The sequence below is a fragment of the Eptesicus fuscus genome, chromosome 10 (genome assembly GCF_027574615.1).
Source record: "Eptesicus fuscus isolate TK198812 chromosome 10, DD_ASM_mEF_20220401, whole genome shotgun sequence".
In the NCBI taxonomy this organism is placed as follows: Eukaryota; Metazoa; Chordata; class Mammalia; order Chiroptera; family Vespertilionidae; genus Eptesicus; species Eptesicus fuscus.
In genome coordinates, this window is record NC_072482.1 from 90,636,300 (window position 1) to 90,697,247 (window position 60,948).

The following is a 60,948-nucleotide window of genomic DNA, read 5'->3' on the forward strand; positions in this document are numbered from 1 at the left end:
GCCCTCGGGGGATGTCCTGGGGTTGCAGGCCTAAGCTGTCAGTCAGACATCCTTAGCACTGCTGCAGAGGTGGGAGAGGCTCTCACCACTGTCGCTGTGCTTGCCAGCAGTGAGTCCAGCTCAGGGGTTTTGGCTGAGTGGTGCTCCCCCTGTGAGAGTGCACTGACCACCAGGGGTAAGCTCCTGCATTGAGTGCTTGCCCCCTGGTGGTCAGTGTATGTCATAGCGACCGGTCGTTCCGCCAGTCATTATGCCGTTTGGTCAATTTGCATATTAGGGTTTTATTATATAGGATAATATGCAATTAAAATAGTAGCTACATCTGTTTTGAAAATAATTCTAATGTCTTTTGCTTACAGATATTAGATCTTTGGGTGGAAAAAGCATGACTATGTTGGAAGAGGGAATTCCTACTGAGATGGTAATAACAAAGGGGTTTAGTATCCAATGGGAAGTGAGAAGGTGTCACTTTGATTCTCCCAAGAAAAGAACCAGGAAAGGGAAAAACATAGTTACTGAGGAAACAAAGAATTTGAGTGGGATCGAGAATTTAGGGGAAAGGATTCGCTTTGCAAAGAGAAATGTCTACTTCTGGAGAAGAAGAAAGGGGAGAAGATGCATCCACATACACTCAGTTTTGGGGAGAGGAGAGAGTTCAAGTACTTCACCGTATATAACCTTGAGAGGGTTCTGGCAAGGAGTAAAAGGCATAACGGTGGCATTGGGTTTGAAAAAGGAAGGTTTAGAAAAGCTATAGGTGATGCAACAGACAAGATGTGGAGAGAAAAATGTTCATAGTAGAAAAGGTCCCACACAAGCATTTGTAGCATCATGTTCTCCCTAGACTGTAATTTGAGTGTTATGATAATACTAGAGGCCCAGTGCATGAAATTCGTGCACGGAGGGAGGTTGTACCCCAGCCTGTACCCTCTCAGCCCAGCCTGTACCCTCTCCAATCTGGGACCCCTCAAGGGATGTCCGACTGCCCGTTTAGGCCCGATCCCTGGGATCAGGCCTAAACGGGCAGTCGGACATCCCTCTCACAACCCAGGACTGCTGGCTCCCAACTGCTTGCCTGCCTGCCTTCCTGTTTGCCCCTAACCGCTCTGCCTGCCTCTCACAATCCAGGACTGCTGGCTCCCAACTGCTTGCTTGCCTGCCTTCCTGATTGCCCCTAACTGCTTCTGCCTGCCAGCCTGATCACCCCCTAACCACTCTGCTGCCAGCCTGTTTGCCCTCAACTTCCCTCCTCTGCCAGCCTGGTCACCCCTAACTGCCCTCTCCTGCAGGGTTGATCACCTCCAACTGCTCTCCCTTGCAGGCTTGGTGCCTCCCAACTGCCCTCTCCTGCTGGCCATCTTGTGGTGGCGATCCTGTGTCCACATGGGGGCAGGATCTTTGACCACATGGGGGCAGCTATATTGTGTGTTGCAGTGATGATCAATCTGCATAGTACTCTTTTATTAGATAGGATAGAGGCCTGGTACAGGGGTGGGGGCCAGCCGGTTTGCCCTGAAGGGTGTCCCTGATCAGGGTGGGGTACCCTTGGGGCGTGGGGTGGCCTGAGCAAGGGGCCTATGGTGGTTTGCAGGCTGGCCACGCCCCCTGGCAACCCAAGGGGAGGCCCTGGTATCTGGAATTTATTTTCCTTCTACAATTGAAACTTTGTAGCCTGGAGCAGAGCCAAGCCTGGGGCTCCCTCCGAGGCCCGAAGCCATTTGTGTTGGGGTTATAATTGAAACTTTGTTACCTTAAGCGGGTGGGCCCGGTCAGGGTGTGTGGAAAGCTTTGCTTCCCCTGTTGCCAGTGGCAACCCTGGCCTGCTCTCTCAAGCTCCATTCTGCCGCCATTTGTTTGAATTTGTTTACCTTCTATAATTGAAACTTTGTAGCTTGAGTGGAGGCTTAGGCCTGCAGTGGCTGGCAGAAAGCTTGGCTTCCTCTGTTACCTAGGAAACCTTGCTCTCTGTGGCTGTAGCCATCTTGGTTTGGGTTAATTTGCATGCTCGCTCTGATTGGATGGTGGGCGTGGCTTGTGGGTGCGTCGGAGGTATGGTCAATTTGCATATTTGTCTATTATTATATAGTATGCAAAAATAATTGTTATTGGAACATAAAACTAGTAGTTTTTAAGCTAAAACATGGGATTTAAAAGTTTTTCACCCATTTCATGACCTTATGCGGTACTCTCAGCCTTCCAAAGATGAGTATTTGGTTGAAAACTTTGAAAAGCACTGCTTTTCAAAAAAGGTATGTATAGCAAATTCAACTAGGATTTAAGGAGAAAACAAATGCCACCATTATGAAGAAACTTTTAGGAGCCACAAACAATTTGAAAACATATGGAGGCTATACATGGTTTCTTTATCTCTGCTTCTTGGTGGTTAAAATAATCCACAAATTGGAAGGTCTTTAGTTTGCATTATAAGGAAGAGAGTGCCCAGGCCAGATCATTGTACTAATTTATTTGCCATCACTACTCTGTACTGAGACTACAAATGCAGAAAGAGAAGTTGAGACACAGTTGCTGACAAATATGCTGCGTGTATTGAAAACCAGAAAATTTGCAGCTGCCTCCCAGACTCCATTGTGCATACTGACAATGAGCCACGAAAGGGACATGAGGTAAATGTAGGGTTGATGCTGCAAGGCATTCTGATGAATATCTGGAGGACAATTTAATATGAAATATCAGCTGGTAAAAGAGACCAGCTGCCTGTTTAGAAGGATGACTCAAGCTGAAAACTCTAGCTTATATTTTATCATGAAAGATTTCCAACATATAAACCTTCATTTGGGAGAAAACAGTGCTGGGTTTGCATGTGTAATGGGTATGCCTGCAAACTTCCAAAGATCTGATGGAACAGGTTTCCTCAGTCTAGTCAAAATGTCTTTGGAAATCAAATATGCAGAAACCTTTTAAAATTTAATTTAATTTTAAAAATCAATTTCAAAGAGGGAGAGAGAGATAGAAACATTAATGATGAGAGAGAATTATTGATCGACTGTCTCCTGCACACCCTACACTGGGGATTGAGCTGCAACCCAGGTATGTGCCCTGACTGGGAATCATACCTTGATCTCCTGGTTAATAGGTCAACTCTCAACCATTGAACCATGCCAGCTGGGCCAGACCTAATAAAACACAGATATATATGCCTAAATCTTTCTATATTCCATGGAATCTCAGAAACAGAAATATAATTTTCCTTATGTAGCCAACTGACCAATCCCCCTATTTCAACCTCACATGAATCTCCTTTTTAGAGTTACCAGATATACCCAGTTCCTGAGTTCCAGCAGTCTTACAATGCAAATCACCTTTATCTGGGTAGCACACACTACCAGTTTAGCTTTGAGCTTTCTTCATCCTATAAAGTCAATTGCCATGAGTCCATCTCCCTTCCAGCTTCCAGAATGTTGTTGTTGTCATCACCTCATGTGTTCTCTATATTAGGGTGCGAAAATCTGCCTCACCATCCCCTGACGCAGGGTATGTTGTTCTCATAGGACTTACTTATCCTTTGCATCCAAGGTTAACATCCCTGTTATACCAACATTCTATTGCAAGCTCTAAAGGGATCCTTTAGCCACAATGCTCATGAAAACACTTCAGTCCATTCTTTCTCCTTCTTCAGTTAGGATATGTTTTATTAGGTCTCCTTAGTTTAATCCAATGAAAGAATAGAAATACATTTTACCAAAATAGATCACCTCTCCATCCTAAGATAATCCCTGTGAAAATTCCTAGAAATGAAAACACCCTGATGTTTATGGCCTACCTAACTGGGCTATGCTTGTAACAGAATCTACCTGCAAATGAAATTCTGTGCCTATAAAATAAAAGTATGTAGTTGAAGACTTTTGCCCAGGTTTTTTATCACTTGTAAGTAAAAGTGTGAGCACCTAGGTCTTGGAAGCTTGTCTGAGAAAAGAAGGCAAGAAGAGTTTAGAGGAATCTATCTGAGAGGAGTAAAAACATATATTCATACAAGGACATTTCTATTAATGTTCACAGAAACATTATTCATAATAGCTCAAAATGGAAATTACTCAAAAGCCCATCAACTGGTACACAAATAAACAAAATATAGATACTCATACTATGAAATCTATATAAGATTTAAAAAGAGAGGTACTGATACATATCATAACATAGATGAGCCCCCAAAACAGTATGCTAAGTAAAAGAAGCCAGATGTAACACTCTACATGTTGTATAATTCCATTTATATAAAATGTCTAGAAAGGGCAAATTTATAGAGACAAGATAGATTGGTGGTTGCCAAGAGCTGGGGGTAGAGGGTATTGCTATTGTCATACCGTAGGAGATGTTTTATATACACGGAGCAGAAATTGAGTTATTAAATACAGGGAAGAAAATATAAGCTATTTTACTCAGTTGTGAATCTACCTTTTTGCCTCATGGGCAAGAAATTACTTAATTACAAACTTTAAGAGTCAGAAAAGTGTTCATTAAGTGTCCACAAGTGACGTATACTTTCAGGAGGAAAATAATTTCATATCAATCTATCTCAGCTCTGCTTGTACACAAAGGACACAAAATCAACATTTGCATTTTGGTTGATTATGAAAGAACATGACATTTAAGTATGAAATAATGGGCACAGAGAATACTTCCTTTTGATTTAGGATTAACATTTTGTTGTTGTTGCACCATTTCAACCCATAAATCAGCTGATTCACGTAAATGTCACAGAACTATTCTGCATATTGTCAGAAAATAAATATTCTACAAATATCTGCAGCCAGGATCTCTCCCTGTAATTAGCTTCTCATTATGTAGCTCACCCTTCAATTCGTTCTAATAGTCCTTTATGCTAATTGCCTAATATTTCATTGTTAGCAGAATGTGAAATAGTGCTCTCACCGTTTAACAGAAGTTGGATCCTTAATCTAGACCTTTTGTAAATTAAATTGCCTGACACATAGTACTTACAAAGTTTTGGTTTAGTTATTGAACATTATTATACTTAAAATATGAATAGATACATTTATTTTTTATTTTTCTTAAATATATTTTTATTGATTTCAGAGAAGGAAAGAGAGACAGAGAGAGAGAAAGAGAGAGAGAGAGAGAGAGAGAGAGAGAGAGAGAGAGAGATCAATGATAAGAGAGAATCATTGATCGGCTGCCTCCTGCACACCCTACACTGGGGATCGAGCCCACAATCGGGACTGTGTCCTGACTGGGAATCAAACTGTGACCTTCTGGTTCATAGGTTGATGCTCAACCACCGAGCCATGCCAGCCAGGCTGGATAGGTACATTTTAAGTGGTGTGTTTTATAAGTGTGATGTATTACTCAACAATTCATCTCCTGAATAGCTCAGTATTTCCTTGAATTTCTCATTCTTACATTTAAAATTACAAATTCACCCCTACAGCTGGGATAATGGAGAACAGACTGGGATTGTTAAATTTAGAGATTAACAAGAGAGCTTGGTGGAGTTGGGACCCATGCTCATGAGGAAGGAGCTTCCCAGCTGCAATTACTCCCGGGAACTGAGGAGAAGGCACCTTGGAACTTGTGAGGCCGAGAGCTGCAGGGGTGAGCTTTCTTCCTGCAGTTGGACCTCTGTGGATCACTAGTTGTGACTATTTGAATTTTCAGTTCCCTAGTACTTGATTGACAGTCATTCATAGCCAATCTTATTAAATTAGCTGGTGTGGTTTCTCTTCCTTGACCAGATCCTAACTCATAGAGAAGAGAAAATGGGAATAATGTCAGGAAGACTGAAATAGGGAAAAAGCCAATAGAAAAGAACAAAGTAAAGCCCAAAGTTTTCAAGTATTCTAGGTAACTGTATCCTGGGAACAGGAAAACATACCCAGGATTTATTTAGGACTAGAAAAGGGGGACAAGATAAGAAAGGCAGAAGCCTGGTTACTAAAAGTAAGACCAGGAGCACATTTTCTTTAGTGAGTTTTTAGTTCTGGTTCATTATCAGAGTCACTTAAGGAATATTATAATAAAGCATATGCCTAAGCCCCACAATGGACCTGCAAAGTCACAATCTCTTGGCATAGAGTCCAGGGATATGAATTTACTAAAAGCTCTTCTTGGTAATTCTGATATTCTTCAGGTTTGAGAAGCACTAAATAAGGACTCCTTATACTTCTCTTCCTTGACCATAGCCTTCATGACAACCCCCACCAATCCAAGATCATGACGGAGCCTATCGCTGGAATCCAGGGGAAGAGGCTGAGAACACAAGAAGCCCATGGACAAGCTGGCTACAGAACAACTTCACAGCAGAACAAATTTCACCTTCAAAGTTCTGCAAGTCTTGTAGCCAACAAAAGATGTCCAACACAGAGAGGCCTCAAGGTTTGTTGTTGTTGTTTTGTTTTGTAAGAGTATTTAAAATAGTTATCTGGCATACCGATAAAAATCCCGCTGACCCATTCCCTTGCTTCAGTTCAAAAATCTCTTTGGCCCTGTTCTCTTGCTCCATTTCAACAAATAAATATAAATTTCACTTATCACTGAGACTTCTTCCTGTTTGAGATTTTTTTTTCTCATGCAGTGACCATTGGCACACAGCAGTGTTGAATAGAATGTTAATTTATTTTATTTTTTTTAATCAGGTTAGATTTTATTCCTTTAACTATTCTGATATCTTAAATAGAATAGGATGTCAATTTAAACCAAACAGAATTGGTAGCATTAGTTGTTCCATGGCTTCATTGCCATGTTATGCTATTTTTCAAAAAATTTTTTCCTATAATTTTAGTTTTAATTGTATATCTGATAAATCACACCAAAGCAAAATGTGATCTAGAAAGATAATAACCAAGCTAAACTTTACAGCAGATGAAACCTCTCTTTGTAAAGAAAACGCAGGAGAATCACAAGATAATCTGTTTCAAAAATCAGTTAATTGGTGCTAAGTACTGTCCAATTGCATAGGGTGCTATCCAGTTGGAATTGAGCCAGGCCACCTGATTCCTGCCTCCTCTGGTGAAGCCCACGCCGTACACACCAGCTGCCATGGATGTGGTTCAGAAAGCTGTCCCTGAAAAGAACTCTGGGCCATCTGTGCTTGCGGTTCTATTCACAAAATGTTTTCCAAATTATAGACCTTCATCCGGTAACCTCACATCAAGACCTTCTCCGAAAGATTCTGAGATCATCACTCATGGGCATTTCTCGTTTCATTAGGAGGTTACCATGATTGCAGGGAAGGGGAACCAGGGTATGGTTGGAATCTAACAAGACTGTGAACTATATTTTCATCTTTCTAGGGTCAGGCACGGTCTGACAGAAAACAAACAAACGAAAACACTTGTATGCTGAATTGTACTGAAGAATCTTGTCAAGTGTTGAGCGCAGTGCTAGAACTATCACAATATTATCTCATAACGGAAATGATAGTTTTTGTTATTCTAAAGAAAGGTGAGAAAACTTAAAACTTAGACTCATCGGTTACTGAGTGGCAGATTCGAGATTTAGATATAGAAGTAGTGACTCCACACCCCTATTTGGCAATTTTCATTATCTCACACTCTTTTTGTCTTTCTGATTGTCCTTTAGAACTTCAGCTTTGATTGTGATTTTTTTTTCTCTTGAGCAAACCTTTGACACAAGTTTTTTATGTCTCCTGAGAGAAAGGTGAAATGATTAACACAGTGCGGGTAACGTAGCTGTGAAATTATTTTTACAATTTTATGTTTAGAAGACAGGGACTTTTAAAACATGTAGACATAACAACAGAGGACTTGGACACAAGGTAGAGTCAAGCCAGGCAAAACATATACGTTCAATAAACTTAAGAAAAAATGCTAAAATTCACTAAAGAAGTGAAAAGAATATTTATATTTAGTTCTTTTTTTTTAATGTATGTTTATTGGTTTCAGAGAGGAAGGAAAAGGGAGAGAAAGATAGAAACATCAATGATGAGAGAGAATCATTGATCAGCTGACTCCTGCATGCCCTGCACTGGGGAAAAGTCAGCAACCCGAGCATATGTCTTGACCGAGAATCAAACCACAACCTCCTGGTTCATAGGTCAACGACACTCAACCACTGGCCATGCAGACCAGGTTATTATTTAGTAATTTTTACTTTTGTTAAATATATTTTTCTTGATTTCCTAGAGGAAGGGAGAGGTAGAGAAAGAAAGAAACATCAATGATGAGAATCATTGATCGGCTGTCTCCTACACACCCCACACTGGGGATTGAGCCCAAAACCTGGCCATGTGCCCTGACTGGGAATTGAACTGTGACCTCCTGGTTCATAGGTTAATGATCAGCCACTGAACCACACTGGCTGGGCTATATTTAGTTCTTTCTTAAAAAAGAAAACTTTTGCTAAAGCCATCATTTACTCTTCAAGACCATTCAGTTAGTGGATGCCAGAAACATTGTAAAGATATCTAAATATATTGATGTGAAATATAGGTGTGCCATCCCCATATGTAATGCACTGGTGAGGAAAGAAATGTAAGTGAGCCATGCCCTTTATGGTATTTGTCTACCATGGCCCCACTCCTAAGAACAGTGCCAAATAAAAGAAACGTGAAGATGACAAAGATAATTTGAAATGCAGCCTGAATCCAAGCATATGGCATATGACATTTTATATAGTGTCAACATAAAATAAAATGGAGACCAGACTTGAAAATCTCCCAAGCAGACAAACCCATTTAGTCCATGTAAAGAAAACTAAATCTAGTTTATTTCATGAACATAAGAGAAAGTTAACTTGGGTTATTTCTTGTAAACATCTCTGATCATCATAAGTAAGTTTCTCTGTTCATGAACAGCTTCCCATTCAATAAAATATTCATAACAAGTAAAGCTCTCTAAATTTTCTTTTGAATATATTAACATAATAATATATATATAATACATCATATATATTTTATGTATTACATTTATAACATATAACAACTGCCAAGAACTGAAGTGAGGAAGAAGTTATGTAAATATGTTTTAAAAATCTGACATAGAAATTGGAATACAAGTCAAGTCAACAAATCATCTAAGAAAAATGGTAATATACTGCCAAAACCGGTTTGGCTCAGTGGATAGAGCGTCGACCTGCGGACTCAAGGGTCCCAGGTTCGATTCCGGTCAAGGGCATGTACCTTGGTTGCGGGCACATCCCCAGTAGGGGGTGTGCAAGAGGCAGCTGATCGATGTTTCTCTCTCATCGATGTTTCTAACTCTCTATCCCTCTCTCTTCCTCTCTGTAAAAAAATAAATAAAATATATTTAAAAAAAAAAAAAAAAAAAAAAAAAGAAAAATGGTAATATAGTTTGTTCAGTCATTCATGCATGTGCTAGAAAGTGTTACATGTTAGAGGTCATATGATTTTCAGTATCTATTCAATGTATCTAGATATAGTCCCAATTTAGTGAAGAATATTAAAATGTATTTAATTTTTTTTTATGTTGGGCAAAGAATTGGAAAAGACTTCTAAGAATATATAAAAGACAGAAATTAGGGGGGGAAAAAAGAGAAAATACAGAGTTAAAAGTTTGTTTTAAAACATAGGATAAGGGGCCAAATCAAGCTGTTCCCGGGGCCAAATTTCTATTTAGTAGCCATTATTACCACAACACGATGAGAAATTGCCTGTATAAAAAAAAAAAATAGTTTCCAAAATATGTTGTTTTGCCACTCAAAATGAAGCTTCACATGATCTATTGCACTCCCACTCAAAAGACTACTTCAAGATTGCCTTTCCATAATTACTGTTTTCCCTCCTTTATTAATTACTAGAGGCCTGGTGCACGAATTCGTGCATGGGTGGGGTACCTAGGGCTACCCAGCAATCCGGGCCAGGCCATTCAGGGCCTGCCGGCCGGGGGGGGAGGAACCATGGGCCAATAAGGGCCTGCCAGCCAGGGGGGAGGGACTGGATGTGGCAGGTTGGCCACCGACACCAAAGAGGGAGCCGGCCCTCAGCCCCCCCTGGGAAAGGCGTTGCATCCACCACCATCCACCCCCAGTTCCCTGTCCCAGCCCAGGGCCCAAAGGCCCCAGTGGAGTTGGGAGAGAAGGCAACGGTTGCTGGACTGCGAAGGAATAGTCGCCGGATGCCAACGCCACCGGCCAGCTGTGGGAGGTTGGCTATGGGAGCATACTGACCACCAGGGGGCAACTCTTGCATTGAGCATCTGCACCCTGGTGGTCAGTGCACATCATAGCGACTGGTTGACTGATCATTCTAGTCCTTCCGTCATGATGGTTGCTTAGGCTTTTATATATATAGATAGTGCCCTGTTCTAGAAGCTGTCTGCCCATTCACATGCAAAGACAGTGGTGGCCTGACCTTTCCTGAGAAATAACTTACTTAATTTGAATCATATTAAAGTTGGTTACGCCCAGCTGGTGTGGCTCAGTGATTGAGGGTTGACCTAGGAACCAGGAGGTCACAGTTTGATTCCTGGCCAGGGCACATGCCGAGGTTACAGGCTGGATCCCCAGTGGGGGCTGTGCAGGAGACAGCCCATCAAAGATTCTCTCTCATCATTGATGTTTCTATATCTCTCTCCCTCTCCCTTCCTCTCTAAAATAAATAAAAAAATATTTTTAAAAAATACTCTTGAAGTTGGTTTAACAGTTGGCTTCAGGCAGATGAAGATGATTTTTCTGGAGAAAATTTGAGAAAAATTCCTCTGTTACCATGTTATATTTTATCCCATATCAAGTAGCAAGATGATATTATTTACTTATAAATAATACAGGAGTAATCTGGAGGTTTTCCCTAATTAATGACATGTAAGATGAATACCTAAATAGGTCAGTTAAAATGTTCATATAGTTCTCTCTCTATATAAATTGTATCCCTCAAGATCCATCTGAAATACCCCCTCTGTGAAGGCTTTGCAAATTTCAAAGCAGCCTCATCACAATGGGGAGGGGGGTTTCTTCCCTGAACCTGAACCTCAGTGGAGGCATCCAAACCTATCCTGTCGCATCTAGTTTGTAGAATGCCACATTTAGGACACATATCAGTAACAAACACTGGGACCCTACAGGCCAGAGGGTCAAGGTTGCGCCTGACCTATCTATCACTTTGCAGCTACTAGCATAGGAGCTCAATCTTTTATAAATAAAGCAAAGAATCTTAAATTTGTGAGTTAGCATTAGATACAATTGTTTACTTTTTATGTAACACCCGGTAATGATGAAGTCTCAAATTCTTGAGAAACTTAATCTAATGGATTATTTTTTGAATAAAATATGGAGAATTTTATGAGTTTTTTAAATCAGTGTTCAAGTAAAGATAAGGTTATATGCCTGAGGAAAACGTTATTGAGGAGCTTCTTAAAAGCTTTGTCTCCTCCTTAGATCTCCCAGAATTCTCATGACAATGAAATGTGCGCTCCACTAGTACCATTAGAGTTAATAGAACATTGCACTGGGATTGATGTCACAAGTACATTCTAAACTGCCCTAAGTTCCAGTTATGTTAGAAACGAGAAACGACTTCATAGAACATTGTGGACTAAAAAGTAAAATTCAAAAGATTACTGTAGCCCTAACTGGTTTGGCTCAGTGGATAGAGCATCTGCCTGTGGATGGAAGGGTCCCAGGTTCGATTCTGGTCAAGGGCATGTACTTTGGTTGCGGGCACATCCCCAGCAGGGGGTGTGCAGGAGGCGGCTGATCAATGTTTCTCTGTCATCGATGTTTCTAATTCTCTATCCCTCTCCCTTCCTCTCTGTAAAAAAAAAAAAAAAATCAATAATATATATATTTTTTAAAAAAAGATTACTGTACTCAGTGAAGTGTGAATTATATTATCGTCCCTTTCCTGAACTGACTCTTGCTTATGGCATGTTATATATCCAAAATGTTGGTATTCATGAGACTGTAGCTGGTAACTCATGCATGAATTGTTTGCATCAAGTACAAGGACAAAAGCATTTTCACTGTCTTTTGCTCACATAGACAATACATCAAGTAAATCACAGGGTTATCAGCATTGCTCCACATTGTTCATATGTGTGAAATAAATTTTTTATTATTCTGAACATTTTAAAAACATTTAATTCTGCATAGTAAAAAAAAAAAAAGAATGTTTTCAACTTATTCTTATTATTTTAATCATATTCTCTCATTCTGACCAGGCTGAGAAAAGCAATTGTCTTTCCTACTTCAATTAGTACCACAGGACTCATTTCGCCAATAAAAATTCCCAAATAATTTAAACCTATGTCTAATAGAAACAAAGACAAATTAGTGGAACAAGAGCCAAACCTATGACATAACTAACGTTTTCTTTTACTCTTAGATACTTTTTTATTAAGTGAATTGTTCTGTTTGTGAAGTTATCAGTCTAGCCTCTAAATCTATTTAGAAAAAAGCTTGGGATTTTATCTCAATGAATGGATTGATTAGATGTTACATAATGTAATAGAAACTATTACAACCAGGGCCTCTGAAAACAATGAGTATATCTTTGTAAGGATGTTTTACTTTGTAATAGAGGCAAGGATGCTACAGCTATGAAAGGAAAAAAAATGGCATTCTGCTCTCTGTTCTTCGACCAACCAAAAACATATGCAGTAAGAAGTAATTGTTGGCAGAGAGCATAGCTAACCTCACCAAAGACATCACCACTGAATGTTATCCCCAAACTATGAGTGTGTATAGTGTCATAGAACAGAAGGAAAATTGGACTTGCCTCACCCAAATCATAAAGTAGATTTGTACTTTAAGGCCAAAAAGTTCCTTTACATTCCATACTGAGGAGCGTCTGCCACCTATTGTTCATGTAGAAGACTACAGGAGTTGGAAATCCAGTCCTGCCCCTCCACAAGTTAACTCATTCACCAAGTATTCAAAGAGGACCCATCCCAATGGCCCTCCACGTTCCTCTCAAGTCTCTTTCCTCTTATTAAAAATAAAAAATAGCCGAAACCGGTTTGGCTCAGTGGATAGAGCGTCGGCCTGTGGACTGAAAGGTCCCGGGTTCGATTCCGGTCAAGGGCATGTACCTTGGTTGCGGGCACATCCCCAGTGGGGGGTGTGCAAGAGGCAGCTGATCGATGTTTCTCTCTCATCGATGTTTCTAACTCTCTATCCTTCTCCTTTCCTCTCTGTAAAAAATCAATAAAATGTATTTTAAAAAAAAAAAATATTTGAGATTATGAATCTTTGTGAATTACTTTAACTATCTTTCTAAATGTGAAAAAAAAGAAGTAATGGTGAATAAAAGGAAGAAAGGACTACATGAAAGAAGGGTTCTGTCACCTTGATAGAGTTACATAGTCTTCACATATGGTTAAGACTGTTAAATATGTTACTTGCTAAGAAACTGAAGTCTAGAATGGATACACTTGTTTAATTTTACACTGCTCTAGGTATTATTATTTTTTTCATTATTTTTATTGATTTCATGGAGGAAGGGCAAGGAAGAGATAGAAACATCAATGATGAGAGAGAATCATTGATCCAGCTGCTCCCTGCACGCCCCACATTGGCGATCAAGCCCAACCCAGGCATGTGCCCTGACCTGGAATCGAACTGTGATCTTCTGGTTCATAGGTCGATGCTCAACCACTGAGCCATACTGGCTGGACTCTAGGTATTATTTTAACACGTCTTGGAAAAGGTGACTATAAATCCTAACTCAACTGTGTAAAAAACACACACACACATCAAATTTACAAGTCACTACTGCGGGAACCATGCGTAGTCACGTTCCTGTTAAAGTTCTCGTTGTTTCTCCTACTGCCAGATGGAAGGACAGAACACAAGCAAGACACCCTAGGCCAAAAAGTAGTCCTCTCTAGGAATCAAAGCTAAAGAGGGGGGAAATGAAGTTTCCAAAGGGCATCTGATTAAAGAAAAGAATCCAGGCAGACGGAAGCACAGAGACTAACATAATGGCTATTTTGGTCCAGTGAGTACTGACCATGGGAGAAAAGGGGTTTACATTGTCACTCTCACTCCTATCTGACAAAGTCTAAAGGTTTCTAGGTCACCATGTACCTAGTTTTATCAGAGTGACTTTTAGATGTCACATAACTATATAATTTATCTTCTGGCTGAAGTTAATCAAATAAACTAGGAGTTCTTTGAGGGCCAGGCTGACCCTGACCTGCACATATTCATTCTTCATAGCTTTTTCAATGAGGAAACTATTTCCGTCTTAGGTAGTCTTAAAAATAACAAGGAGCATTTTCACAAGAACCTATACATGAGGTGGGGGAAAAATAACCATTTTCAGGTAGCTTTTCTTTCCAACATATGATTACACTCTTTATGTTTTGACGTTAGACTTTCAGGCTGGCCAGCACTTATAGGGAAAAGAAAAGAAAGGCTTTAGAGACTGGTCAAAATGCCACTGATTGAGATGGAAAAATACTGTGTAAAAAAATTGATGAAACCAACACATCTAGATAAAGGTTTTAGGGATATCCACCTTGTCCTGAGTGTCAAGATGTAGAAGAAGCACCTCACCAGACTATATCAAATGATGACATCTGGAAAAATCATTCTCCGCATAATCAGACAAAAAGAAAAAAAATGATGGATGACTTAACAAACAAGTTCCTTCTTTTTTGGTGTCATTTACACATTATTAATGATTCATCCTAAAATTACTGAGTTTAATATAAATACCACTTAGATTAAATTATGTGAACTATAATGTATTTGATTTTAATTATCCACTCATTTATCATGGTTTGTGGTTAATTTCCTAAAACCTCATTTAGGCATGATCAGAAATGTTTAATTATTCATAAATAAATTGTGTATTTTTTAAACTTTTATCAATGCTATCCATGCACACATTCAAACAGTTCTACGAAGTTCAAGACTTATTTTAAGGACTCAACTAGCTCTACATGACTTGCCAAGGAAAACATAGCTTCCTTAGACCCCTCACCTCCACCTTACCCTCCTAGCAAGAATTTTTTTTTTCTGACCCAGTTTTTCTTTTATTAGTAGACTAGAGGCCCAGTGCATGAAATTCATGTACAGGTAGGGTCCCTAGTGGCTGCTGGCTTGCCAGCCAAGGCCTCCCTTCATTCCATGCCGCCCCCATGGCAAGAATTTTAATTCTTTTGGGTGTTCACCCCTGCATAAAGTATTTAGGCTGCCACACCCTAACTTTTCAACGATAGGCATAATCTATGCATTTGTACTGTTAAAGCTGAAGGTCACTTCTTTTCTTTTGCCTCTATGTACTCTATAGGCACATTTCTTATTTCCCTTTCTCTTTAATATTGTAGATTATCATTGTGAGTTGGGTTATCAGATCATATAGAAATAGAACAAAAAGCTGATTGGGAGTTTTGCACAAAACTGGAGCTTTGGGCCTTAACCAGTTTGGCTCAGTGGATAGAGTGTCGGCCTGCAGACTGAAGGGTCCCCGGTTCGATTCTGGTCAACGGCATGTACCTTGGTTGCGGGCACATCCCCAGTAGGAGGTGTGCAAGAGGCAGCTGATCAATGTTTCTCTCTCATCGATGTTTCTAACTCTATCCCTCTCCCTTTCTCTCTGTAAAAAAATCAATAAAATATATTTTTTAAAAATGGAGTTTTCGTTTGTGGATTTCACTCAGATCTGTGTGGTGGTGGAGGTAGACCTTGAAGGGAATCAGAAGACAGCTACCTCGCAGCAGACCATGGTAGTTTCTACAGGCAGGGGGACAGTAGCTCTCTAAGACTGCAGAGAACAGGATGCTTCTATTGGCAAAGGAGGCTTGGCAGAATTTAGGGTTTGATTTTCTCAGCTTTGTCAGAATCTGCTCGGATTTTATTATCTCAATTTTTCAGGATTCCATCTTCCACAATTAATGTCTTAAATGTAACTTAAAAATCCAAAAACACTCAGCCTGACAACATTTCTTTATTTTCTGTGGGAATGTGTTCATGAAGGTACAATATAGAACTGTATCATCAGCTATTATCAAATACTGATGTAAGAAAAAGACACTGAAAGTTCTCTATATTTGTATAACTACATAAGTGGTGCTGATTTTGTTTTTCATTGTGCTCATATCAAAACAAACATGATAAATTCAGTGTCATAAAAATGAGATTATTCTCTTAAGAAAGTCTAATGCTTCCCCTTACTAGATGAGAGCTCAATTATAATAGCTTTTTTCTTAATCTGGGTTTCCTTTTTATATCTGCCTCCATCCAATGCAGGACTCTTATTCTTTTATCAGAATTGCAATGGTTCTGTGGCTTTATTGCATTTGTCTTTTCTTATTATATTAGAGCACTTTGCTCAAATCATCACTGTAATATTGACTACATATATTATTGCTAATTGCTGGCCTGCCCGAGGCAGTGAACTTCTTGGGTGCAGAGAACACAGGATATCCACTCTGACATACCACTGTGCCAGGCACATAGAAAATGCTAACACGTTTTTATTGATTTGCACCATTGAATTATTTACAAGCTACCTCAAATCCTTTTTGGTAGCAGGCAAAGTAAAACATAAATAACAATTCAAGTAAGATATCACAAAGTATGTTTGGACCTCTTGACATTGGAATAAAATATTTTACTGTTATTCTTCTAGGAAAAGATAATTTCTATGCTATTTTTATAAATAAGAATGTCACACAAAAAAATACTAAAAGTTGTCAGTACTGGTTATTTCTCTCAACACAATGTGCTGAAAATCTCTGATGTATAAATCACTATTTTTAAGCACTGGAGAAAAATGCTAAATATAACAGAAGTGTAAACAATAGTAAGAAAATATACTTTATCATATCAGGTTTCTATTAATGGGATCCAATTTTCTTATACTTCTTAAGAGTATGATAATTAGAAAAATTGTAACAAATATAGTAATGTCCTTAGTCTGTCCTTTAACAGAATATCTGTAAGCACCAAAAAGAAACCTTGAAATAAGTGTCATTTGGGTAAATACAGGTGTAAGTGGAAGAGAAACACAAATCTATTTCTTATAATGTTCCTTTAAAACAAAGTCATTTTGAGAATAAGAGGTCTATGGAACAAAAGCTAAAGTTATCATGGGGTCTTAAGTGCTGGGTTGTATAATCAGCTTTTATTCAGGTTTTCTTAAAAGTATATATTTGTATTGATTTCAGAGAGGTAGGGAGAGGGAGAGAGAGATAGAAACATAAATGATGAGAGAGAATCATTGTTTATCTGCCTCCTTTCACACCCCTAACTGGGATGGAGCCCACAATCCAGGCATGTGCCCTTGACTCGAATCGAACCCCCGAGCTGACGCCCTATCCACTGAGCCAAACCAGTTAGGGCCAGACACCAGGTTTGACTTAACTCTAGTAAAGTTGTAGAAAAGTAATAGGGAATTCAGGATTCCAGGGTTCTAGTCCATAGCCCCTCTGTGACCTCAGGAGAGTCACCCTTTCTTGATATTTCATTTGAAGCTCTAGGTAGAGTAGAAGTGACAATAATAAGTACTAATATTTGCTAATACTTATTAATATTTTTTCTTTCTCTACCTTACTAATTATTTCTGAATGATCATTTCCCATATACACTTCCCTATATAGGAAGTATGGATTCTATAAGCTAGCAAACAAATTTATACTGAAAATAAAATAAAAAACTATAATTTCCGTTGTTTAATGGTTAGTATTATTCATAAGGGCAAATTTGATGTCAAATTAATATTCTTTCTTATTTCAGAGCAATGGAAAATAGGTGGGGAATGCTTGGCAGATAGTCAGCAGAAATGTTCACAGTTCTGGAGGCTGGCATGGAGATCAATGCCCTGGCCGATCTGGTGTCTGGTGAGAGCCCACTTCTTGTCCACAGAGGCCATCTTCTCACTGTGCTCTCGCATGGTGGAAGAGGGGAGCAAGCGCCTAGGGGCTCTTTTATAGGCAACTATTCGTATTCACAAGGGCTCTGACCTCATGACCTAATCACCTCCCAAAGGCCCCATCTCCAAATACCATCACACCGGCAATTAGATTCCAATATCTGAATTTTGGAGAAACAGAAATATTCACTCTATAGCAGTCTCCTTGGTGTATGGTAGGGTAAGGTGGGGATATAAAGATCTATAAAACCCATCACACTTGGTTATTACTGTTTACCACTGGGACTGCATTTTCCAACCTTCATTCTGTCAACGTTTTCCATAGCTCTTGGTATTTTGAAGCCAAATATTTTATGAAGTTTAATTTGTATCAAGTTGTTAATCACCCTGATTATCACCGAACCAGTCAGTGTTATCTAATGCTTATAAATAAGAGGAGGTCTTTTATGGCTCTTATCTTTTAAATTCATTTTAATATAACATTTTAAAACAGAAATATAGTATATAGTAGCTTCAAATAATTGGAAATGTGTACTATAAAAGTAAATGATTACTCAAAATTCAGAAAGAAAGAAGGAATATATTTTGGCAGATTATCAGATGTTTCCATCTATTTTGTATAATGTCTACAGATAATATTTTTATTTATTTATCTATTTATTATTTTCCAATTCTTTTTTTTTAAGTTATGTGATTTTAGTGAGCACATGAAAAAATAGTAATTAAAATTATTTAATTTGTGCACTCGGGGAGGGTTGAGGGTTCCTCAGTCCAGCCTGTGTCCTCTCACAGTCTGGGAACCCTTAGGGGATGTCCGACTGAAGGCTTAGGCCCACACCCCCTAAGCCATCAGTGGGACATCCTTAGCGCTGCTATGGAGGCAAGAGAGGTTCCTGCCACTGCCGCTGTGCTGGCCAGCCGTGAGCCCAGCTTCTGGTGCACTGACCACCAGGAGGCAGCTCCTACATTGAGTGTCTGCCCCCTGGTTGTCAGTGCACATCATAGCAACCAGTCATTCTGTCGTTTGGTCGATTTGCATATTAGCCTTTTATTATATAGGATAATCATAAAAGAAAAATTAGGCTAATTAAGAGTATTTGGGGACTTTAAAATTTTTTTTTAAACTCTGATGATAACTGAGGTTTGGATTATTTCAAGTTAGGTTTTCTCATTATAATACACATAGATCTCACTCATGCTTGCATTATTCAATCTGCTTGAATACATCTGTCACTTTTAATAAATGCTCAAAATTTCAACATCATCAATTATTTCCACCTCAAAGTGTGTTGCCCTATAAAAATTATTAAATCAGTAGTCACAGAACAAAAGATTATACTAAGCACATTTTGAGTAAATTTAAAGAACAGTTGGTATAGCATTTAAAATATAAGATAAACTTGATATAAAATGAAAACTAAAGAAAAAAAATGAAAAATAGACATTGCCTCTCCTAACTTGACACATATTGTTTATGTGTAAACATGCAAAAGGGCAATACCCATATGAAAGCCAGTTACATGATGTTAAATCACATTTAAAATATAATTTTATGCCTGACATGTTTATTTATCTTATAATCTTATTAAAAAGCTATCTTAAGATGTTTGAAGTATGTTGAAGTATTTTGGAAAAGGAGTAAGAAGAATAACTCTCTCCATACCCTGATTTGATGAAAGATATATAACCCTAAATAGAATTGTTATCTGGGGATAGATACATTATCATTTTCTTCTTATGACTCATTTCTACGTCATATATAGCCTTACTTCATTTTTTTTCCCTTTTCATCTAAGATAGCAATCATAGCTCCGGGAGTTGAGAGCAACAAACCAATTATCCCTATAAAGGTCAGACTTAGTCATTGATAAGGCGGCGGACATCTTGGGGGTATGACTTCAGAGGCACAAGCAGGGTTCCGTTTCTTAAAATATCTTCTCCTCCATGCCCAAATTCGTCCTACAGGATATATTCTTTTATTTCAGTTAGGGATAAGACCAAAAATATGAGCTCTTCAAACACATGCCACTTTGACTTGAATTTACAATGAAGACTAATATCCAAGTAAACCCTTCTAGCTGGAAGGGTTTTGTAATAGAAAGATAGAGAAGAGGGATTAAGATACAAGGTTCCTAAGTATCCCACATTGGTAGAGTTAAAGGGAAGGGAACAGTCTCATGAGTCAGATACACCTGGACTTTCCTGGCCTCTGGAAGTCCCAAGGTAAGCATTTGTAAAACAAGATTCAAAAAAGCATCAACTGGGGGACAGAGGTTGAAGGGAAGAAGGGAGTTATATAGGTCAAATGAGTTGGTACCACCTAAGATGTTAGCTTAGAGTCTAGCACAGAGAGAGTACTCAGTGATGGCAGTTGCCATAATTATCTCTTAAAATAGATAGAAAATTTTCCGTGGCAGATAAATCAGGTGTGCATGGCTATATGCCTGGAAAGGTCATGAAGGAAAATTAATCAGGTCACAGTGCATCGAGGACTGCATCCTGTCACGAGACTCTGGTCTCATGGTTGTTCAACCAGTCATTCACCTACTGATAAGGCTGTTCACAGAGCCAGTCTGAGACTATTCCAGGGAGAAAGAGAAAGGCATTTTGCTCTGACACCTCATGGAAACCTGCAGGTTTTATTCTCACAGCAATTCAATTCAATGAAAGTTATATGCGGTATAAAATATCACGCAAATTATGCTGGACTTTGATACAGTGGTGCTTTTGTTAATGCATCTGCAGGAATAAAGCTCTTAATTAAATAAATCATAAGCTCTGGTTAGAATATGGGGGAGTAAGTGCTCAGACAACATAGAAACAGGATACTGAAAGATAGAAAAAATAATGCACTCTTAGAGATGCCAGTTCATGTGGAACTGGGTACAGAAGCCCCTCAGAGATCCTCTTTGGGGGTAATAACCATGAGATAAACTGTGACATGTAGGAAACAGGCTGGAGAGATTACAGGAAAATGTCCAAACAATAAGGAATTGGACAATTCGGTATTTTCAGCTAAGTCCATTAAAAAGGAACCCTACTTCCCAAGAGTAGAAAAGTGTAATCATGCTCTCACAGCTTAATACCCAACAAAATAATCACGAGCACCCCTTTAAAAATAATTTGGTTTCTCTAGAAGGCTTTTCTTTCCCAGAAGGAACTGTTGGTTAAGGAAAAGAGACTATGTATTTCAGTTAACAAGTTATTTTTTAGGTGAAATAAAAATATTCACACTCAACCTATCTCAAGGAAACTGGAATATAACAAAGGAAAGCAAACCCGAGTTTGCCTTTAGTTGAGTTCTGAGTCCCTAGACCCAGTACGCACATCTAACTTAGCTTAGACCAAATGGAACATAAATTATTGCTGTTTAGAAAGCCTACATAACGAAGCCAAAAAGTCTGTGCCATGTCTTACTCCCGTCCTCAGCCCAAATTCCAAACCCAAGTCTTGGAATTACCTCTTGCCTCCATAAATAAACAGGAGAGGAGAAAAAAAACAAGAGAAAGTTTTCACTGAGAAAGAATTGTAGTTTACATAGAATTTTTGGTTGACTCTAATGTAAGCAAGACTATGGTAATCATTTGATAGCCAACTTTTTGCTATATTTCCCTTGGGTACAACTTAATTTGATCATATGATACCGTAGACTATAGCAATTACCTTCCATACGTGTTTTCATTGGATTTTGGTTTCTTGGCCATCAGATTCTAAAGGCAGGCATTTCGGAGTCTCTTTATTGTCCTTATCACCCAGCCTTTCCTGTATAGTTCAGGTCCCTCTACTTGTGTCCTGTACTTATTCAAAGTTAAGGAGAGATATCCTTAAGAACAATATGGCAGGGACTTACTTTAAAAGAGCTATCCCTCCACGTGAAGGGGCAAGAAAACTGCTTAGCAGATCAGAGATGTGGCAGGAAAGCTTTTCCACGCTTGGGTCTTGCAGCGTAAGGGGAACCAAAACAACAAAGTACATTTTTTTTGTGTCACTCAAAACCCTAGTCCTTAATATGAATGAAAGGACAGCAGGAATTTGAACTATTGTTATGGGGTAGGCATCCAAGGTGAAACATGTCACCTAAACCTGGTGCAAATAAAGCAAACCTCTGGGCACTTAGCAGAAGTCAATGCAAAAGGGCTCTAAAGAAACTTTTCAAGACGAGTTCATGGGAGTTACACATGAAAAAAAAAAAATGCAGTCTCAGCCAGATATTAATTCATACTCAAAAATTGCATACTGTAATAAAGAAATTATAAACTCCATGATGAAGTAAAAAAATAAATACTATAAAGGAAGTACTTACATTTAGAGCAGGAATACCTGAAGTGGAATGCCATAAAAAGATCACAAGTGATGAGATAGAACTAGATATGTCAGACAAATGTTAATAAAGGAAATCTAGCTTATCAGTTGCTAGGGCTGTCAGAACAATATACCACAGACTGGGTAGCCAAAAATATAGAAATTAATTTTCTCACAGTTCTGGAGACTAGAAGTCCAAGGTCAAGGTGTTTTCAGCTGTGGTGTCCTCTGAGGATTCTCTCCTTGGCTTGAAGATGTGTGTCTTCTTGCTCCTTCGTCACATGATTGTCTCCCTGTGCATGCACATCCCGAGGTCCCCTCCTCTTCCTAGATAGAAAACAGTCATCTTAGATTAGGGCTCCATCCTAATGGCCTCACGTTTAGCTTAATTGTCTCTTTAAAGAATATATCTTCAAATATAATTCTGAGGTACTGGGTCTTGGGACTTCAGTATATGAATTTCGGGATAACACAACCCAGCCCATAGCATCTGGTACAGCTAAACTTCCATAAGATAATATGGTTTTTAATATAAAAATGCACTAATAGGAATTGCCCAGCCTGGTTGAGCATCGACCTATGAACCAGGAGGTCATGGTTCGATTCCTGGTCAGGGCACATACCCGGGTTATGGGCTCCATCCCCAGTGTGGGGAGTGCAGGAGGCAGTTAAACAATGATTCTCTCTCATCATTGATGTTTCTATCTCTCTCTTTCTCTCTTCCTCTCTGAAATCAATAATAGGTATGAATGCACTAATAGGTACGAATTCACTACACTGATAGAAGAGATGATTCTCAAGGAAGTTCCAAAAGCCCTGAAACTGTACACATAAAACAACTTAGCCCCAAAACATAGAAATCAAATATTATTAAAAAAATGGACATATTCCTAATCTAAACAAGGGTTGTTAATATACTTACATGAGAATTGATAGATCAAAGAATCAAAAATGAGTAAGGATTTAGAAGGTTTGGATAATACAATTAACAGGCATGGATATAAATCTATATACCTAACAATTGCAGAATACACATAGTTTGAAATCAAACACTAAACATTTATAAAATTAGACTACATACCGGTCCCCAAAGAAAATCTCAGAAAATCAATATCATATTATGGGAGGGGGGGAAAAAGCCACAAGCTAACCTGACTAATTCAGGGAAGGCCTGCATGGCAGTTTTGCAAACTCAAAGACCTAAAGTAACCACAAAGGATGGTCTGAAATTAAAAATTTAACTAAAAGCAGTAGTCATTTCCTAGGCCAGTATTTTCCCTGACAAAGATCAACTTCTGATCTTTACCCAGCCTACAGTCTTTCTGCATCTAAAATAACACCCCTGTGAAATGTCTGGGTAACTTCTAACTTCCCTTTTTCAGGACCCCTCAGGCTCAACGAATGGGACCAGAGTGGAGACCACAGATTCCCTCATTGTTATTGTTATCATGTTAATTGTGGACTGTTAACTATCCTTATCCCCCTATGTAAAAGAAGCATGTGTCCATCATTTCACTTTTTATCCAATCCATTACCTTGAGGTTTTGCTTCCTGGCAATTGTCGACAGTTTGGCTCAAATAAACTCCCAAAAATTCTTTACAGGTTTGAATGATTTTTTTTTTACATTAATAATACTTACTACCTTCTCACTGTATTTTCCACAGTTAAATAAAGTTAAAAATCTAGAGCAAAACGGTGCACCTAAAATTCTACTTATTTAGAAATCTGAGCTTATTTATAAATAATTTTTGGATCGAAAATAAAGAGTAATGGGAATAATAAAAAACATTTGTAATAACAGTGAAAATAATACACATTAAAACTTGTGGCCTACAACTGATACAGTATTGAGAAAGAAATGCATTGCCCTAATTGTAAATGTGTTTTAAAAAAAAAAAAACATTGAAAATTAGTTATTCATTTCTTTACCCCAAAAAGAATAGAACCAGACAGTGGCAGGAATACAAAGACCAAAAAGGAAGAAAATTGTAAAGCAGGATCAGAAATTAATAATATAGAAAGCAAAGGGAAGCTCCCCCAAAAGTTAAAAGTTAAAATTACCATCTAAAAACGGAAGAGAACTGTAGATAAAGCTCGAAAGAATTAAAAAGACATGTTACCTACCGAGATGATGAGACCTCGGTTCTTGTCTTCTTAAAGGCAAGATTTCAATCAAGAGACAAAGTGTAGCAAAGTAAGAATTTATTGGCCACAGCAAAGATATACTTAGGACAGTGACACAAGGAAGGTGAGCCTAGGCTGGGCTGCCTTAGCTCACTGGGAAGTCAGAGGAAAGGGGCCGTGGAGACAGGTTCAGGCAGTTAGCCCGGCATGGGCTGTGCTGCCCACTGCTCCCCTGGTTGCAAGTCTCATGGGGTTCCCCAGAGGGAAGAAGGGGGAAGAGAATGGCCGTGCTCCCCTGGGGGAGAGCCCATGCTGGGTCCTTTGTCCTGAGCATACTGATTTCTCTCTTGCAGTTGGAAATCTCAGGGGAGGTGTAGGGAAGGCTCTCGGTAGAATGACTATATATCATCTTTCCAGGTGTGCTCTTTCAGGTCATGGTCTCCACTGATTGGTCAGCGCCAGGGCAAGGGGTCATTAGTCAATGCAGCTGGTCCTGAGGCAGCCATAGCAGCACCTGTCTGGTTTTGCTGCCATTTGGGGGCCTGGGGCTGAAATACAACTGAGGCCTACAAGTTATCCTTAGGGAGGAAAAGGTCAAGGGGTCCAGATGGCATGATCAGCCAGGGAGGAAAGGTTACCCTGGGGGCAAGGTCCTTGCTTTCCCAGTTTTGTCCCTTACTAGGCATCTGGGCTATCTGCCTGGTGAGCTCCTGTACCTGGTCCATTGAGCTTGCTCTGCTCCTATCTGTCTAACTGCTGATAACATTATGACTCCCCTTTTAATGATAATTCTTTTTAAAAATGAAGTACAGCCTGACCAGTGTGGCTCAGTTGCTTGAGCATCATTCTATGCACCAGGTGGCCAGTTTGATTCCCAGTCAGGGCACATGCCCGGGTTTCGGGTTCGATTCCCATTAGGGGGTGTGCAGGAGGCAGCCAATCAATGTTTCTCTCTCATTGATGTTTCTATGTCTATCTCCCTCTCCTTTCCTCTCTCTCCAAAAAAAAAAAAAAAAAAAATCAATAAAAACATATTTTAAAAAATGAAATACATAAAAAATTTGTTTAAAAAAATAGCCTAGCCGGTTTGGCTTAATGGATAGAGCATCAGCCTGCAGATTGAAGGGTCCCAGGTTCGATTCCGGTCAAGGGCATGCACCTTGGTTGTGGGCACATCCCCAGTAGGGAGTGTGCAAGAGGCAGCTGATGAATGTTTCTCTCTCATTGATGTTTCTAACTCTCTATTCCTCTCCCTTCCTCTCTGTAAAAAATCAATAAAATATATATTTTTTAAAGTGTTCTCTGATTAAAAAATAAAATAAGACAAATATACAGTTTAACTATAATATCTAATCTAATAATAGACAAATATGCAAATTGACCATACCTCCGACACACCCACAAGCCACGCCCATAAGCCACGCCCACCATCCAATCAGAGCGAGTATGCAAATTAACCCAAACCAAGATGGCTACAGCCACAGAGAGCAAGGTTTCCTAGGTAACAGAGGAGGCCAAGCTTTCCGCCTGCCCTTGCCAGGCCTAAGCCTCCACTCAAGCTACAAAGTTTCAATTATAGAAGGTAAACAAATTCAAACAAATGGCGGCAGAATGGAGCTTGAGGGAGCAGGCCAGGGTTGCCGCCGGCAACAGGGGAAGCAAAGCTTTCAGCACACCCTGGCCAGGCTCACCTGCTTAAGGCAACAAAGTTTCAATTATAACCCCAACACAATGGCTGCGGCCTCGGAAGGAGCCCCAGGCTTGGCTCCGCTCCAGGCTACAAAGTTTCAATTGTAGAAGGAAAATAAATTCCAGATACCAGGGCCTCCGCTTGGGTTACCAGGGGGCGTGGCCGGCCTGCAAACCACCATAGGCCCCTCACTCAGGGCGCCCCACACCCCAAGTGAAACCCCACCTGATCTGGGACACCCTTCAGGGCAAACCAGCTGGCCCCCACCCCTGTACCAGGCCTCTATCCTATCTAATAAAAGAGTAATATGCAGATTGATCATCACTGCAACACACAATATAGCTGCCCCCATGTGGTCAAAGATCCTGCCCCCATGTGGACACAAGATGGCCACCACAAGATGGCCAGCAGGAGAGGGCAGTTGGGAGGCACCCAGCCTGCAAGGGAGGGCAGTTGTGAGGGATCAGCCCTGCAAGGGAGGGCAGTTGAGAGGGACCAGGCCTGTAAGAAAGGGCAGTTGGAGGTGATCAACCCTGCAGGAGAGGGCAGTTAGGAGTGACCAGGCCAGCAGAGGAGGGAAGTTGGGGGCAAACAGGCTGGCAGGGGAGCTGTTAGGCATCAATCAGGCTGGCAGCGGCGTGGTTAGGGGGTGATCAGGCTGGCAGGCAGAAGCGGTTAGGGGCAATCAGGAAGGCAGGCAGGCAAGCAGTTGGGAGCCAGCAGTCCTGGATTGTGAGCAGACCCCAGTGGGATCGGGCCTAAACGGGCAGTCGGACATCCCTCGAGGGGTCTCATATTGGAGAGGGTACAGGCTGGGCTGAGGGAGAACCCCCCTCCGTGCACGAATTTCGTGCACCGGGCCTCTAGTATATGTATATATGTAAATGTATATGTATACATACATATAATGTAAATGTACATGTAAATGCATATAACACTATTGAAGCCATATCTGAGCTCAGATATCTACTTACCAGGACTTGGATGCAGGTAAAGGTGGACTCATGGTTCAAATATGCTCACCCACTGAAAACAACCACAAAAAGTGAAGAAAACATTTTTAAGTTTGCTTACAGAAATAACAAGGCAGAGTTGTCCCTTTAGACTTTACTTACAAAAAATAAGTTAAAGGTAAAATTATTAAGGATTTTAAGAGGGTGTGAGCAGAGCATTAAGCCATTCTAGACCTGCTGAGTGCAGAGTACAATGTGACTACACAGGTCAACGCTCACGAAATGGGCCCTGCTGAGGCTACCGGTGAATTGAAACTCCTTAGAGATGGGATAGCTTTTTTCTAAGGTTTTTGTGTCTCAGGAGCTTCTAGCACATAATCAGATTTACTTTTATAAAAATCGCTCTTACAGGGGAGTCCAGGTAAGAAGTTCTTCAAGTAGTTTTGCTATTAGTGAAAATACTCATTCTCCACTCCTATCTCTTTGAGCATCGTGAAAAACTGGTCACTTGAAAATGCTTTGTTTATCAATCCTCAGAGATCCAATTTCCATGGAATATATTTAACTGGCAAAAAAAAAAATCAGTATATGCCTTTGCTTATATGTGGTGTTCCCTTTTCTTATGAATAGTGAATCATAAGATTGGAATCTTGACAGTGAATTCCATAATATACTGATGCCGTCTTCCACAAAAATAAACTAGGAATGTATATTTAAATAGAACAGAAATTATGCTTCAAAAATGCTTTTTGATGCTAATGACCTAAGCTATTGTTACTGAGGACATCCTTCAATTTGGCTACATTTCCAAATAGCTTCAATAATTGCTAAAACACTGCCAAAGCCCTTTGAGTTTCCATGAACTCATTGCCTATAATAGTATGCAAGAGGGAGAGAGAAAGAGGACATGGGCACAGCTGTCTTCACAAACAAGAACAAAATGGCTTTCAGAGAATAAAGCCCCTGTTTGTGGAAGTAAATATGAAATAGAAGGTGAGAGAAGGTCTACTCTTGCACGAATTTTGTGCATCAGGCCTCTAGTATAGTATACTAGGCAGTATATTTCCTTGTAACTAAAATGTGTTAGTATCATAGGCAGAAAAGACAGGAGACATCTGTCACAGAGAAAGACAGTTCCATAAATTTTCACTTGACTATCCACCTCCACGATGGATTTAAGAAACACATTTTGGTGATTCATAGATATAGCATAAAGATAATATCGACAATAAAATACACCCATAAATAAAGGGAAATCAAACCTTTCATACAAGTAATCCATATAAGAAATCATTTTGTAAAATTAGAGAAATTTGTTCTAAATTGGCATGGTACTTGCAAGTCCCTATAAGGAAAAAATAAATGTTTATAGTCTTCATTTTTTAACACATACAGAGTTCCTCCTCACCCCTCGAAACCATGTTTTGTAGTTTTATAGTGCCTAGCATTATTTTTTCCCCAGTCCCTTGCTTTCTGAAACATGTTCAATAAAAAGTGATGAACTAACTAGTTAATGGAAATCCATCATGTATTTTCCTTAATTAACCATACTGAGGAGGAGAGCAGCACTTCTCAAACCTTAACGTGCATATAAATCACCTGGGGATCTTACTAAAATGTTGATTCTGATTCAGTAGGTCTGGGCAGAGACTCAGAGAAGGCATTTACATACTGAGTGTGAACCAGCCATTGCATGTTCCAAAAAGTAGATTTTAATGTAAGAAGGCTTTTGAAGTTCTTTTTTCTTTATTATTTGCTTCCATTTTAGTTATAGAAAATAGGTTGCAAAGTGCCTTAGGAAAACGTGTTAGGAATATTTGCAAGACTTGCTTGAGAGTAATTAAGTAATTTTTTCCTGAATTGATGTTTTGCTAAGCACCATCCAGACGCTGGGGAAAGAGTCCTCATAAAGCATTAGCAAAGGAATACCTTCTGTTCTCCCTACTGACAGTGTAAAACGCAGCCGGACAGTTCAGTTATGAAAGTCAACCGAAAGTTCACTTTCTTCAATCCTTTAACATTCTCACCCTTTCTCCAAGGTAACAAACCCCCCTGGAAAGAAGACAGGGTTTTGATAGGATTTAGTTGTGTGTGTGTTTTTTTTAAATCCTCCCCTGAGGATATTTTCCATTGATTTTTAGAGAGTGGAAGAGAGAGGGAAAGACAGCGAGAAATATCGATGAGAGAAACGTATGATTGGTTGCCTCCTGCAGGGGCCCTGACCATGAGCCGGGTAGGAGCCTGCAACCAAGGTACATGCTCTTGACCAGACTCAAACCCGGGACCCTTAGATCAGCAGGCCAACACTCTATCCACGGAGACAAACTGGCTAGGGCAGGATTTAGGTGCAGATAAAGCAGAATCCAGTTACTTGTGTGATCCTAGGCAGCTTACCTCCACTTCCTAAGCCTCTGGGTTTCTTACCTGTAAATATAGTAAAAATCCTCGTACTTTCATTGAAGCAACACCTCCAATGCATCAGACGCTGTTGTAGCCCTTGAGGTGGATCCATAAACAAAGAGACATAGACTTCTCCCCCCTGTGTTTGTTGGGTGGAAATGTATATAAGTAGGCCTGACACACACCTGACACTCAGGAAGGGTAGTCATTAGCTGTATTTGTCGCTTCCACCTCGGACGCCTTCCAGCCAGGTAAGTCCTAGTTAAGTGGAACTGCCATTTTCATATTGGCAGCTCCCACTTACTAGTGCTCACTGTAGTCCAGGCACAGGTCTGAGTGCTTCACCAGGTGTCCACACTCATTCAATCCCCATAACAAGCCTATGAGGCAGTTTGTCAGTCTCATTTTACAAGGATGAGAACACATAGGGAGGATATGAAGGAGTTTCCACAGAGCTGGTAGATAACTGGGCCGGGATCTGGATTTGGTCTCCAGAGACCCTACTCTTAACTATAGCGCCGTGGAGTAATGAAATTAGAACCCATTTTCTTAAATTTTATTTTTATTGTCGAGAGTATAACAGATGTCCAACCAAGTACAAAAAATTCATGTATTAAAAAAGTCTGCGCCAAAGTATGTATTAGATGGGTTTGTTATGCCCTCTGGTGGAAAACCAAAGCAGGGAAAGAAAAGGAAGTTAGGTGCACTAGGAAGAAAAGCCCCCAGTTTGCTGACATTCTGGGCTCTTCAAAAGTTTGCAATCTCAAGAATATGGCTGGAAAATCTCTCAGGAATAAAATGTGAGACTACTGAGGATGATTCGAGATAGTTAACATGACAGCAAAGCTTGCAGAGTGACAATGGTGTGGAGGGATCTTTTGGTAAAATCCCAAGGGATAAATATCAGATTACAATGTTATTAGAAATAATCTTAATTTAAAAAGTTTTGCCAGCATGTCAAAAAAAAAAAAAAAAAAAAGCATGATCATGACCGATACATCTCCTAGGTCCTAGACTAGGACAATGGAAACTAAGGAGAAAATAAACAAATGGGACTACATCAAAATAAAAAGCTTCTGCACAGCAAAAGAAACCATCAACAAAATGACAAGAGAGCCCACTGCATGGGAAAACATATTGGCCAATGATATATCCGATAAGGGTTTAATCTCCAAAATTTATAGGGAACTCATGCAACCTAACAAAAGGAAGATAAACAATCCAATCAAAAAATGGGCAAAGGACCTAAATAGACATATAAAAAAAATGCTCAAAGTCACTAAGCATCAGAGAGATGCAAATCAAAACAACAGTGAAGTACCATCTCACACCTGTCAGAATGGCTATTATCAACAAATTAACAAACAAGTGCTGGTGAGGATGCAGAGAAAAAGGAACCCTCGTGCACTGCTGGTGGGAATGCAGACTGGTGCAGCCACTGTGGAGAACAGTATGAAGTTTCCTCAAAAAATTAAAAATGGAGCTCCCATTTGACCCAGTGATCCCATTTCTAGGAATATATCCCAAGAAATCAGAAACACCAATCAAGAAGAATATATGTACCCCTATGTTCATAGCAGCACAATTTACAATAGATAAGATTTGGAAATAGCCTAAGTGTCCATCAGCAGAGGAGTGGATTAGAAAACTGTGGTACATCTACACAATGGAATGCTACGCTGTGGTAAAAAAGAAGGAACTCTTACCATTTACAAGAACATAGATGGACCTGGAGAGCATTATGCTAAGTGAAATAAGCCAGTCAGAGAAAGATAAGTATCACGTGATCTCACTCATTTGTGGAATGTAATGAACAACATAAACTGAGGAACAAAAATAGATCCAGAGACATAGAAGCAGCGAACAGACCATCAAACCTCAGAGGGAAGGCAGGGGAGGTTGAGGGGTAAGAGATCAAGCAAAGAACTTGTATTAATATAAGCATAACCAATGAACACAGACAATAGGGGAGTAAAGGCCTGGGCCGGGAGAGGTCAATGGGGGAAAAAGGGGACATTGTAATTCTTTCAACAATAAAGAATTTAAACAAACAAACAAACAAACATGATCATGAAGCTATTGTACACCACCTTCTCTTGAATGAATTGCTAACAGATGAGGTATTCCCTTCATTGAAGTGCTAGGATTGTCAGGATTCATGAATTCTTAAGACATGACCTAAGAGCTGCCTCTGCAACTCCCTACCTTTGTGGACGAAAGGAGCCACATGCTAACATGACAAGCTCAGGGGAGGCCTGCGTGGCAGTCTTGCAAACTCAGAGACCTTAAATAACCACAAAAGATGGTCTGAAAATTAAATATTTAACTACAAACAGGTTATAGTGGGCAGTCATTCCTAAGCTGCTATCTTCCCTGACAAAGATCAACTTAGATCTTTCCTGAGCCCATTTGCCTTTTTGCCTCTACGATAACATATCTGTGAGATGTCTGGGTAACTTGTAACTTCCTTTTTACCCTGGACCCCCTAGGGCACAACAATGTCCAGGGCACCTGGACATTCCCTCATTGTTATTGTTATCAAGTTAATTGTCAACTGCTAATTACGTTAAAGTATCCTGTACCCAGCTCTGTAAAAGAAACACATGCCCATCATTTCACTTTTTACCCTATCCCAGAGGTCTCCCCGCTTTGCTTTATCCCACCTCCTTAACCTATCACCAATGAATTTCATGTAACCCACCTACGTCCCTTTCCTTTGATTGCTATGTACAAATAGAGATGTAACCCTCCATTCTCTGGAGCATTATCTCAATTCATTTGAGGTTCTGCTTTCCCGGCATATGTCCACAGTTTGGCTCAAATAAATTCACAAAAATTCTTTACAGTCTGAATTATTTTTTTTTTTTACGTTAACCCCTTCATCCCCCAAACTAAAGCCAAGGTAGAATTAAGACTTTATTTCTTTGCTCATCAGAGTATACAGTCAGGTAGTTTAAATACAATGGTCCTTAAATGCAAACTGACTCGTACAACCTGATGATTGAACAGCCTCCTTTATGAAGTTACCAACACTGATACTTTTCCTCTGCTCAGGCAGTGGAGGAGGGGTGGAGAGTACTGCCTTTTTATGCTCTCTTCTCTCTTCCCCTCAGTCCCAATCTGAGAAGCAACTTGCTCCCTGGAGGCTAGGAGGGTCTCAAAAGACTTCCTGTTACTCCTGGTACTGTATTCCCTGGAGGGTGAGAAACTGACACCCTCAGCTAGGCTCTTTAAGGATTCTCCTCTCTGCCCCTTATTGTGTCTCGAAGGGAGATGGTGATGGCATTAAAAGATTGCCTGCAACCAAAATGTAAATAGTTTATATCTACCTATTCTCGATTAACACTATGTTGTGGCCTTAATCTTATAAAACACAAATTGAATAGAAAATAGCAATACTGTTTGATCCATTTTGATATTAAGCTTCACAAACTCAAAAATATGGTGTTATGAGAGCACCATCTTGTGGCATGTTGTTTACATTGTAGGAAAGGGGGAATATTGGCAATCAGAGTCAGATTATGAATGTAAGAAATTACTTTAATAGAGGAACTATCGTTGTTTTCTGTTATATGCAGTCTTTTTGGCAAGTCCTCAAGCTGTGTGTATGGGCATGACAATTTCCCAGCCACAGGATATGGACATGCTCAACTCTGGGCACCAGATAACACTCCAATGTGAATCTTGACTGACGGCAAGCCAGACCAAGTTAGTACATGTGTGAGTAGTCCTGGGGAAGTCCTAACCGTATTGTTATTAACTAGTGGCCCGGTGCACAAATTTGTGCACATTGAAAGGAAATTAATTAGAAGAAATATTTTAATATCACTATTTGTCCTTTCTCTATAATAGAAGTGTCAGAGATGAAAGAAATTATAAAATGTACATGAAAATAATATATAAATTGATGAATAAAAAACAATAGCAATATGACATAACGAGTATTTTCCATGAAATTTTTACTGTCGGAATCTTCGTTTATCATTAATTTTTTAAAAATATGCTGGGTATTCTGGAAAATTTATATAATTTGGACAAACTTTGCCTTTGCTACAACATCGAGTAAATTTTCCATCAGATGGTTTTTCATTGGAGAAATTTAGGGATAGGCAAAATTGACATGTGACAGTCATTCCACCACAACTGTGTTCGATATGAAGTCAGTTTCTACCAGTATTGGTAGTACTTGTTGATGACTGTTCTTCAGCCATATTCTGTCGATGACATTGCTTTCTTTTGGCTTCAGAGGTACATTGTGGCAAGTTGGTTTTCAGACATACTCTGTCCACAATTTTGACTTTAGAATGTCAACAAAAAACGTGACATCATTACCCAGTGCCCACAGCCACCGTTTGTGGGCTGGGCTGGGCCATGGCAGCGTTGGCTGCGATTTGGTGGGCTGCAGCTCTGGGGTGGTGGTGGGGCCTGTGTCCTACCTGGGGGAAGCCGAGTGTTGCTTTGTGGGTGCCAGGTCCATGGTGCTGTTTCTCTGTGTGTCACGGCAGCTTCTGCATTGAGCGTCTGCCCCCTGGTGGTCAGTGCACGTTATAGCAACCGGTCAGACTGGGAAGGACACTTAGCATATTAGCCTTTTATATGTATGGATTAGTGCAGCTAATCAAAGGGTGCAAGGAAAGATTTCTACTCATCTTTCTCTTGCCCAATGCCCCAAGAAGGCTGTGCTCACTTTGTATTCATTAATTATTGTATAACAAATCAAACTTAGAGGTTTAAAACAAGAAACATTTGTTATCTGGGGAGAGATCTGGAATTCATTCAGCAGTTTATGTGGGTGACTCAGTTTGTACTCAGGATGTCAGCAGAGATAATAGTTATTTGAGAGCTTGACTGGAAGACTCCTTACAAGACTCACAGATTTAGCATTTGGCTGGAAGCCTCAGTTATTTTTTGGGGGGCTTTCCAAAGACCTACTGTTTTTCATTTGGGCCTCTCTATAGGTTGCTCCCAATAGACCTTTCCCTAGTGATTAACCTGAGAGATAGAAATCAATGTCTTCTAGAACCTAGCCTCAGAAGTGACATGCAATCACTTTTTCTGTATTCTCTTACACAGACCAAACCTAATACAGTATGGGAAAGGTTTACATAAAGGTGTAAATACCGAGGTTGGGATCATTGGAAGACATTTTAGAGGCTAACACAGTCTGCCCTGACTCCCATAATTCACATCCCTCTTATATGAAAATTAGACTTAGCCTCTCCCTAAACTCTTGAAAACCTCATTACATTATAGCTTCAGCTCAAAATTCAGAATCTCATCACTGAAATCTGACCCTGGTACAGGTGAGGTTTTTGAGGTATGTTTCTGAAATACAATTAAAGTATGGTTTCTTCCAAGCTAAGGACTTGTACACTAAAGGGGAAATTTATGTCTCCCAAACACCCAATTTACAATGGCTGCACAGGCAGAGGAGTGTCCTAAGTTTAGGAACAGTCAGAGGCCCACTCTTAGATAGAATTACCATGCCATTCAGCAATTCACTCCTTGGTAAACCCAAAGTAATAAAAAAGATATATTCAGACAGAAACTTATATGAATTTTCATATAAGCATCATTCAAATGTCTACCAAAAAATGTGCTATATCTGTGTAGTGGAATATCATTCAGTTACAAAAAGGAAATACTTACACATGCTACAATATGGATGAACCTTGAACACATTATGCTAAATGTATACTTTCATCTGTGTAATATGTTCAGAATAGGTAACTATAGACAAAAAGTTGATTAGTGAATGCCAGAAGGTAGGGACATTAGGGAATTGAATTACAGGAATTTTTACTGGGGGTGGTTGATTGAAAAAAGCAAAAAATACCATTTGGCATGTAATAAATTCTCCATACCAAAAAAGATGAAATGTTTTTAGACATGCAAAGGATGAAAGACCAGCAAATCTGCATTCTAAGAAAAATTTAAAGCCCTTCTACCAGGTAAGATATATAAATAAAAGTTCACAGTATTTATTAAATTTGTGGTAATTTTATTTATAACAGGAACAAAATTTATTTTTACATATATGTACAAGTCATTTATTTTCTTTACATAAAAATAGAAATATTTATATATTTACAAAAATATTAAAACATACAGACTTTACAAATAAAGCAAACAGGAGTTCACAAAGGACACTTGGAAATATACACACTGAAAAAGACATTAAACAAACATGACAAAACATTTAAATTAAGACTCCAGAGTTGCTATTTCAAAAGATATTAATTTGTTAAGGCAAATAAAATGTCTCAAATACTAATAGATGGTAAACAAAATTTAGGTAAGATTGTGTAGGTAAAATTACATGAGCTTCTTTACTAAAACATTCAATTTTATTTTACCTCTAAAACAAAAATCAGATGACTATTTTTTAAAAAATATTTAGATTTCCTGATTTATACTGAGAACTTTGAACTTTTTCACATTAAATTTTAAAATATTTTAAGAGGCTTGCATCCTCTACTTAGAAGGGGGGCAGAAATCCCTTGCAGGATATTCATTTCAACATTAAATTGAAAATCACAATATTTATTCTTAATTTTTTAAATTAAAACCTAACTTTTCTGACTAACCTTCATGATCCGCTATAACAGATATTAATAAGATATCACAATCGTCGTAAATTCTTCTTGCTTTTCACAGTACCAGGCAGAGGGCCCATTTTATAACTGGCTTTTAGAGGCTTGCCATTCAAACAGTCTTCGGTGGTATGATAATTACACAGACATCTTGTACAGTAATCAAACCCACAGCCTTCTCGTTTGCAGACTGCCCTTTGCAAATAGCAATCATATTTTGCAGGTGAATTACAGCGAATACAGGCTTTGAGGCTTTCATTCTTTTTCAAAGTCTTGGCAACCTAGAAAGAAAATCCATAAACAAATTTTAGTGAAGACTGAATTGAATGTAACTTCGGAAAAACAAGAATGGCACCTCTGTACTCTCCACAATACAGGTAATAAAGAATCAATGTCACACATAGAGAACTCCTTCTTTCCCCAAAGGACCCTCACCCTGATATTATCAATGAGCTAGAGATAATATCAGCCAGTTCAGTAGCAATTTCCTAATGCTACTTTTAAATATGTTCTTTTCCTTCATGAATGCTACTCACACATCAATGCCTAAATTAAATAGGCACCTTTTCTGTGAAGTTTTCCTAGTATCACTCAGGAATTGGCTGCACTTTTACCTCTAGTTTTATGTTTTCTTAAAGTGCCTATCATATTACATATTTTTTCTTTAATGTGTTATCTTTCATTCTAGATTATAAGGCTATGAAGGTTACTACCATGTTTTCTTCTCTATGCAGTACCCGATAAGACAGCAGATACTCAAAAAATGCTTTGGAATAAACTTACATTATAACAGGCATCAGAGTAATAAAGAGAGAATACTAAATTTCATTACATAAAATTTATATTGACCAACAAATGAGGTCAATATTTTATTTCAAAACATATACTCTTTTAACTATGAGTTTTAAATTAAGTTTGCAAAATTATCCATGAGAACTTTTGTAATACACAATACCCAGTGATGTGAAGGTTTAATAGGAGGCCCTGAATTTCTGTAAGTTGGCCCTTTTCTGCTTAGATAGCAAAGTGTTTTAAAATCAAGAGTCTCCATTATTTTCTTAGCGTTTCTTAATTAAATTTCAACATCACTAAACTGTCTAATAATGCCAAATGTATATTATTTTTATCATAGAAAGGCAACTCTGTACTTTCCCAACATATTAGTTGAGTTATGAAATAATTTCTTAATTTCTAACACTTTTGGGAGTAGAATGAAGGGTACAGAAGATTAGGTCTCCATTAATAGTTCTAATTATGCTATGATTAAATTTAAAGTTCTCCCTTTCTTACTCTAAATCCTCTTAACAATAAATGCCCCATATGACTCTAATTAATCGATAAACAAAAAAATTACCTCAGAGAATTCATTGTGCCAACTGTAAGTAGAACCTTTCTGATCAACTGGATCAGATAACTTGTCTCGAGCATCATTTTTGAGGGGAGTTTGGGTTGCTGACTTTTGAACAGAGGCCAATGCAGTTCTAAACATAACATATTCTCTGGTTGAAGCATGTGATGAAAACTTAATGTTCTTTTCCTAATTAAAAAAAAAAGTTTTAATAGGATTTCAATTTATTTACACATGCTTAAAAAAAAAACAGCCACATAAAAGTATTCACACAAACATTTAAAGGCTAATAACTAAGCTATCGACAGAAATTACAAACCAAATTGTGAGCACTTGAGATGCTTAGTCTATATAGCATTGAATACATGATTTATCAAGTTCTGCCAGAACAGTAATTCTTCCTACCAACAGCAGAGGGCAATTAGTCAAGCTTAAGTGTCACTCCAGTGTCATGAAAAGATTCAATACCACCTTTTACATTAGAAAATTTTCCATTAGCACCAGCTTCTTGATAAAGAAATTAAACTTGGAGAATGAAAGCAATACTAATCTAGAGCAACTCAGCTAGTAAGCAGCACCAAAATTTGGACCTAAGTCTGCCAACTCCTCAGTCTGAAATTTTAAATATATATTGATCTTGAAGTATTTCTGACAGTAAATTAATTCTTTCCTATATTAAGAATCTTCAGTATGTAAATATTTTACTATATATCTGATAAGTGAAAAAATACACACAAAATGGCAACCTATATTAGCTGTATGATCAACACACACTGAGAACTGAGTAATTTTCCCTTTGGACATTCCATTTTTAGGACTAAATGATTGAAGTGGGATTCCTTTCCCTTTCCCTATAAATTTTATGAGTTCTACTCAAGTTTGAAATGCTTTTTGAATGTAACAGATTTCCAGATTACCTGTTATCTTTTCTATTTTCCCCCTTCTATTTCTAATGGTAAAGATCACTAGCTACTGTATATTAAACTGAAAACATCAACTGCAAAGACTTACAGTAACTCTTTGTATTGCTTTATTGTACAGCTGCAATGCCCGCTTATCATCTTCTAGAATCTTCTTCCAAGTTATGCTCACTTTAGACACACTGGAAAAATAAATGATTATGAAATACACAATTAAAGCATCACAAAGAGCTCAGATGAATATACTACAGAAACATTAATAATGCAAACAAAAAATTTTTATTAGCACTGTTTCTTAAACTTAACTTTATATTAGAATTGCCCAGGGCACTTAAGATTTAAGGACACCTCATGCTTAGCATTTGGGTTGAATTGGTCTAAAATGGGGAAAAGAGTTCTGTATTTTTTAAAAAGTTCCCTATCAAGTAATTTTAAGTGCATCCAGGCTTAAGAACTACTGATTTATATTTCACTAGAGGGTAAGTGCATGAATTTGTGCACCAGTGGGGTCCCTCGGCCTGGCCTGTGGGGTCAGGCTGAAACCGGCTCTCCAACATCCCTTGAGGGGTCCCAGATTGTGAGATGGCACAAGCCAGGCCACGGGACCCCACAAATGCACAATTGGGGTGCGGGAGGTTGGCCAGCCGGGGAAGGACCGCGGGAGGGCTCCAGGGTGTGTCCAGCCTATCTCACTCAGTCCCAATCGGCCAGACCCTAGCAGCAAGCTAATCAACCGATCAGAATGTCTGCCCCTGGTGGTTAGTGCACTTCATAGTGACTGGTTGACCAGTCAACTATCTGCCCCCCACGGTGGTCAGTGCATATCATAGCAACTGGTCAACTGTCTGCCCCCTAGTGGTCAGTATATGTCATAGTGAGCGGTTGAGCATCCTTAGCATATCATTAGCATATTACGCTTTGATTGGTTGAACAGACACTTAGCATATTAGGCTTTTATCATATAGGATTTTTTTTTTACATTATCTGCAAACATCAAGGAAGTAGCCACTGCTTACTATTTGTTAGCTATTTGGTAAAAGTTGTAGACAAATTTCAAAGTGCTTTAGGACACACTGTTATTAGCAGAAATCAACTTGTGATGTTGGTTATCCCTTAAGAAGCTAGCCAACAATAAAAATCAATATTTGCTTATCTGTTTTGCTTTAGCTACATAAAGACCAGCGTAAAACACTTGCTAAGAGTACTTCTGCACACTTAAAAGCTACATTAAAAATGGCCTAAAAGACCAGAAATCATTTATTTTAAGTGCAACAAGTCACAATGCTTATTAGACCTGTACACTAGAACTAGACATTGTTTTATACTTAAGCCAGAAAGATGCAGCTTACATAACAGAAATTTCAGAACCTGAAGAAACAAAGATACCAATCTAACAAAAATAATTTGCATTAGTGTATTTTACGAATACACTCAAAGCAACACTTACTTGATTAAGTCCATATCGCTGAGCTGTGTTAAAATACTTGCTAAGAGATGTCTGAGTCCCCTTCGAAAGAGTTCACTGAGAATATCTACATATTCTAGGCCCATTTTTCTGCCAATTATAGTCTGTAGCCTAAAATCTACATTATACTCCTTTAGCTTCTCCCAATCTATTTTATGATTTCGCCTGGCACTCCTTTTTAATGTTGAACAAACCACTTTTGCGAAATGAAGAGCTGGCATCAAGTTTTTGTTGGGATACTGGCTTGGGCTTTGAGTCTGAGGTAGGCAAAACTGTGGACTGCCACTGCAATTTTCTTCCAGGGAAAGGCTAGCCTCTTCCTGTTCATCCAGGACACTCTTTTGGGAAAATGATAAATAGCCACTGTCTTCACAAGGTCCATTGGTTTCTAGTTCTTCTATTTCATTTGAACTATTAAGTGTTTGTTGCACATGTTGATTTTCCTTGTTATGCAAGGGCTTGTTCTCAGTTTCAAGTTCTACAATCCTGGGGCTCACAATCGGTGACCCAATATCTGATAGCTTTTCATAGTCTTTAATGCAGTCTTTATTAGAACTTTCCAAACATGCAGAAGTGTAGGAACCTAGCCTTCCACTGTCATCAGGTTTTACCAGCTTAACTCCAGAATGAACATGGTTATAGTTAAAATCACACTTCATTTTGATAGAAAGAGAAGTTTCTCTGCAACCTATAAAAAGAACATAACATATTTACTTCTTAATAACAAATTTCAACATATCCTTACTACTTAAATTGGGATATAAGATTTAATTACTTTGCATCTCTTAGCACTGTGTATTGTCTAAGTGGCTGTGAAGTTATCAAAGTTTAATTATGGAGATGTGACAATATGAGGAAATATTATTTTATATATACATATCTTATTCTTAAAAAGGTCCTTCAAAACAGATTGCTCTTAGACATGTATAGCTAACTACATCTGACTTTCAGAATCTATATTGACTGAGTAAAAAATAGTGAAAGAGGGACCATTTAACAAATATCTGTGCTTAGGGAAAAAATAAGGAGATGTGAGGTATCAGGAGTGGGGTCTCAGGTCAGAGATACCCTTACATTAATCAAAGACTTCTAGAATCAGTGTTGATACCATGGACTTGAAATGACACTAGTCAGCTTTACTTAAGCATAACTCAAAAAAGCAAACACTTGTTTAAGGTTGTACCATCAGCCAAAGGCCTTAGGAATCAGTTAAATTATCTTAAATCAGGTCTTCTCAAAGTTGTACTCTACTGACCTTTGGACAAGATAATTCATCATCGTTGAGGGCTGTCCCATGCACTGTAGGATACTTAGTAGCTTTTATGCCAGTCACAGCCCCGACCCCTTAGGTAGGATAATGAAAAATGTCTCGTCACCAGTTATTGCCAAATGTTGGGAATGGTGGTGACAGCAAAGTCTCTCCCATTATCCAGTTGAGAACCACTGCTTGAAAAGATTAGGATTTTGTCAGGCAATAGAGGCTGGAAAGGGCACTCACAGAGTGTGAGCAAGGGCACTATATTGGGAAGGAATGCAGTCAAGGGTTCAGAAAAACTGCTTAGCATTATTGAGGGCAGATGAAGAGTATATGCTTCAAGTTGACTTCCCATCTACTCTCCCCAATGCAAGCCAATCATAAGTAGCTAACAACTTATCCTATAAGTAAGTGAATATACCAGTATGTTTAATCTACACCAAATATTGGTAAGATCATCATAACAATTTTACTATTTTTATTTAGAGCAAAACCTTTAAGTCAAAGCACCAAAGGAGATGTTGATAGAGAGTAACATTGTAGGTAGGGACTCTTTAAATTCCAAATCATTAACACACTGGAAGACATAGTATGTGCTCTAAGACCCCATACACCTTGTACTAAATCCTAAAATTTAGATTAAAGCTAAGAGTTTGGGACATAAATAAATAAAGAGTATACAAGTCTTAAAGCAATCCACCCCCCCCCCCCCCGCGCAAATTAACCCTAACTTGAATGCTTCTCTTCCACCCAGAAAAATATTCCAAGAAAGATATTTTTGTCAAGTGAAAAATTAAGTATAATTACACATGGCCATATTTAATCTGTAGAAGTCACCTTTAAAGACGATTTTTACTTTGTTTAGCTGCCTAAAGGGAAGAGGCCTAAAATTGTACTTCAAGAACTCTTAATTCCCTCTTTTCAAAAGCATTGTTCTTCTGCTTGTCTTTAGAACCTAATAACTGGGATTGTTCCAGCTTTGCCACTGTAAGTTCATGCCCATTTGACACACTTGCACTGTTTTGTTTTTGGAACTTTCCTTACTATCTAGCCCTAGAATCCGTTATTTCTCTAAGAAGCTCTAGTTAATTTTATTGGTTCCAGAATCTAGATGCTAGTTGTAGATTTAGTTTTAAAATGTGAAATTATATAACAATACTACAAAATAAAGAGTAAGTACCACTCTTTTTTTAAATATATATTTTATTGATTTTTTACAGAGAGGAAGGGAGAGGGAGAGTTAGAAACATCAATGAGAAACATTGATTAGCTGCCTCCTGCATACCCCGCACTGGGGATGTGCCCGCAACCAAGGTACATGCCCTTGACCTGGAACCGAACCTGGGACCCTTCAGTCCGCAGGCTGACGCTCTATCCACTGAGCCAAACCAGCTAGGGCAGTACCACTCTTTTATATGAAAGGAACCTGAAAGCAGACTTTGTAAAAAGCTAATTCCTGGTTTTTCAACTAGTTCAGTGCTTTCCAATGACCAAGCCAAATATCCCTAAACAATATGGGGACATATATGTATTTATATAATTGATCTGAGTTTTCAGAAAGGAGAAAAATATCACAAGGTTTCATCATAACCTCTTGAAATCAGATGGACGAGGGTTCAAAGTCTAGTTCTGTCACTTCATTCATTCATCCAATCCTACTTAGTGACCTGGTGTGGAGAGGAATCTTTTGGAGGTGACATTCTGAGATCTGAAAGCCTTGTGAAGATCTGTGAGTTACAGACAGAGGTAAGTACTAGAAGCAAGGACAAGTGTTGAGTATCAAGTAATAGAAAGTTCTGTAAGACTGCAACTTAGTGAGCTAGGTGGTTGAAAAGTAAGGTTGGAAAGGCAGAATGATCTATAGGATTTTTAGGGTAGGATGGATTATATTCATGGTGTAGTAAAGAGCCTTTGAAGGGTTCTAAGTAGAAACATTTTTAAAAAATCATGGCAGCTGCCCTGGCTGGGTGGCTTAGTTGGTTGGAGTGTCACCCCATACACCTAAAGGTTGTGGGTTCGATTCCCAGTCAGGGCAAATATCTAGGTTATGGGTTCAATCTCTGGTCAGGGTGGGAACAGGAGGCACCAATGGATGTTTCTCTCTCTCTCTCTCTCTCTCAAATCAAATTCTCAGATGAGGATTAAAAAATAAATAAATAAAGGTAAAAAACCATGGCAGCTGTGGAAATGGACTGTAGGAAGGTACATGTGGAAGCAGGGAGGCTAGTTAGAAATGTGTATCAGAAAATTTCCGAGCCGGGTACTTGAGACTGGGTGGCCATCGTGGAAATGAAGATAACTGAACAGATATGAGATCTATTGAGGAGGTAAGTAAGGTCAAAAGTCAGCTGAGATTGCTGATGTGTTAGATGTGGATGATGAAGGAAACTGGAGTAAAAAAATACCCTAGGGTTTAAAGTTTTAAGATCTAAGCTATAAAGTGTCATTTGTCAAGTTGGGAGAAAAGTAAGGAAGTTAACTCTTTCCTCACCTATAAAACAGGGGTGAGAAAATAAAACTGAACTGAACTTATGACACAGTCCCTGTCACACATGGTCTAATCAACAGAATCTACCGAAGTCTAATTACCACATTATTCTAAGTCAAATCCCTTCATGTTCTTTCAGCTGTATATCATGAACCTTTTATAAGTAGCAAACTACACCCCAGACAGATAGATGTATGCATTTCACATTATATATTTGTTCTAGGAATGAGGTCCAGTTTCAAATGAAAATCCTTGCTCAATCTTTTGACTAGCTTTTGTGACCTAGAACATTCAATTAGTCTTTCATTTTCTCTAAAATGGAGCTATTAATATCTACCTCATGGAGTTGGTAGATTCAACATACTGCATTTTTTAAACCTTTCCCTTTAGAGTACAATCATGAAAAAGACATTATTAGTTAACTTTCAAAAAGTAACCTATTTAACTTTTCAATATAGGTCTGATACTCCTTATTAGGTAAATAGACTACAGTGCTTAAAAACCTTTGTTATTTCAATGTTAAATAACTATTCCAATGTTAAATAACTAAGTTCTACAATCTCCAGTACCCATTAAGACAATCACCATGTGCCCAACACTAGGCCTGGCTATTCCAAAAATTTAAGAGGCCCAAACCTTGCTACCATTACCTATCAGCCATAATCCCTAAGAGAAAATTCAAAAAACGTTGGAACTCAATAAATTTTAAAATTTCATTTCCCCGAATTATAAACAGGAAAAGAATTCAAGAGGATTGCAAATATCCTCTTTAGGAGTAAGATGGTAAAGAGACAATGGGAATTAAACAACCAAACAACTTAAAGCCATCAAGCTTCAGAATTTCACGATGGAGACATCTAATCTGTAAAAATTAAGTATTTTTTTCCCCCTCTCTCCTATTCCAGATTCCTTTTCTAGAGAAATGGGCATCTTCCAGAGATTACCAAACATTACACTATCAAATTGCTACTTAAAAAACTTTGGTAATACCTAAGTTTAAATAAATGCATTTACATCTTTTTTAGAGACAGCAACAAAGAGAATAAAAATAAGCGTTTATCTGAGCGCCTTTCATTCTATCCAAGTTTGTAATAAAATCCTAGTGTTTCAGGAGTTAAAAAAAAAAACACAACACACCAAGATTCTTCAGTTCTCCCAAAATCAGCTCAAAATGGCCAAATTCATGGTTTTGTACTAAAAACTAGTGTCCCTAAAAAATCAATCCCTTTGATTCCAGGCCTTGAGACTGAGTTACTGGGTAAAGGAAAAAAGGAGAGAAATTGGACGTTTTTGTTTGGACACCCCTAGAGAGCTCGGTTCAATGAGGGGGGTCCCTGTATTTGGCGGGAGTGGTGGGGGGGAGACCCTGGAAACGCAGAGGGGTCGGCGGGGTGGCCCCTGAGGGCGCGGGCCTGGCGGAGGAGGCGGGAGATAACAGCGAGCAAGATCTCCCGCGCCCGCCAGCAAGGCTGAGGTGGCCCACACCCGAGGAGGCTGACCTGGGATCTGGGGGTGCGGGTCCTATATGGAAAAGGGGCTCAGGGAGCGGGGGGTCGGGCACCTGGTCAGACACCTGGCCAGGCCCTGGGGGCCGCCCAGCACAGCCCGGGCCCCGGTTACGGTGGGGGAGGGGAGGGGCATTTGGCGCCCATTCCAACCGGGTGGGGAGGCAGGTCATCCAAGGGCAGAAGGGCGCCCCAGGAGGCCTCCACCCGCACCTCCCTCGGAGCTGGCGTCCAGGTTCGGCGTGGCGGGCAGGACCCGGGCCCGCCATCCCGCCTCAGCACATCTGGCTTCCCTTCCCGGAATGCCGCATTCTTCTTTCCCCCTGGTCCCAGGGACCCCCACCGGCGCCCGCCCGGGGTCCAGCGTGGGGCCGCCCGTCCCGATTCCGGGGTGAGATCCCCTCACCCCTCGGCATGCCCTCACCCCTCGGCATGCACCCCCCTCCTGGAACCCGCACCCCTCCTGGAACCCGCACCCCTCCTGGAACCCGCACCCCTCCTGGAACCCGCACCCCGCTCGTGCCCTCTCCCTTCACTCACTATTCAAGGAACCAGGGCGCCTGGGAGCTGTCACCGCGCTGCAGCTGCAGGAGCAGGAGCTGGAGCTGGAGCTGGAGCTGGAGCTGGAGCTGGAGGGGGAGCAGCTGCAGGCGCGCCGGCTCATGGCCGTGGAGGCCGGGTCCTCCTCAGGTGAGCGACCGGCTACCTCGCGAGAGGAGCGGGCTGCAGCCGCACACAGCTCTACCTCCTAAAAGGCGCCAGCTGGTACTTTTAAAATCTTTGAATTTGGTGCCCAAATTCGCACGGCCCAATGGGACGCGCCGCTTGCCCGCGCGTCCCAATGGCAAGGCGGTGGGCGGGGACGCCCTCGCCCAAGTCCAATGGAAGGCTGTCGAGGCGGGGCCAGCCGCGGGGCCGACCCGCCCTCCTCCCGGCCGGCTCCCCGCGCCCGGAAGGATGCTGAGGCCGGGGGCGGGGCCGGGGCGGGGCCTCGGAGCGCGGGGAGGCCGCGGCCCAGCCACACGTGGAGGGAGCCTACCACGCATGCGCCCACGCGCCCAGCTTCGCTCGGCGGTGGGACGCGGCCTCCGGCGAGTCCCGATCTCATCCCCAAGGCAGCGCCGGCTCCTCCCTGAGGCTCTCCGATGGGGACAAAGGGCGGCCGGCTTTCTCCGGCCATCTCCTGCGCGGGAGGTTGGTGAGCGGCGCCTCTGGTCGTCCGGGAACGCAGGCTTTCCGGAAGACGAGCCCTCAGCCCGCCTCTCTAGGATTTGGGCGCGCTCCTCTCCACCTCCTACCTTCGCCCCTCCCCCCCGGCCCAGTGCTTTTGCGCAGGCGCTTTTGGCGGGAGGTAGCGGCCGAGTTGGCGGGTTGACGCCTGCGCGCTGGGGTCCCTGGCGATGCTCCGAGGGAAGGAGCGGAGCGTGCGCGGGTGGGTGGGTCCTCCCGGCGCGCGCGCACCCGGTCCCGCCGACGCGGTGGCGGGAGGCCGGGAGCCCCGGCCCCCTGGGTCCTTCCGGCGGGTGTGGGGTTGAGGCCGAAAGGGACTTGTTTCTTGTAAGCGTGCTTTTCCTCTCCTGCCACCAGTATTTTGTGCGGGCCTTGAGCTTCCTAAGTTTGTATCTAGTTTTTTGTTTGTTTCTTTCCTTCAAGGGCCAAGCGCGACAGTAATCCTGGAGTAACTCCCTGGAGTTCTGGTCACACACCGGGGCTGGCGGGATGGGTGAGAGCTGATGGTTGAGGCTCCGATGACAAGTTGCACTGTTGTTATTGTTAATCGTGCTGAACCTTTTGTCACTTTTGAACGTGGATGAAGCAGGGTCAATGCTGTCCCTGGACTGCGCTCTGGCCACAGCGCCATGCAGCCACATCATATAACATATAAGCTCAGAAAGTCCGAACCCTTGTGTTTTGCAGTTTTAGTGGGTTTTTGTTTGTTTCTTTTGCTTTTCTGCAGCCTCAGGGAGAGTTAATCCTTGGCTTATGAGTAGCGGTCCTTTAAAGCCGTGGCTAGCCCTGTGTGAGGCCGGCGGGATCAGGATGGGGAGGAATCTGGGTGAGTCATGCCATTGCAGGGTGGAGCCGTTTTTATGTAAAACTTTGATAATGAGTTCATCATAGTTCTTTGCTTCCTTTTTTTTTTTTTTTTTTTTAGAATGTGGTGTTAAGTTGGTATTTTTCTTGGTTACTGAAAATTTGGCATCTCCTTCATTTGTCTTTTTATTTAAAGCGAGAGTTTATTACGCTTATTAGTGGGACAAAGTGAAGGCAGAGCAGTTAGACCTCCTCTTAAATTTTGCACCTTTAATCATGGACCCCCCATTATATAGCCTGGCCCTGGTGCGAGGGCCTGGAGGTACGGGTTGAAAAGAAGTTCAAGTTCTGGCCTTCGGAGAGCTCACATAATCAGTATCAGTCAGGACTGTTGAGTTTTTAGGTGCAAAATGAGGTGAAGAGGGAACTGCCTTTGTTCTTCCAGCAAATTATTAACTGTCTACAACTTCTGAGACTTTAGGGATTGTATGAAAATAATTGGGACATGGTACCTGTCCTCATGCTTACTATCTGGGCCTGTCACCTAATAGACATGAAATGCTCAGTAGATAATCTTCGAGTAAAAACATCATGGGATACAAGGGGGAAGAGATAGCATACATAAAATAGCTATAATGGAACATTGGGTAGTCAAAAACATCGTTATAAAACTTTTTATGGAACGGTGGAGTTACTTGTATTTGACAGGGTTTCTCAACCTCAGTATTGTTGACATTTTACGCCAGATGCTTCTTTGTTGTCAGATGTTCCTTATTGGGGTAGGATTGCCTGTTGAGAAGAACCACTAGTGTAGGGGATGTGCTTTGAGAGATAAGAAACAAACGTCGAAACCGGTTTGGCTCAGTGGATAGAGCGTGGGCCTGCAGACTGAAGGGTCCCGGTTTCGATTCCGGTCAAGGGCATGTACCTTGGTTGCGGGCACATCCCCAGTGGGTAGTGTGCAGGAGGCAGCTGGTTGATGTTTCTAACTCTCTCTCCCTCTCTGTGGAAAATCAATAAAATATATTTTAAAAAAAGAAAAGAAAGGAAGCAAAATCAGGGAAAGCTTAAATCAGGTGCATTTATTTGTAAAACAAAAATATGCAATTTGATATGACATAAGGGGGTGGTGTGTAAAATGGGCTAATTTGAAATGATGCTGGATACAGATGTGGACGTCTGCACACTTAAGGATCAGTTTTATTTGGGAGGCATTGGGACCCTACCAGCTCTAACCCAGGGAAAATTCTGTCACCACATGAGCTGTAGCCACACCCTCTCCCATAGGCCTGCCTTGACACCTTGGGGGAAGGGAAGCCCTTTCCAAGGGTGTTCTTTCCTTGGATAACCTCAGTCCTAGAGTATTAATGTTTTCCCCAATAGCTAATCCCATTATCAGTTAAAACACTTTATCAAAATTACCCCCATTAAAAGTAATGGTACGGCCCGGCCAGTGTGGGCCAGTGTGGTTTAGTTGATTGAGCATCATCCCATGCACCAAGAGGTTGCAGGTTTGATTCCCAGTCAGGTCAGGGCACATGACCTGGTTGTCTGCTCAACTCCCAGTAGGGGATGTGCAGGAGGCAGCCAATGGATATTTCTCTCTCATTGATGTTTATCTCTCCCCCTCTCCTTTCCTCTCTAAAATCAGTAAAAGCACTCAAAAAAAATTTAATGGTATGGTTTCTGTTTCCTGACTAGACCTTAATACAGTATTTACTGTTTTATTTCCACTATATGCTTGAAGTGTTTTATAATAAACCAATTTTTGATCAGTCATTAAATATTTTACATAAAACAATGACTTTCCTTTGTCTATTTCTTTTTAAGGAGTCCAAAATACATAACCAGAGCAATGATTATACTGTATGTATATTTTTACTTATACATTGAGAGATTTATTTATATAAACCGTCCTAAAAATATGGATATTGCTTCTAACTGTGTTAACTCATGTTTTTCAAGACAATATCGGTGATTATTTACACACAATCTGATTTGCTGTAGTAGAATTTTTCATTAGTTGTAAAAGTCTTCAATAACAAATCAATTTAAAGTTTTTTGGAAATAACTTCTACTAACGATTCATAATCCGCATAGTCTTTCAATGACTGTACAAGTTCATCCAGTAGGTACTCTCCTTGCATAAACGTTTCAAGATCATGAAGTGAAGTGTTTATTCTGTGATCTGTGACACGATTCTGTGGGAAATTATATGTCCTTATTTTCTCGGACCTTCCTTTAGTTCCAATCTATATATATATATAAATATAAAAAAAGATATGAGATAGTTAAATTCAGGGCAACTAAACCTACAAATTTCACATAACTGGAGATTAAACTCTTGCTTTATAATTTGAAACATAATATAAGAACCAAGTTTTAACATTACTCCTCAAATAACATGGGAACATGTTAGAGAAAAACCAACAGGGGCTTTAAAGGCAGACACATTAGTTCTGAATCCTCTCTGCCACTTCAGTGCTCTAGGACTTCAGGCAATTTATTTCCACTCTAAACTTTAGTTTCCCCATCTGTAAAGTACAAATAATACCTACTACACAGTGATGATGTGTACATAAAGGGTGGCACAGTATTCAATGGTAACTATATATATCTGTGAATTAGTTATCTTCAATGATGACAAAGTGATGTATTCCCCATTAATACAGTATGAATAAAATGTCTCTGGAGTTATAATTAAATAATAGGAAGAAAGTTCAGTTGGCTTTCCATCTTACATAATTTTCAGAATGGAGACGCCATATATCTTTTTTTAGTAAGTGATTAAAAGTCTGAGAAAAATGCCCTTGAATATAGAAAGCAGAGCATAGGTATAAGATTACTATAAAAACAGAATTAAATGTTTACCCTTTAGAAGTATTTTCATTTCAGTTTTACCTGAATCTTTCTAGCATTGTATCTTTTACTTGTTTCTTCTTCAAGCTGCATGCTGTATAGTTTTGCACGTAACTTTTTCATAGCCATCTCTTTATTTTTCAGTTGAGATCTCTCTTGTTGGCATTCGGAAACAACACCTGAATAGTGTTATGAGAATTGAAGAGTTTTAATAAAAAAAATGGTCTTCATTTTATTATCAAGGAATACTCCTTTTCCTTCTCATCCTTTTTTGTCTTCTTTTATGAGAGACAAATAGGATTCTAATATAAAAGGAAGACTTAATTTATAGTTATCAGAAAACTCAAAATTTAAGTGTGAACTATAGCACAAAGTATTTCCATATTGAAGGCATACATACTACACAATAAAAATTAAGACCCTGAGACATGCGTCTCTCCACTCCAACTGCTCTGAAGCTGGCAATGGAGGAACCTATGAAGAATGAACCTTTACGTTTTGCCTATCAGGAGTTGGGACACCTACTGCTAATGTATAGAATTATTCTATTCATTTTGGGAAGAAAGTCACAGATGGGGACCTTTACACGTTGGGACCCAGTGTCTGGGAAAAGGATGCTGGGATATTTTTTCTAAAGGTTGCTGCAGTAACATCCTGTGGTGAATGTGATTTTTACCAGGTGTTGTAGTTATTGTCTTTAAGTATCTAATAACTACAATATGAATTGTTCTGACAATTTCGCCCTCCCTTATAGTAATGGACATACTACCAGCTGCTGGCTGGTTCGTTTCTGATATGTGAAGCAACTGTTTATTCATATATTCCTGCAAAGAGCGTGGGGGGGCGGGGGGGAGAGACTTGTTTCTTAGGACGAAAGACCATCTTGATGCTCCAGAAACATCACATGGTCGAAACCAAAAGAGACCTTCTCACAGCCGTGGCCCCGGACTTCAACAGAGACCTCTGTTGGGGCCTTGCTGAATATATTGCTTTAACCATTTTTGTTACTCTAGTAGTGCTAGGCTCCCTTAATGTAGAAGTGACCTGGCTGGCTTGTAGCATGGTAAAAGCCCTGAATGCCACTTCTAGACTTATATATGGGATAAATCAAGAGCTGAGCCAGATCAGGGAGGCAGTTCCAGAGAATCAGGCAGCAATAGATTATTTGCTCTTGTGGCATAAATGTTAGGGGCAAAAATAGAATACTGGGGACTAGCTTTGGTTATGGGAAATATTAATCATGTTCTGTTAACTATGATTGCCTTGCTCTGATGAAAGAAAGGATATTCTAGCCTGGCTGGGAGTTAGAAACCCAGGGAGTCAACCTTGGGATGAGGTCCCTTCTCAGTGAAGAGCTGCCTGTTATGGAAAGATTAACCTAGTTGCCAAACAGTGGCGTCGCACCCCGGCCTGCGGAGCTTGCTTCCCTGGGTAATCTTGGTCCCACCCTATCGAAGCAGCAGGTCTGGAGAGGGTGCAGAGCAGATTTTTGTGGATGACCTGCTGCTCCACCATACTGCCAGCATTATTGGAATAAATGCTCAAATATGATTAAAAATAATTTAATATGAATTGCTTCTTTATACCCTCAACGAGGTATCATAATTTAAAAAATCTCAACATAGAAACAAATATATTAAAAAGTTAATCCTATTACCAGAGATCATCACTATTAATGTTTTTCAATATTTCCATCCATTTTTTCTATTCTAGTTCTATGTATTATGTAAGACATCATCTTAAAGTTTAACATGAGAAGTTCCTCATACTTAAGAATACAAAAATACATCAAACTATCCTTCCCATCAACCACTACTGGTCAATGGGATTTATACCTGTTTGAGATAGGCCACTGTAAGAGAGTCTTAAGTATTCTTTCTAGATAACTCAGGTTTGCTCTCCATCTGCTTTTTATTACAAGTGAATCATTACAGTTCTACCTAACAGGATACTGTAGGCCCAGGAAGTATTTATATAGCTCGACTGCTAAACTATCTAGACTTAGAACCCCTGATGGTCTGTTCATGGACTTAATGGAAAGAAGACCCTGAAATTATATGGAAAACTTTGTATATATGCATGTTTATGGGTAAGGGATCCAAGCTTTCATTTCCTCAAAAGAATCCATGCCCTTCTCCCTTCAAACAAAGCTAAAAACTAGTGATTTAGAGCATGTATACTAATAAAAGGTTAATATGCTAATTAGACCGGACGTCTTCTGGACAAAGCCACGGTGGTGGGGGCCAAAGCAGAGGCAGTTAGGGGTGATCAGGCCGGCAGAGGAGAGCGGTTAGGGGTGGCAGGCAGGGGAGAGTGGTTAGGGGTGATCGGGCAAGCAGGTGAATGGTTAGGAGCCAGCAGTCCCGGATTGCGAGAGGGATGTCTATGACTGCCAGTTTAGGCCCGATCCATGTGGGATTATATCCCCTGAGGGGTCCTGGATTGGAGGGTGCAGCTGGTCAGAGGGGCCCCCCGCCCCGTGCACAATTTTGTGTACCAGGCCTCTAGTTTTCTTATAAAGAAGAATCCATGATAATGAACTATATTGTGGGGATTTTTTAATATAAATTTGAGAAGGCTACCTGGAAGGGCTACTCAATATACATTTGAGAAGGCTATCTGGAAGGGCTATCCACACCTTCTCGTCATTGTCACTAATATGGAAATTCCTTGGGTTTAGATGCCTTCATCTTCTTGGCTTTGCAACTACCCTGCAGAGTTTGAGCCAAAGAGTCTAAATAAATCAAGTATTTAATAACAATCCTTAGTACAGACTCCTCTGGTAAATGAGGATCTATTTCAGTGAAAAATTAAGTAATTCAGAATTTGATTTCTTTCTTCAATATTATGTGTTGAAGAAGGGAGTACATACCTGTTGGAAGATGAACTATCCGGACAGCACTGTCCGTGGTATTTACATGCTGCCCCCCAGCTCCACTGGCTCGCTTAGTGTCAATTCTCAAGTCTTTAGGATTAATCACTAGATTAATCTGTACAGAAGAGGAAAATCTGGTGTTAACAGTCTTACATATATGAACTCTTCAAAAGAACGAAATAGCCATTTATAAATATATGTTATGTATAGAACTTATGAAATTTAGAAGGTTTAATTTTAATAGAAGGTAGTTAGAAGGATACCATTTTTTAAACTTTTCATTTTGGAAGAGTAGCAGATCAAAATATACTATAAAAACAAACCCTAATCCTCAGAAACTGGACTTCTCTATAAATTATCCTCTTCTTACCACATGAACAGCAGAACTTATGTTACTATTACAAATGTTAAGTATTTGAGCTGAAATGAGATTTTGCCAAATATTTCTGAGTTCAAGAAGACTTTGGCAGAAGGAAAAAACAATGCTAGCTTAAGAACTATGGGAAAGGCTTATTTTGTTTAATTTTAATTAAAGGAGGACTTTAAATATTTTTGGAGGCAGAGGAGAGGCAAAGGAAAATTGCCAACCCAAGACTCAATTCATAAAGACACTGGGATCCGATGTCAGGCTAATGCTCTGTCCTGGGAATCACCATCAGAAGCACTGGATTAAAAAAACTGCTCATGAATAACCGTGGACCACTCTGTGCCATGTCTACAATCTACCAGTAAGAATCCTACCATCCACAGGCCCTCCCTTTCTCCCTACAAGCTGCTATAAGAATTAGATGATACATGGACCTCAGTTTCCACCTTTTCTGGAAAACTCTCTTCTTCCATCCCCCAAGATGCTTGAACCAAAGTGATTAGTATCTATGTATGGCTCCTGTTACATAGTCAAACAGCACTTCCCCCCAAATTAATAAAGAGAAGCCCTTAATTAAACTTCCTTCTCAAATCATACCTACTTCATTTTGAAAGACAAGTCAAATATTTATTACTTTTCAGCAGAAGGGATGTAAGTGAAACAAAACATCCCCACTAAGTTATTTTATAAATATTATATAAACTGAGAATTTTTTTTTTTAATATATTTTATTGATTTTTTACAGAGAGGAAGAGATAGTTAGAAACATCGATGAGAGAGAAACATCGATCAGCTGCCTCCTGCACGCCCCCTACTGGGGATGTGCCCACAACCAAGGTACGTGTCCTTGACTGGAATCGAACCCGGGACCTTTCAGTCCGCAGGCCGACGCTCTATCCACTGAGCCAAACTGGTTTCGGCAAACTGAGAAATTTCTTTATGAGAAGAAAGTACACTCATTGTGAACACTAAGAATATGTTTCCATTTTAATGTGATTGGGTTATGAAGTAGTAATTGTCACCTTGTTAAAACAGGATTCTTGCTATTGATACTCTGAGAACTAATCAACACAAAGCAAAAGTCATTACAGTCTTAATCCCTAATTAAATTTGGTTAATACTATTTCTCCTGAAGAGATGATTTCAATATAACTACTTTAAACTACACAGTACAGGAAAATTAATAGTGCACAAATTGATGATTTACACATCCTTAATTCTTCCCATCTATAATAATAAAAGTATAATATGCTAATTAGACCAGACGACCTTCTGGACAAAGCCGGGGCTGCAAGGGAAGCCTGGGTCCCGGGTACCTGCTAGCAGCCAGAGGGAAGCCAGTGCCAGCAACCAGGGGAAGGAAGGCCTACTCTTACATGAATTTTGTGCATCAGGCCTCTAGTCCTATCCAATGTAATAAAAGAGAAATATGCAAATTGACCGTACCTCCGCTATACCACCAGCCACACCCACCAGCCAATCAGGAGTTAGTATGCAAATTAACCCAAACCAAGATGGTGGTTAATTTGCATATCCAGGCGCAGAGCTAAGACTGAAGACAGTGTAGAAGGAAGCCAAGCACTGCAGAAGGGAGTGAAGCTGTGGAGAAGCAGGCGGGGCGGCGGAGAAGGGAGGGAAACAGGGAGGGCTGGGGAGATGGCCACAGGAAGCCCTATTGCAGGAATTTTCCTGCAATGGGCCTCTAGTGTTATATAATAAAAGGCTAACATACAAATCCACCTAAAGGCAGAATGACCGGTTGCTATGATGCACACTGACCACTGGGGGGCAGATGCTCAATGCAGGACCTGCCCCCTGGCGGTCAGTGAGCTCCCACAGGGGGAGCACCACTCAGTCAGAAGCCCTGAGCCGGGCTCACAGCTGGTGAGTGCAGCAGTGGTGGCAGGAGCACTAAAGATGTCCGACGGCTTAGGCTCACTCCCCCTGCACTAGGCCTCTAGTATGTTATAAACTCCTACTTATTGGACTGATATACCACATTCTCAAAAATAACTCAAAATATGTGATGAAGGCCAAATATGACAAGGAGATGGACAATTCAGTCAAGTGAGTGTTACTCTGGGACAAAGCACTGTGCTAGGCCCACAATTCCGAGAGGGGACTGTGATGCCTTACCTCAGTGGGTAGGGGTAATATTGCCACAGTCATGGTGCTAGTGTGAATGCGGCCTTGCTTCTCTGTCTTTGGCACTCTCTGTACTCTGTGCACACCTCCTTCAAACTTCATGTGCTTATAGGCTTCTGGACCCCCAATGCTGGCAGATGCATGTCTAAGCCCACCTTCAAAATATTGGGAAAACAGAATTCTTTTTTACTCTTATCATTTATTAACATTTGACCATCATCACTTCTACCATCTTGAGACATATTTTAAAAAGCTACAAAATAACCTATTGATGTTAAAATATACTGAAAAACTTGAACAAGTCTATGACGGTGTTTTAATACGTAATATATTTATTGCTAAATATTAAACCTAAAGCATTTATGGTGTTAACTGACTCAATAACAGGTCTAAAGTACCACTTTTAAAAGACAGTCATTCAGTGGTTAGTATTGACTAACATTTTTTAGGCTCTTGGTATATTTGCATTCAAACTTACTTAAGTAAATGATGAGCATAAAACTACTTAAACATCCTTACAAATAAATTCAAAAGCCTAGTCTTTCCAACTCTTTTCTTAGGATACACGTAGATAAATCTACATTTTTCCCAAAACAAATTAAACAGTTCACTGACCTATTTCACTTGGAAAATATTCCAGGGTTTCAAAATGCCATCTTTTAAAAGCAGCATATTGCTGATACATATCAAACATCTCTGAAGTAAACAACATTGCCTCCTGACCCCCAACTCCTGCAGTTACCTCCAGGATCAAATCATTTTCATCTGTTTCTTCTGAGGGAACCAAAAGTAAGATAATCTGTAAATAAAAAAAATATCACCCCTTCTATAATAAATAATTACTTAAAACCTTGAAAAAGAGGCAAATGGTTAGATACAGGATTTTAAATATTTAATTAAAGTTTCTCTAAGCAAACTTAATACCGCTGATTACTTCCAACCATTTTGCCAATTAGAACCATAAAAGCATAATTTCTAAAAAATAATATTACCATCTATGTTATAAATGTTTTAAATTCATTTAAATACAGCTTTGTTTTTGTTTGTTTTTTTGGTGTTCATATATACTTTACATTAGTTGTTTATTCAGTGAATGATTAAGTACTTGCTATGAGTAGAACACTATTGTGTGAAGAAAGCAAAAGAGTCTATCCTTTTGAAATGTGCAGCCTAGTAGGATAGAAAAAATTTGCATTTTTAAAAAAATCTTTAAGTGGAAAAGAAACTTGCAATTTTGGAAGTGAAAAGGCCCTTCGAAGACCTGGTCCAATTCCCTCCTTTTACAGGTAAAGGAAAATGAGGGTAACAAAGGTTAAATGATTTGTTAAATCTTCTACTCATTGTCTACCCACACCCTCATCTTTTAAATAAACAAAAGAGAGGATATAGAATGACAATATTACCTTGCCTTTTTGGCAAATCCTATTCATGTAACATTCATCCTTGTGCCAGCGTTTTATAATCCTTTCAGTATGATAAAAATGGGACCACAGGGAGTACTTTTTCCGGCTTTAAGAAACAGTTTATGTTTCTAACTACCAACGAACTAATTAAGTCCTAAGTTGTTTTTATTAACAACTAATAAAAGTCTTTAGAAATAATAGTACTAATGCTACTTTATTCTTTGTATAAATACTATACCTTTTGCTTCAATTGAGCTATTTCTTTTTGACAGGAAGCTATTTCATTCTCTGCAAGTTTCCTTAGGTCTTCATTTTCATCTAAGAGATAAAGGCAATAGTAGATTCAGTTTTCCTTAATTAGTGCTAAATTGGCAACAGAATTTAAGGAAATAATTTTATTGTTATTGTAGCTGAAGGGAAAAATAAAATATCTTTCTTGTCCTTTTAATAACTGCCATTAATTACAAATAGCACTTTATGTGTTAGTTTTCATAAACATCTAGCTTTAAAAAATATTTTGCTGATAAAAGCATAAATGAAATAAAAAATAAAAGGTAATCTATATAAAGAAGCTTTTGAACTTTCTTATAATTCTACCTCCATGAAATATTCATATTAACAAATATTCTTTTAGTTTCTCTTAAATCGCTTAATTTGGACTCTGCTTAACTCTGACCTCGATTGTTGCACTAGGCTTCACGATGCTGTCCATGTCACCTTCACCCTCTTTCCAGGCTGACTTGTAAACCACCACAAATCCAGCTTCCTAAGCCACAAATCTATTTTGAACATTAACTCCCCAATCTAAAAACTTCTGCTGGCTCCCTTCTGCCAACAGGATAAAATCAACCTTTTCACATGAGTATTTGATGCTCCCCTTACAACCTGCCAGTTCCCATAACCTCGCTTCTCCCTTGGTTTAAGGAAGAGTACCGTGATTAAAAGCATGGGGTCTGGAGTCATTCCAATCCAAACTCCATTCCTTAAAAGCTGTGTAATCTGAGTGGTTACTTTACCTCTATGCTTCAGGTTCCTCTTCTCTCACAGGAGGCTAATAGTACCGACTTTACACTTCGTTGTATGAACTGGATGAGTTAATACCTCAAGAAAGCTAAGCAAAGCCTGGAAGTGTGTATGGTCAAGGATCCATAAAGGTTAAGCTACATTATATCCTCTAAGGGTGGGCCTTTATTCTTTTTATTTTAAATTGATCTTCACTGTGAAAGTATTACAGATGTCCCCGTTTTCCCCCATGAACCCCTTCCACCTCACACTCCCCGCCCCTCAACCCCCTCCGCCAGGCCTTTACCACACCATAGTCTGTGTCCAGGGATTATGCATACAGGCCTTCCCAAGAAGTTCTCCTTGCTCTACTAGGTCTATTCAGATAGCTGTTCTCACTTTTTAGCTGTATTATAATTAATTCTCTTTCCCCAAATAACACCGTGACCCCCCTCTAGAGCCCTGCTACCCAATGAATTGCCCATGAACCAGTCAGTAGCTTGGCATCCCTGAGAGCTGAGAGCTTCTAGAAAGGCAGAAACTTAGGCTCCATCCAGACCTGAATGCATGCTAACCACTTGAGAAACTTGTTTTTTGTGGGTTTTTTTTAAACATTTTATTGATTTTTTACAGAGAGGAAGGGAGAGGGATAGAGAGTTAGAAACATCGATCAGCTGCCTCCTGCACACCCCCTACTGGGGATGTGCCCGCAACCAAGGTACATGCCCTTGACCGGAATTGAACCTGTACCCTTGAGTCCGCAGGCTGACGCTCTAACCACTGAGCCAAACCGGTTTCGGCAAGAGAAACTTGTTAAAAACACACATTTCTCAGACTCTGAGTCCCATGTCTGGTTTTACCAGGCACCTCTCCGGACACCACTGCAGGTGGTCCTTTCACCACACTTTGAGCAACACTGCGGGGGGCTGTGTCCATGGCACACCAGGGCTCAAACAGGAGGGGTCAGGCTCAAAACGCACGGAATGATGCCTTGGCCTCTGACCCAAACCGGAAAGGGCTGTAACTAAGTGAAGACCTGCAAACTCGGGGACAGTGCGGACCCCCGACCAGAGCTCAGTGGGAAACGCCAACGAAGCGCCAGGGGTCTGTTCTGCATCCCGATTCCTCGGGCCCGGCCCTTACCGTGCAGCAAGGGCTCGGTCTCCCGCAGCTCCCGCTCCTTCTCGCTCAGCCGTTGGGCAGCGGCCACCAGCTCCGGCCCCCTGGCCTGCCCCTGGGATGGAGACTCTGCCTGGCGCTCCAGGAAGGTGCGCAAGGGCCCGCCGCGGGCGAACAGCTCCTCCACCGGCAGGCTCCCGCAGCTCCGGTGCCGGCGGGCCGGGGCCACGGCCGGGCGCGCCCAGAGACCCCGCACAGCACCCCACAGAAGGCGGGACCGCATCGCTCAGCCCACTCGGCCCCGGCGGGACCAAAGCCGGAAGTTCCCTCTAAGCGAGTCTCGCGACACCGCGCGGGATTTGGAAATAGGGGCGAGAGCGGACCGAGCCCGGCCCAGTCCACGCGCCGGGTTTAAAGGGCCTCCCGGAACTTCCGGCCAAATCTTTAAATGCCGCTGTAGTCGCAGAGGCCGGAAGCTGGGGGCGCGGAGCGGAAACTGGTGGGGGCGGGTCCGGGAGACCTTGGGCTCCTCCTCTAAACGCTGGGTTGTAAACGCCTCCTTGAACTTGACCGGCGGGGCGGGTGCGTAGGTCCGCGAGGGGGAAAGTCGTAGGTGGCCACTCGGTCTTCTGACGTCGAGGGTTTGTTTCCCAGGCGCCGCGCGAGGGGTTCCTGGCACCGCGGTGGGGTGCAGTCTGCTGTTCGCACCGAGGCTGAGGTCACCGCGAAGGAAGTGCCGGGGCCAGCCTGGCCTTCCGTCCCAAAGAGCGAATTGTTTGGAAATAGGGCGAGGGCGGACCGTTTCTTTTTTCGTCTGTGGATGAGGCTCATACTGATGAGGACATGGCAGGCGTGCTCCAAGGCAAGCAAGGAGCGACATCTTTCCGGTCCCGTGTCTGCCAGGGAACTTGCTCCCAAAGGCCTTCCTTCCTCACCTAGTCTCCTGCCGGTCCACGCACACTTCCTCCTAAGCTGCTTTGTGAGGAGGTGGCGGTGCCTTGTTCCAATAAACCACAGGGAACAAAGCCTTCAGAGCCCTGACCCTGTGGCCTGTTTCCCCCAACCTCCCCCCAAAACTCTAGATAGCGGATTGGGGCCAGGAATGCTGAATGTTAATCGACATAATGCTTTTCATTATTCAAAAGACCTTTTTCACAGCCCACCAGAGGAGTGGATGGATATAAGGGGGAAATACCTGGCTTGCAAGGGCCTAACACTCAGTCTGGGAACTCCCACTGTCTCATTCTTAACAAAACGAGCTTGCGTTGCCTCTGTGCATTCCTTATCTCTACATACAAATGCAGAGTGAATGGAAGAGTGAGATGCATCTCCCAAGTGCAAGGCAAAAATAGGTTTTGCTACTTCAAAGCTCCAACTAATCACCTTAATTATTTGTCTCAGTTTGAATGTGTATTCAAGCCACACTATAAAGTTGTTTTCCTTTAAGGTAGTGGTTGAAACCCATATCAATTCTGGTCCGATGTACAACAGGACTGATAAAATTGTTCATATCTGTATTAGAAACAGTTATTTCCCAAGTCAAAACTTTGAGTTCTTTTTTTAACCATAGAAATGGTGGGAGTCATTTGAACTCAACATGATAAATCTCTCAGCTAAATTCTCAAAACAAGTCATTTCGAGGATATACTTTTATTTATAAAAGGTGCAAAAATGCAATAAACAATAACCTTAAGGAACAATGTAAAGAATCTAGTCAGAAATTATTTTCCCACGGACGTGTAAGCAATTTAAATAATATAAATAAGTGTACCTTTTACCCTATAATGTTACACCAATGAGGAAACAGTAACTTGTTAAGGATATATTGGTGGATTCTTTATTGATTCAAAACATTTTTAAAGTCAGTGTAATGCATGTGCATTTTACAATAATATCCATAGGTTCACACATATGGTCCAATGAAAACAGCTGTAATTTGATTTACTTTGAAAACTCAAATATACATAGTTTGAGACTTCTAAGTTTTCTTACATTATTGTCATGCTCAAATTCTATAACATTTGAAAATGCTAGCATTTTCAGTGTCTATTGTACATAGGTAAAATGATCAAATAGACTCAAGAAAGAGGGAACAAAACCCAAAAGTTAAATGGGAGGAAAAATAATCTGAATTATCTATTCAGTTTGTAGGTACCTACAGTTATTCTGGCATTACAAAATAGCCAAGCATGGTATCTCTTAAATTGTATTCATGCATTCACAATTTCTTTATGGCCAACTAATATTGGTGGGGTCCAAAATAAGGGTATAGATGATTAAGTACAATGAACATGGTAGTAAAAAATGACATATGTTCAATATGATAAATT

General features: G+C 40.2%; 2 protein-coding genes across 3 annotated transcripts; both read right to left on the bottom strand.

Moving 5' to 3' along the window:
- Positions 1–35,243: 35,243 nt before the first annotated feature.
- FBXO5 (F-box protein 5) lies at positions 35,244–45,495 on the bottom strand. The gene is made up of 5 exons (XM_008154681.3): positions 45,355–45,495; positions 39,549–40,254; positions 38,193–38,283; positions 37,188–37,370; positions 35,244–36,114 (listed from the first exon to the last, which is right to left on the bottom strand). The coding sequence occupies exons 1-5, from the start codon at positions 45,476–45,478 to the stop codon at positions 35,863–35,865; spliced, it is 1,356 nt and encodes a 451-aa protein (XP_008152903.3). The 5' UTR covers positions 45,479–45,495; the 3' UTR covers positions 35,244–35,862.
- Positions 45,496–48,491: 2,996 nt separating this feature from the next.
- Positions 48,492–59,408, bottom strand: MTRF1L (mitochondrial translation release factor 1 like). 2 transcript variants are annotated; one of them, XM_008154679.3, is made up of 7 exons: positions 58,643–59,408; positions 56,736–56,815; positions 55,710–55,893; positions 55,086–55,249; positions 52,580–52,697; positions 49,750–49,886; positions 48,492–49,100 (listed from the first exon to the last, which is right to left on the bottom strand). In XM_008154679.3, the coding sequence occupies exons 1-7, from the start codon at positions 58,899–58,901 to the stop codon at positions 48,900–48,902; spliced, it is 1,143 nt and encodes a 380-aa protein (XP_008152901.2). In that variant the 5' UTR covers positions 58,902–59,408; the 3' UTR covers positions 48,492–48,899. The 2 variants fall into 2 exon arrangements, with proteins under 2 accessions (XP_008152901.2, XP_054577726.1); XM_054721751.1 differs by lacking the exon at positions 58,643–59,408 and having other exon boundaries at positions 55,710–55,868; positions 56,736–56,779.
- Between the last annotated feature and the right edge of the window lie 1,540 nt (positions 59,409–60,948).

Bases quoted from the DNA above. Each gene is read 5' to 3' on its own strand.
- FBXO5 (XM_008154681.3), bottom strand. From the start codon at position 45,478: ATGAGCCGGCGCGCCTGCAGCTGCTCCCCCTCCAGCTCCAGCTCCAGC. The intron at 40,255-45,354 runs GTGAGTGAAGGG...TTCTTTTTATAG, and splicing joins GCGCCCTGGTTCCTTGAATA to GTTGCAGAGAAACTTCTCTT. The intron at 36,115-37,187 runs GTAATTTTTTTG...TTTTCTTTCTAG, and splicing joins GGCACAATGAATTCTCTGAG to GTTGCCAAGACTTTGAAAAA.
- MTRF1L (XM_008154679.3), bottom strand. From the start codon at position 58,901: ATGCGGTCCCGCCTTCTGTGGGGTGCTGTGCGGGGTCTCTGGGCGCGC. The intron at 56,816-58,642 runs GTAAGGGCCGGG...TTTATCTCTTAG, and splicing joins GACCGAGCCCTTGCTGCACG to ATGAAAATGAAGACCTAAGG. The intron at 55,250-55,709 runs GTCAGTGAACTG...AATATTTTGAAG, and splicing joins ATATTTTCCAAGTGAAATAG to GTGGGCTTAGACATGCATCT.